Source organism: Centrocercus urophasianus, unplaced genomic scaffold (assembly GCF_019232065.1).
Source record: "Centrocercus urophasianus isolate 14NV4802_14NV808 unplaced genomic scaffold, USGS_Curo_1.0 seq_67, whole genome shotgun sequence".
NCBI classification, from domain to species: domain Eukaryota; kingdom Metazoa; phylum Chordata; class Aves; order Galliformes; family Phasianidae; genus Centrocercus; species Centrocercus urophasianus.
Window position 1 is genome coordinate 55,014 of NW_024885277.1, and position 68,683 is coordinate 123,696.

At 50.0% G+C, this 68,683-nt stretch overlaps 4 protein-coding genes across 4 annotated transcripts; 2 read left to right on the forward strand and 2 right to left on the reverse strand.

Moving 5' to 3' along the window:
* Window positions 1-6,800: 6,800 nt before the first annotated feature.
* On the reverse strand, window positions 6,801-10,595 carry AQP5 (aquaporin 5). Its single transcript, XM_042837110.1, has 4 exons — window positions 10,005-10,595; window positions 8,640-8,804; window positions 8,173-8,256; window positions 6,801-7,636 (listed from the first exon to the last, which is right to left on the reverse strand). The coding sequence occupies exons 1-4, from the start codon at window positions 10,365-10,367 to the stop codon at window positions 7,451-7,453; spliced, it is 798 nt and encodes a 265-aa protein (XP_042693044.1). The 5' UTR covers window positions 10,368-10,595; the 3' UTR covers window positions 6,801-7,450.
* An 8,344-nt stretch (window positions 10,596-18,939) lies between these two features.
* Window positions 18,940-23,282, reverse strand: AQP2 (aquaporin 2). The gene is made up of 4 exons (XM_042837112.1): window positions 22,917-23,282; window positions 20,812-20,976; window positions 19,931-20,011; window positions 18,940-19,155 (listed from the first exon to the last, which is right to left on the reverse strand). Exons 1-4 carry the CDS (start codon window positions 23,280-23,282, stop codon window positions 18,940-18,942), a joined length of 828 nt encoding a protein of 275 aa, XP_042693046.1.
* An 11,350-nt stretch (window positions 23,283-34,632) lies between these two features.
* On the forward strand, window positions 34,633-50,757 carry FAIM2 (Fas apoptotic inhibitory molecule 2). The gene is made up of 12 exons (XM_042837097.1): window positions 34,633-34,767; window positions 36,038-36,224; window positions 38,801-38,904; window positions 39,049-39,113; window positions 39,784-39,837; window positions 42,034-42,084; window positions 42,508-42,547; window positions 43,007-43,044; window positions 44,254-44,341; window positions 44,833-44,928; window positions 46,702-46,755; window positions 48,135-50,757. Exons 1-12 carry the CDS (start codon window positions 34,753-34,755, stop codon window positions 48,282-48,284), a joined length of 942 nt encoding a protein of 313 aa, XP_042693031.1. The 5' UTR covers window positions 34,633-34,752; the 3' UTR covers window positions 48,285-50,757.
* Window positions 50,758-53,718: 2,961 nt separating this feature from the next.
* BCDIN3D (BCDIN3 domain containing RNA methyltransferase) lies at window positions 53,719-58,236 on the forward strand. The gene is made up of 2 exons (XM_042837095.1): window positions 53,719-53,925; window positions 56,952-58,236. Exons 1-2 carry the CDS (start codon window positions 53,734-53,736, stop codon window positions 57,564-57,566), a joined length of 807 nt encoding a protein of 268 aa, XP_042693029.1. The 5' UTR covers window positions 53,719-53,733; the 3' UTR covers window positions 57,567-58,236.
* The last annotated feature ends 10,447 nt before the right edge of the window (window positions 58,237-68,683 follow it).

Consider the following 68,683-nt stretch of genomic DNA (forward strand, 5'->3'; position numbering starts at 1 on the left):
CCCCACCTGAAAGTAAGAAATGGTGTAAAATGGCTTAAGAGAGGGATTTTGGAAGAAGGTACAACCTGGGAGGATGCTGCTGACTTCAGGACCTGCCAATGGGCTGAGCTCTCTTCACCCTTATAGGGAAGGCTATTAGGTGAGATTTGCATACTCAGTTATGCTGAGTGCTTCCCCCAGAGAACCTAAAAATCTCTGTAGAGTTATTCCATGGTTTAAATTGATTGTAGTCAGCCGTATTACTCATGTTCTTGGTTAACTTCACATGCTCTGCTGACAATAAAAACAATATGCATTCGGTTGCTTTAATAAAACGAATTATTCACTAATCAAGCCATGAGAGATCTCATTGGGCATGGGCAAACTCCTTAAGGGTGATTGAGAGAAGCCCACTGGAACATGGCTAGATGGATCGGGCAGTGCACTATTTGCAAATCTGTAATCACGATAGTTGACTTTAGCAAGGCTTTTGGCTCCCACAACATCCCTGTGATCTGAGGCCAGACTTGGATGGGGCCCAGGGCAGCCTGGTCTAGGCTCTTGTGAGAGGTGTGGATGGGCACAGGATGAGGGGCAATGGGCAGAAACTGGAAGACAGAAAGTTCCATACAAACACTCAGAAGACCTTCCTTCCTGTGAGGATGACAGAGCTCTGGAACAAGCTGCCCAAAGAAATGATGGGGTCTCCTTCTCTGGAGATAGTCAAGACCCATCTGAAGTGCTTTCATGCTTTGGAGTGAACCTGCTTTTAGCAGGAGGGGAACTCCACAGTCTCCAGAGGTCCCCTCCATCCCCCATGATACCCCTGTGCCCCAAATTGGGCTTTGCTCAGAATCCACTCCCAGCCACCCCCAGCCCTCTGAAGGCAAATGAGAATGCATGGGGCTTATTGTCTGCCAAACTCCACATGTGCTCAAGCCCTGTGCAGAAGGAATTGAGCAGAGGGAGGCAGGAGGCAATCGTTGCCTCCAGACCTGCAGCTCCTGTGCCCTCCTGGAGGCCACGGACACCCATTTCGTCTGCTTTGGTCTGTGTCTGAGACATCAGGACCAGTGCTAAGTGGCAATGACACAAGCTGAAGCCCAGCAGCTAATCAGCTCTCGGTGATGCTAGTGCCAAAGGAAGTCTCATTTACAGACAGTCCTGCAGCACGCTTTGATGTGGGTGGATGTGCTCTGTGGTGAGGAAGAGCCTTATTAACGCAGAACGTGTTGCTCTGCTGAACCGCTGGGAAGCTCGTGCTGCTGAGATGCGCCGGTTGCCAGTGCAAAGATGCGTTCTTTGGATGCGTTGCTATTTCCATGTTTTTTTTTTAAAAAAAAGAGTATTTTGAGGCTGGATGATACAGAAGGGATGAGTAAACTGGAGAACAGGGATGCTGCCTGCGGGGCACTGACGTTCAGCAGCGGCTTTTTGCTCAAAATCCAAAGCAAAATCATGAGATGGTCACCGTGGCAAAAACAAGGGCAAAGCCGTATGGAAAACAAGCCTGCTGATGTCAGCGGTGGTAATAGGTGCATATTTACACACTCCACTTAAATGGGAGGCTTTAGCTGCTGATTAAGTGCTCTTATGGGATTTCTTTGTGAAACACCCGACAAGTGTTTTTTTGATGCCCTTGGAACAAAGCAAGCTGATAGCGTTTATATCCTTTTCCTCTCTGATGGCAATTAGCGCTGATTAAAGAGTCCATAATTCATATGAACTCTGAGTTTGGAGGGGAGGGGTGGGCAACGGCTCTCGGTGTGGGAAAGCAATTGGCCGTTTTGATAACCAGATTAAAAAGTAATCACTCCTAAAGGAGCAGAGCCTGCAGCTCCATTGCTCTGCCACCAAGGAAATGCCACCCTGGGACAGGCGGAAAATCACAGCTGCCAAAAGCTGAAGGAACCACAGGGGAAGGGGAATCGATTTATTTGTGGCCTCGCATTAAAGGGTGAATTGTGTGGGATGCTTTGAGTTCGTTCTCATCCAGGTTTTTTTTTTTCCAGGCTGCACAAGAGGGCATTATACAAACCTGCAGCTGCACCTTGCTCATGGGCACAGAGCTCTTGCTGGCGTGCCAAGCAGGATTAGTGCTGTGCCAGCAGAGTATCCTGGAGGATGTGTGCCAGAGGCTTTGCTTTGATGGCTGCTTCTCAGGGTGGGTTTGGAGCTGGTTTCCCAGCCCCTGTGTGCAGCTCTGCATTTGTTCTTTGTTTCTTCATCATCCCAAAACGCTGTGCTGCTGGAGGCTGAGGGCAGGCGCTGACCTGGGAAACCTTTTGCTTTGCTGCAAACCTAAATGCTGAACATGTATTGCTCTTTGGATGGGAGCTTGATGGCTCTCTGGGTCTGTGGCGTAACAAAGATGCATTTAATCCTCTCCTTGTTTGCTAAGTCTTTGCATCCTCATTGCTTGGGGAAGCCCTCCTGGCTTTGGGCTGACCTTTCCTAACAAAGCCTCTTTGTCAGACAGACCTTGGGGCTGAGGTTTGCTTTGTTATTTTCCCTTCTTTCCTTTATCACTCATTATTTTATTGATGTCACCACCACCCAGCAACACAAGGACCCATTATATCACTGGACTTTGCTTGGTGGCAAAAAGGAGATTAGGAGCAGCAGTGGGAGATATAATGGGGAGCTGAGGCCAAAGTTGTGAGTAAGAGGAATGCTGGCACAGGGAAAGCAGCCATGATCCAGGCAGTGCTCCCACATGCCAGGCAAGGAAGCCTTGCTCTCACACAAGGTCTCTGCCTGAGCTTTGTGATGGGAGCATTAGGATTTTCCATGTGTTCAAGTGAGGTTTTCCAGGTGCTGCTTCCCATTTCCTTGGTGCATCCCAGCAGAGGGCAGCAGGAGGTGCCCTGGGCACCCATGGGTGCTGCTTTGGGTTTCGGAGTGTGCTGAGCCCATCCTCTCCAGTCCCACAATGGCACTGATAACTTCAAGCTCTGCCAAGAAGAGGCACTTTGGGCTGTAGGAGATGTTGAGATGGGAACTGAGACTCCATGAAGATCTATTTCAATCCTACTTGGTCTCTGGTCAAGTCCTTCCAAACTTTTCCATAATTGCAGGTGTTTTAAGGTGCAGTACTCGTATCTACCTGTGTTTCCAGTGCTAGTGCACGTCCTCATCCCACCCATGCAATCACAAGGACTAGGCATACTGCTGGAAGCAGCGAGGACCAAGCAGGCCCCCAGTGCCCCACATCCACCACAACCTGACTCAAAGTGCTTGCTTGCTCAGTTCTGTCCAACCCCAGACAAACCCTGGTATGTGGCCAGCAACTCAAACACAAATGGCAGCATCTGATATTCAGGCGGAGGCTGTGGAGCTGGGGTGCTGCCTGTTGACAACAGGAAGGGTGGCTGTGAGCTCTCTGTTGTCTCGGGACAAAGCAGCACTTCAGCATCCATGGGCTGGGCAGGGGCTGAGTGGGAGGGGAGGTTGGATTCTGTGCCCAGCAGGAGATGGGTGCTAGTACGGGTTGTGCCATGACTCATGCCAACACCCATGCCAGCTTTTGCCATGCCTGCACGCAGGTTTTCTGCACAATCCTTGCAGGATGCACTGGAAGTTTTCTATTTATTTGCGAGCCTTGGGTATCTCCTAATGCAGAGGGAGGATGTCTCTGCTTGTTGGTGGTTTGTGGAGATCCTACCTTGGTCTCTGGGTGCTCTGTGCTCTGCAGCAAAGCAGTGGCACTGCTCCTGGAGGGGACTCTGCTGTCCTGTGCTGCTCTGACTTTCTCGCAGCACTCAGTGTTGCAATATCTCTGCAGCGCTGCGTCATTCTGCCTTTTTTCACCCATCATCTTCTTTCCAACCAGCAGCATTCTGCTTTGCTCTCCAGCTGAAAAACGGCCTTATGCTTTCCCTGTGAAGCTGGAAAGCATGGCTGTAAGCAAAGCATTGAGGGCTGCAGAGCAGCCCACTCTCAGAAGGGACACAAACCCAAACATCAGCACTTTTCACCTGGGTGGTGTTGGAGTGAGCAGGGACTGTCCCATTGCAGCCTCCTCTGTGCTTCAGCCCCATGCAACACGTTGAAAACCTTTGGTTGCTTGAGATATTCCCATTGGATCTCACTGTTTCTCAAGCACTTGGTCCACCCCTGCCCTTTCAGCAGCCTGATGGACACCAAGTGATTCACAAACAGCCTCTGCAGACCTTCTTTGCACAGAATAAAGGCCGCTGGTGCACATAAACAGGTAAGGTTTGAGCTGTCACAACATGTGAAAATGGCTGAGTATTTCCTCCCTGCCAGAAAAACGTGAAATCCTGAAAGCTTTGCAGTAACTACCGACCAATGGGAGATGCTCAAGGATGAGAAACAACCTGCATAATCTTCTTAGTGTGAAAAAATTGCTTGTAGGTACATTTAGGAAATAACTGCATCCATTCCCACCCCTTAATTACAGCACATATGGACGAGAACGGCGTGTCGGGGTGTATTTATGTGTTCTGCTTGACTGTATATCTATGTGTTCTTAAAATCCAGACAGCTGATAATGGAAACCACCACTGTGGCTGACTGCTAAGCACCGTGCACGGCCATAAGGAGATGCAGTCAATGTAAGAGTGGGGATATTGTTCCCGACATTGAAATTCCTGTTTCTGGCAGAGCTGGGGAACGAGTGTGGCACAGCCACAGTTGTGTTATCGTCTGCGTAACGCAGCCCGTAATAGGCACGACAGGTAAATCTGGTTCCAAACGTGCAGGGATTATACCAGCCCTTAAGAAGTTGCTGAAATTGTTGTTTTCCGTGAAATGGAGATTTTTGCAAAGGGGTGCAGAAAACCCTGGAAGGTGTTTGGGTGTAATAATCCCATTAAAAGCAGGGACAAACTGTGAATGCTGGGGGGAGAGGGGGGTGGAGCTGGGGGAAGGAGGACAAACAAAAATCCATCTTTCATATGGTTTAAAGCATTGTTTCCACCCACGGATGGGTGAGAGCAGGTGGGGGGATCTCAGGGTTTCTGTTTGGGACTGGGAATGAGCCCTGAGCCCACCCTGGAGTCTGTTGGATGCATTCAATGCAACCTCTGCCCAGATTTAATGCAGCACAGACCATTGGAAAGGATGTGAGGCATTCCCATGCGAGGGGATGCTGCTGGCATCACCCATGTCCTGTATTCCCTCTGGCTTAGCAGAGACCAGTCCCTCCTATGAACTAGGGAAGGGTCTCCACCTCCAGTGCCCCCCTTCCACCTGCCCCCAGCCCTGCGTGGGGCCATCCCACTTGTGTTTCCCATCTGTGCTCTGGGTGATTTTAGCGCTGACACCGGGCTGCTGCTTCAGAATCCTCTGATTCATCCCATGGAGGGCTCACACCCAGGCTGGGCTTCTTCTCCCTGTTGGGATCACATGGCAGTGCTGCTGTGGGGTCAGCTCCTCAGTGGGTACAATCCCCTCATGCCCTTCCCCACCATGGGAAGGGGTGTGTGGTCTGCCAGAGCAATGCTGTGTCTCTTTTCAGCGTAAAGGTGGATGGGATCTGGAGCAGTGAAGCAAGGAGTGATGGACAGGGATGATCCCTACATCCTCAGGGTCCAGAGGCTGTGTGCTGCAGCTCTGGGGATGCCAGCCTGCTTCCACGAGCGCTGGGTGCTTCCATGGCCTCATCTTTCACATGGTCACTGTGGTTTTGCTTCTTGCCACTGATCTGAAGTCTCTTCCCCTTCCTTTTCTCCTCCTGCTTGGCATCTCCCCCTCCTACAGAGAATGTGGGGGTGGCAAAGGAAAACAAAGCATGGGGATGTGATGCTACTCAGGCTCACGCAGTGCCATCACCTGGCTGGCACACAATTTGGCATGCTAAAATACAGCTGGGGGTAACCTGTCTTATTGCAGTCAGGCTGCAAATGGTATTGGGGTGCACACAGGCAAGCATCGTTCTCCTCATCCCTGCAGCACATGGAGGGGCTGTGGTGGTCGAGCTCTGCCCAGGGTGGATGCAATGAGCGGGCAGTGCCAGCGCAGCGTGCCGTGTTGCAGCCCAGGATAGAACTGAGATGCTTTGGCAGAAGGTTGTGGCAGAACTGGAAGAGCAGGGCCCTTGGTGAAGGTCAGGGTGAAGGGGTGTGTTTGGCAGCGGCGAGGGGGCCGGGGAGTGGTGCAGGTCAGTTTTTCAGGGCATCCATGGAGCTGTGTGGGAGAACTGGAATGGCAGAATGCCATGCCTGAGTCAAAGCAGGGAAGGAGCTTTGCTCGGGGCTCCTCCCAGCTGCACCCTCCTCCAGATGGGCTTCAAGATGCCCAGAACTGTGCACAGTCTGCTCTCACCCCACACTGTTGCCTGTTCCTCCACTCTCAGGATCAATGCCTTTATACCCTGCTCATCGCCCTCCTTTACCCACAGCAAGATGAGAGTGGAGATGTGGTACTAAGGAGCACGATTTAGTGGGCAATACTGGTGGTAGGTGGATAGTTGGGTTAGTTGATCTAGAGGTCTTTTCCAACCTTAACAGTTCTATGATTCTAAGAATACGATCAAACCAGACCTTGGGATGGGCTTTTCTGCTTCATGTGTCCAAGACATCTGCGTTGCCAAATCCCCCTCTGGGTCCTGCCCAGGTCTGGCTTTCTTCTAGCACGATTTGAAGATGTAACCTCTCCAGGCAACCTCTGTTTCAGCTCCAATCTTTGGGAGATGCCCTCAGGGGAAGGCAGCCCTTGATGCTCTGCTTCCCCTATGGCCAATGTGGATTGGGTGCCCCAGGGCTTGGGATCAAGTGCCACACATTGGGATGTTTTGCATCTGATTTAGTCCATTTTTGTTCCTAAAATTTAATATCTGAGTGTGCTTGCACCCATGGTTTGGTTTGAATTTCCTTTATTCACAATAAATAATAGATGACATTACAAAGAACTCACACAAAAATCAAAAAAATATATATGTATATATAATAATAATTGCATTCTTTCTGCAGCCACAAATAAACAGGATGCACCAGCACTAACTAATGCGTGAAAGAGCATCTATGAGCAGCATAGGTGGGGAGAGAACTGGGGGGACTTGCTGTGCCCACCTGCCCAAAGTGGTCGTTCCTCTCTGCTGGTGTCTGCACCGCGCTTCCATCTCCTGGGCCACCGAAGGCGGGGTGAGATCCTGCGTGGGCCAAATGCTTGGTCTCAGGCATCCCTGACTTGTGCAGATCTCACAGCTTGAAGGGCTTGAAGGGGTGCAGCTGTTGGGTGTGGGATCACCACGGAGGGCTGCTCTGGGCAACCTCCTTTGCTGGGCTCAGTTGGCTGCAGTAAAGCTGGGAGAGCTACTAGTGCTCATGCTCATGTAGAGGGGTTATATACACACACTGCAATGCTCCGTTCCTCCTTAGTCACGGATGGCCTTTGAGTTAGAAGGCTTTTGCTTAAGAGTCTGCTGTAGCTGGATGTGTTCATGTGCACACATGAGCCCATGTGTGGAGTTTCCTCCTCCAATACTGCTTTGTTTTTCCGTTAGCTCCTATGGTGGGGTCAACTCCATGGATTTCTTCCTCTCCTCTCTCTGTTCTTCCCATTCCTCCTCTGACTCATAGGTGCCCTTGACGATGGCCACCCTGTCTGACATGTTCATGCAGTAGGGGACGAGGATGTAGAAGTACAGCAGAGCAGCCAGGCAAGCCCCAAGGATGGGCCCAACCCAGAACACCTAGAAAGCAATAGGGGAGAGAGTGAGAGCGGATCTTGGAGGCTGGCACACCAGATGCAGCCATCACACAGCATCCACTACTACTCCACATCTCCTGTCCCCAGGAGAGGTGCAAATAGCCCTTCCAGTGGACTTCTTGTGTTGAAGTCCCCTCAACTGAAGATGTCAAGCTCCTTGAGAGCAATGATGTGGTGTTCTGGAAGGATGATGGTGAGCCTGCAGGCACTGCTGGGTGAATGGAAAGCCTGAGCAGGGCTTTTCTGCGTGCTGCGCTGACCTCATGTGATGCCCTATGCGATGTTTTCCATAACAAGGGTTATCCTTGTATCTCTGTTCTGTCCCAGGGCTTGACCTCCTCTCTTCCCTCTGTGTTTGGGATGAACAACCTCCCTCTGTTTATTCTTTCAGCTCCAGAATCAGCTTTGAAACTCCCAGTCCCATATTCCCATAGGAATTACTGCCCAGTCCCTTTGTCACTCATGCCTGGCTCCGGAGGATCCTCACCCTGCCCACCCCAGAGTGCAGCTGAGGCTCACCCAGTGCGTGGAGCTGAACTTCCTCACGATGACTGCAGGCCCAAAGGACCGTGCTGGGTTCATGGAGCAGCCAGTGAAGTAGATCTGTCGGTAAGGAAAGGAGATGGGGGTCAGGATGCTGTGTCACTTAACAAATATGAGCGACTTTACCCTACCTGCAGTAGAGACTTGGAACTAGATGAGATTTAAGATCCCTTCCAACCCAACCATTCTATAGTCCCATGGTTCTTTGATCTTTAAGAACCCTTTCAACCCAGCCATCCTATGGTTCTACGATCTTTAAGGACCCTTCTAGCCCAATTCCGAAACAGCCCTCTGTTGCAGAGATGTGGGGATCCCCGTGGTATGGAGAAAGAGCCCATGAGATCTATTTAATGCAAATCCCTCCAGGGCTGTCTGCACGAGACTATTTTAGGGAGTCCCATTGTAGAGAAATGCCAGTCCCATCACCCTCCCTGGACACTCACCCCCACCAAATGGCCCACGGCGACAGAAAGGCCAATAGACAGTGCTGGGGAGCCCACGTTGCCATTCCTCCTATTATCCGTGGATGCGAAGATGCAGGCAGCCAACTGGAAGGTGAGAATCATCTCCACCACGACTGCCTGGCCAGGGGTTGTGTTGTTGTTGAGCTGTGAGCCGTTGAGAATGAAAATAATTAACCATCTGCCAGGCTGGGAGGGCTCTCAGCTCCTTTTATGGTGGATTTGAGTCTGCTCCCTCAGGACTTGATGTTTTCCCACCTGCATGCTTAATCCACTTTTTCCCTGCATTTCTCTCCCCATCTTGCTCGCCATCCACTTTGTGGAGGAACTCCCCAGGAGGTGGGGGAGCAGCCACTGCAGGGGGGCACAGGAGGAAGAGTGTGGGCTGAGATGAAGGTCTCTCACTGCCAGAGGAACAGGGAATGTCACTGGGGTAATACATGAGGGATGTTTGCTGCAAGGTGGACTCAACCTCGTCAGGCATGGAAAAAGCCAGGTGACCTGAGCTTGTTTTATTTTCTCTGCTTTTTTTTTTTTTCTCCCTTTTTCTTTTTCCTTTCTTTTACCTCAAGGTGACCGATTTGGGACATGTATTGCATGGCAGCAGGATGCACTGTGGCACCTCATTCCAGTGATCCAATCTTCTGCACAGTGTCTGTACTACTCTGAGGGGTCCAGACCAGGATCAGGCAGAGCAGTAATCCCACTGCTCCAATTTCAGCTGTTTCCCAGCACTGCCCCCAGGGTTTGGGACACACTGTCTTCCTTTGCTGCTCTTGCAGGGTCTCAGGGTCTCACCACATCCCCTCCTCTGCCAGGAGAAGTCCCTGCCCCTCACAGCCCCTCTGTGCCCTCCCATGCATTGCTCCTCATTGCACATGCTCCAGCTCTTCTCCACAGACCCCCTCCATTCACTCCCATTCCCAGCTCCCCGTGGTCCTGCTGAGCTCCCACTGCCTGCACTGGTTTGGCTGGGCTCTGCTCCCTGCCCCCCTCTGTCTCCTGGCGCAGCTCCTTTCCTGACACTAATCTCCAGGTGGAGAAGCTGCGCTCAAGAACAGCTCAATGGTGCTGGTGACTCACTGGGGCCCTTAGGATAAAGGAAGCGCTCATTAAGGGAGAAAAAAACCACACCATCCATCACACAACACAATAAACCTGTCAGTGCTCTCTGGCTACCTCGGCATTTACTCCAATCTCATTCCCATCCCCTCTGCGTACGGGACAGCACGCCAAGACCAACCATCCTCAAGGATTTGGCTCTCCAGGTCGGCACCGGTGCCAGAGAAGCAAAGATTCCACAGAAGGTGAGCATTCAGGTGGATCATCTCCAGGTCGGAGACTTACCGAATTGATGGCCAGGTTGCCACGGGTATTGGCTGGTGTCACACCGTAGAGGATGCCAGCCCCGGCGATGGCCCCGACCAGCTGAGCAATCACATAGAAGAGTGTCCGGAGGAAGGAGATCTGATTCCCAACGAAGAAGGCGATGGTCACAGCGGGGTTGATGTGGGCACCACTGATGTGGCCAAACGCCTGCACCAGTGTGCCAATGGCCAGGCCAAAGGCCAGCGAGATCTGCAGGATGCTGGGGAGTGCGGATGGCCACTTCAGTGCCGAGCCGAGGCCGATGAAGACGAAGATGAGAGTGGAGATGAACTCGACGAAGACGGCTCGAGCGAAGGCCAAAGTTAATATTTCCCTCTTCATGGTGGGAGTGGGTGGAGGGCAGCTGGGAAGGAAGAAAGTTTAGGTTTCCTCTGTCTCCAGGCTCTTCTGTCTGCACCGAGTTGTAGGGCCATACCTATCTATATATGCAACAGCAGCAGGGAGCTGTGTTACAAGGCGGTGGGTGGAGCCGAGGAGTTAGCCAGTCCTCCCAAATTATCATGTGAAACTGGAAAAGTTTCCATCTGAAAATAACTTCGGAGCCTCTTGGTGAACCAATGACTCAGATATTGGTGGTATTTCTTTCTTCTTCCCTCTGCAAACAAAGAGCCCCTATAGGGTGTCTCCGTGGTCGTTAGATAACATGGTTGCATAACGATGCTGCGCTCCCTCCTCTGCTTTTCCCTTTTACTACCTCTTGTCAGGTGCCGAGTGTTTTGTTAGCTGAGGTGTAGCTGTTATTCCCTTCCTCTATGTGCTCGTGGCACAAAGAACACTGCAGCTTTGCTTGAAAACTCCCATTGCTGTTGTTGGGCTGGAGGAGCTGTCCCAGGGCTGTGCTCCCACGCTTGGCCAAGTGCATTGGATTTAGATAAGAAACGAAATGTTAAGCAAAGTTAAGCACCTGGAGCTGCTCCCGGGCTGTCAAGATAGCTCAGAGTCAGAAAGCAAGTGTTTTGTGATCACCCCAAGGGCAGAGCTTGGGGAACACAGTCAAACTGGAGCTTCCCCGGAGTGCCCACACGGGGGCTGGAGGGGATGGTATGGCCCAAGAACAGAAAGGCTGATTTCAGTCTCTGAGCCCCTTTGCTGCCTTTCTACTCTGCTGCTCCTTCCAGAGACCGATAAGCATCGGGTGTGGGTTTCACCAGTGTTGGCAGTCGGTGGTGCTCCGTGCCAATACCAGGGAGGGTGAATCCTACCCCGTCATCTCAGGTCTTTTTTTTTCTTTTTGCTTTCCAAGCTCTTGCTCAACAAAGTCAATTATTTTACTCATGGGAATGCCAGCACAAAGCCACAGGCATTGCATGGACACAAGCCACATTTACATGTCTCTTCTCATGTTCACACGGCATTGGTCTCCATTCCAAATCCGTCTGGCTGGAAGTCCTTGGCTGGCAGGGAGCTGCTGGGGGCTGAGGTTTGGAGGCAGAAAATGGCTCTGGTGACGCTTCACAATGACTTCTTGATTTGTTTGCAGTTGTGTGCCAGGATTTACGTTTGTTTCAAATGGGTTTGAGGGCTCCCCTCTGCTCACCTTGCTGTTCTTCAGCACAGCTGATTGGTTGCATATTGCTTTCCTCAGGCAAACCGATCTCTCCATGCAGGGAATATCCAAGGCTGCAGTGCGCTTCTGCAGAAGTAGTCACTCTCCAGCACACAGCAGTCAAAGCTCCACGTGTATTTTTGGTAAAAAGCATTTCAAATCCCTCTTTGAATTTAAAAAGTGCTGAAAAATTGCATTCACTGCTGCCTTCTGCTGGGTGCAGTCAGACTTGCATGTAGCCAGTTCCGTTTGGGGTCAAAGCCAGAAGGGATTCCCTTCTACAGAGCCAAAAATAAAGGAGACCTTTTCCTCCAGCTGGGCCCAGAGTCCTGAGCTCAGCACACAGATCCAGCGCTCCTTACAGCACAATTCCTCCTCATCATTTCCTCCCGGTTCTACTAGTCCTGTGGATCTGGTCGGGTGAAAAACCAGCTCTGTTATCCTAGAAGCACCTGGTCCGTTGGCATGTTTTGGTGAAAGTTTTGCAAGCTGGTTTTTCAAGGTACCCTGGCCAGATTCCAGTTGGAGTAATTGCTCACCACTTCCCTTCCATCCTCCTGTGGTTCCTCCTGGATTGGATGCACCTTGCTCTCATCCTCCCACCTTTCTCATAGCACGGCTCTCTGTGTGTGGTGGCCGAGTTTTGCCATGTGTATTGATATAGGCTGGTGATTTCGGGTGACAGTGTGGCTTCAGCTCAACACCGGCAGCACCGAGCTTGAACTCACCTCCCAGATTGTGGATAAGAACCTCCAAAAGTAAGAAAGTCCTCCCACCAGACTAGGGGATGTAATGAAATAATGCTGAATATGATGGGGAAAACCTTACAGAGAGAGATGCAGGATGTTTCTCAAACTACAGACCTTGCAAAATGGGTTTTCCCATGGTTGTTTGAAGACTTTCCAGGGTTGTCATGGTTTTATGATTTTTGTTACTCTGTCAGGGTGTTCCTGCTCGGCTTCTCTGATGTCTGGCCATGAGGTGTTGGGAAGGCTTCCTTCCTCTTCCCTTCTATATGCCCTCCAAAGAACCTGTGCGAGCTGAAAGTGTCTTGGATGCGTCAAATGTAATTGAATTGGGCAAGCAGGCGTTGCACAGGGCCCTGCTGACAGATGGACTCCCACGTGCCAGGGCCACGCATACCTCACTTCTCCCAGTGGTTTAGGAGGTAAAGAGACATGGAGGCTTTGCCATCACGAGGAGAATGGTTTCAACCACTCTTCTTGTTGGCATCTGCAAGCAAACAAAGCACAGCCAACTTATCCCAAATCATTGCAGGGCCACATGGCTTGGTGGCACCTTGGGGACAGTGTGCAGGAGGCAGACAGGGACCTGAACCCACTGCTTGCATTGCTTGAAAGGGAGGAAGGCAGCCATGCCTCATCCTTGCCCGGGGCACTGCAGCTCTGCCTCACCCACGGAGGTGTGTGTGTCATTACTGGATACGTGTGCCAGCCCCTGTCATCCCTGGGTCGCTGGTTGCATTTCTGAACCCGTACCATGCTTCTATTAATTCGTCTTTTCCACAGCAGCCCCAGTTTCTGGCGGGTTCAGCTCTGTGTCAGACCTCAAAGCCCGGCAGATCATGGACACGGTTTAGTGGGAGCTATTGGTAATAGGTGAACGGTTGGACTGGATGATCTTTTAGGTCTTTTACAACCTTGGTGATTCTATGATTCTATGATACTATCAGCTTGCATGGAGTTGAGTTTGAACTATAAGTGCTGCTGAGATCCAGACTAGCCCAGTTTTTGGGCTGGCCCTCTCACCTGGCTCCATACTCTGACCAAGGACCTTCCAGCTGGCACAGGAATACAAGCAAGCCACAACAGCAACCAACTCCTTCTGCTGGAATCTGTGATTAGTTGGGATTAGATGGCTGGAGGAGAAAGTTTGCCTTGGTTTGTTTTTAAAGAAGGGCTGTTTCTTGCTGGCTCAGCTCTGGGAGCTTGCAGCAAGGTATGAAATAAACCCAGGTGGGGAATTCAAAGCAGAGCAAGCAAACTTTTTGCTTTTCATTCTATTCCTGAGGCTGCTGCTTTCTGTGGTGGGGTTGGGGCAAAGCCTCACTGCACCGTGGTGTCTCTGTGCAGGCAGGTTCAGATGAGGCTTTCAAGGATTTCTCTAATCTACCTCACAATCTGCCCGTGCTTGCTTTAAAGTTGAGGGATTATTTTGCTGGCCTGAGGCAAGTGACATTTCCACCTTCTCCTTCCCTGGAGGCTTTGGCTTCCCCCAGCAACCTGATCTGGTGCTTTGGAGCAAAAAGCCCTTGAGCTCCACCGACCAACACCCAAAATTGGCTGTAGGAGCCTTTGCTGTGGATGTGTCCAACGTCGGCAGCTTTCAGGTTGGTTGAGCTGCACTCAGTTCTGGGTCTTGATTTTGGGACAGGCAGAAGGGATGGGCTACAGCACTTTGCAGGCCAGGTTTACTCTTGGGATGTCCTCATCTTTCTTGCTGCCATCCAACCATGCAGCAGGTGCCACTTTGGCTTGCAAAGGTGGTCGCAAAGTTGCCATCCAGCCCTTGCTGGTCACAGACCTTGTAACCAAGACCTTGTGTATAAGTTGGGCTGATGCCACCAAAATGCTGAATAGTGTTAATGCTTAATAACAGCATTGCTCTGCTCCTCGCTGAGAAATTACTTGGCAGTCTCTAAAGCATCCAAGTAAGTGGATGCAAACACTTTGGTACTGGTCTGCAATGGAAATGCCAGCATCCTTAATAATTAATTTGCATCATAATAATCATTAAATTGACACATGGGGATAATCACGTATAGTAGGGAAAGCAAAGCCTGATTAGAAAAGAGATCTCTGCAGATCATCCAGGATGAAAGCTGGGCCTGAAACCCTGGTGTCCTGATTTTCAGGTCTAGCCCTTTCCAGTGAAGCCACCTGCACCTGTGACATTGGGAGGCTGCATTTCTGCTCATCTAGGTAAATACTTTGCATTCTTAGGCCAGTAGCCACTCACTGGGATTTAGACAGACCTGCATTTGTGAGATGGTTTTCCTCTTGAAATGTATTTGCCATGGAAGTCTCATCTTTGCCCACATAGTCTCCTCGTAGGGTTGCAAGGAGTCTGGGCTGCATCAGGGCAGAAGGGACCTGGAGAACAAGACCAGCCTCCAAGGCAAGTAGGATGCAGCAGGTAACATAATAAAGCATAGTCTGGAACCTCTTAAAAGCTGAAATCCTTGCATCCTGGCTCCAAGAGCTTGGGACTTTGCCAAGCAAAATGTTGGTTAGAAAACAATTATTTTCACCCCGTTCTGCCTCTGAGGCCCAGACGAGAGGCACTGAGAAACCTCTCACCCTAAGAAGTTACAGATAATTTACACCGATCGGGGCTTAAAGGGACTCATGATCATGTGCTGTTGGAGCTGAAGGCTTGCACTGAGTGGTCTCTGGATAAATGTCTGATTATCTTCAGATTCCTCACGTTCCTGGAAAACCATGCTGAAATTTGAAGCAGAGCTTCTGGTCTCATACCCAGATTCATTGGCAGAGTCTTGGGAGAAAGGCCTCTCTGGAACTGTAGGAATTAGCTGAGGACTTCACTTTGCTTATGGACCCCCACTATTGCCAGCCACTTCTTCAGGCCAAAGGTTTTGTAGAATCATAGAACCATTATGGTTGGAAAAGGCCACCCAAGCCATTCAGTCCAACCCCAGCCCATCCTACCATGCCCACTGGCCATGTCCCTAAGTGCCACATCTCATCACTCCTGAACACCTCTAGGGTTGGTGACCTCACCACATCCCTGGGCAATCTGTGCCAATGCATCACCACTCCTTTGGAGAATAAATTATTCCTAATATCCAAACTGCACCTAATCTAGCACAACTTCAGCCATTCCCTCCCATCCTAAAATCATCATGTTGCAGAGTGTCACCATGCCCCTGGGTAGCAACGTGGTGGTCCAACTGGTATCTACATGAAATCACATTTTCCTGCTGAACACCTACTGTATTCTGGCACTTCACTGATGTCTTAAATAAATGGGTTGAGCTGAATATCTGGCAACCAAGGAAAGCGGTCGAGGAAAGTCCAAAATGCCCTTAAATTCTCACAGCAGCTCCAGGACTGCCAACAGGCTTTGCAGGATGTCTGCCCCAAAACTGGTCAAGATGACAGTGTACAGGTGGAGCAACAGAACAGGAGAGGGAGAAAAGGCCTGTGGTCACAAGTGATGGCAGGGCATAGGAAGCAATGAGATCTGAGGCACTTTGTACAGTGATTTATGTTTGGATTTCATGGTCATATTATTTATCACAAGTCCGTGATTACACTAATAAAGGTTAATTTATGGTGCAATGAACATTGCAGATATTCATCATGGGGAGTCATGAATTCATGGGTGGGAATGCACAGGTTGTTTTGAATCCTGGGCCAAAGCATTCCTCTTGAGGTCTAATACAAAAAGCGTTATCAGCTTAGGGAGGGTTTTGGTTGGTCTGTGGCAGCTGTGATCTCTGGGTGGCTGAGATCTCTAATTTGAACAGCACTGGTGTAAGTCTGGAATGACTGGCTTGGTTTCCTGACAGTGCAAGTTTTGGAAGTGTCATTGAAGACAATGATAGCTGCATGGAGAGGGAAAATCTGCGTGCCTGATTGTCTCGAGAGGACTCAGGCTGTTTTAGCCATCTGAAAATCTGGTTCAGTGAGATTGCTTCATGTTAACACTGCATGCCAAGAGCTGAATCCAGCCAGGGCAGGAATGGGAGCAGAGCTAGGTGCTCAAGGAGGAATGGTCCTTATTTGGTGGGTCAGTAGTTGGAAGATGGGGGCTGTGTTTTCACTGTTATTTTTGCAGATCAATAGGCTGTTGGCTTGAAGCTGGGCTGCATAATACATGTATGACCACATAGATATTATATGACCAGAAATGTGAACCGAATAATGACACATGTATAAATTCATTGGTAGAAGTAAATTTAAAGCACTTTATTTGAAAGAGGACAGTGAGTTATTAGACACTAAAACTCATTTGTAGGGCTCTTCACAGTTTATGTGTCTTAAACATTGTCATGGTACCTAATAAATTAAATGGTTGGATCTGAGGGCATGTAATTAACTTCAACATTGAAGAAAAAAAAAATCATGAATCAGCTGTATGGTGCTGTCTGTAGAAGCTCATTGGTAGGATAAATTCTGGGTAAATGTGTTTGGGTTTCCCTGGAACACATAGAATGTTTTTCCTTCAAACAGCAGCAGAAATATGAACTAATTTTAAACATGAATAATTGGTGATTTTTACGTGACTTTACACTCTGTTTGAATGGAAATGTGATTGAATGGAAACCTGGCAGTGGCTGAACTGGGACCTGCTGGTCAAACTGGAGAGCAAGAAGAAATGCACAGTTGGTAGAAATAGGGACAGATATCGTGGGAAGAGCATAAGGAAGCTGCCAGGCTGTGTAGGGATGGGGTCAGAAAGGCCAAGGTCCAGCTTGAACTGAACCAAGGGATGCCAAGAATAAGAAAGGCTTCTACAGGTACCTCAACCAGAAAGGAGAAGTCCAGGAGCTTCGTGAAGCAAAAACCTGCATATTGGAGCAAATTCTCCTGGAATGTGGCTAAGGAACATGGAAGACAGGGAGGTGATACAAGAGAGCTAGCATGGCTTCAGCTTAGTGGCCTTTTATGATGGTGTCACTGCATCAATGGACAAGGGAAGAGACACTGATGTCATCTATCTGGACTTTGGTGAGGTCTTTGACACCGTACTCCACAACATCCTTCTCTCCAAATTGAAAAGAGATGGGTTTGATGGGCAGGCAGTTTGATGGATGAACTGGCTGTAGGATCGAATCTTGAGAGTGGTGGCCAATGTCTGAATGGAGATCAGTGATGAGTGCCCAGGGCCTGGGCAACCTGATGTAGTTGAAGGTATCCCCGTTCACTGCCAGGGGGTTGGATTGGATGGCCTTTAGTGGCCCCTTAAAACTCTGAGGGTTCTATGATTCTACGATTTCATTTCCCACTGCTCAGACTAAGAACAGATACAGATTTTATTTAAAAAAAACAAACAAACTATTTTTGAAATAGTATTCAAGTGCTCCTTTGTCGCTGAACAACCAAGGTGGAGGACTAGAACCACTGGGACAAGAGGAGGAGGAGATGGGTACAGGTAGAGAACAGCGGACAGAGGAAGAGCATCATCTGATGGTGGTTCCAGTCAAAAGAGTGGGAGAAGGAAAACAATCAGTAACTTTCTCTAGGGTTTGGAGTTGGAGCCCATCTTGTTGAATACTTCCATTAGCAACCTTAGCAGAAAAAATCCCAAATGAGGTGGTGATGTTCTGTGACGGTGCAATGCAAGGGAGACGTCGTCAACAGAAAGAGGCATGAGGATGTCATGCGGGAAATGCATAACTTTGAGGCTGAGTAATAGAAACGAGATTAAATTTAATGCTTAAAAGAGCTAAGGCATGTCCCAAAGACAAACCCAAATTCTTTGACTATTCTAGTAGCTGTAACCAGGTTCTGATGAAAGGATGGGATGGTCAAGAGCCATTGGTGTGGTGCATCTGTGAAAGCAAGAGTCAGAGAAGCTCATATCTGAAATGCTTTGTATTACTCATTCGAATAAGGGTGGGATAGGAATGGAGGAAAAAAAGCAAAATCTGGGCAGAAAGAAGAAGCATTGAAGCTGAGGGACAGTAGTGGTCTAGGAACAGCCAAGCTGTGGATTATCTGGGGCTGAAAATTAGAAGGTTTCCCATCATCACAGGAGGGAGCAGTTGCAAGAGCTCCCCAGTGGGGTGAGAGGGAACGCGAGGACACTCTTCCAGTCTGCAAAAGCAAAGAGCATCTGCATTCCACTGTGGGTCATAAATGTGCTTGGGTTCCTTGCAGCAGCAAAACTTGCAGGTTGTGAGATCTGTGTGGCAAGGAGCAATGCTCTCAGTGTGTCCAAACAGCTGGGCAGTGAGAAGAAGTGGGAGAAGGGTGAGCAGAGTTCAAAAGCAATGAGGCATCGGGTGGCAACCTCCACACCCAGCAAACACCTGTAATAACACCTCTCTGCAGCGCCTCGAGAAGGGCAACGAGCTCCACTGCGCACTGCCTCCTGCGAGGGGGACTTGAAGGTGGGACTCCAGCATGTGCTCATCCCTGCTGCTGCACTGGTGGCTTTGCTTTAACGGTGCTTTCCTCTAAAGTTAGAAAACCTGCAGACATAGAGCTGGATGGCAAAGTTGGGCCATCACAGCGCATCTCCCCATGATGAGGCAACATGAGACCCCAGCAAAATAAAAACAGAGAGAGGAGAGAGGTGAAGCACTGTTTGGAACATCGGGGTTCCCTCAGCTCCTCTCCTATCCCTGGGTTGGCTCGGCTATACCTTCTCAGACCTCCCCCTCGGCAGGGTCTGTGGGGAGTGCAGCTCCACTGACTGCCGCCGCCGTGCCTCACGCTCTGCCCAGTCTTCCTCTGGCTCCATGCCTTTGAAGATGGCAAGCCGCTCTGAGAAGGTTTTGGATTGTGGGAAGAGAATGTAATTGTAGATGATGGATGCAGCCACTGCCCCAACCAGGGGGCCCACCCAGAAGACCTATGGAAAAAGGAAAGAGAAGAATGTGGTAAGCAGAAGCCTGCCCGTGCTTGGAGGATGAAGAGGAGAGGGTCTCTGGGTCTCTGAGAGCATTACAGGCATCTTATGGACCTGTTCATCCTGTTTTGCTGTTAAGACCAAATACAGAAGACAGATCTGCTCTGGCCCTCTCTTTGACTTGGCTATCTCTTGTCTGTTCCCTTGTTTTTATGCCTGAATGTACATGCCCACCTTCTTCTGTCTCTTCCTCCTCTGAGAGTGAATGCTGTAAGATCTCCACTTATGACAGCACTGTTGTGAGCAGGACAATGGTTTGGGTTGCTTTGAAGACGTCATCCTACCCATTTACACAATCCTATGGAGAGGAAGAGGCTCCCAGCTTGGACACCTCTAAGCATGGCCACAGCTTCAATGCTGAGCTAGCAATGCCTGGAAGTGTCCCTAAAAGAGCTGATGGAAAATACATGCCTGGATCCAACTGGAACCAGGAAAGGTCTCCAGGATGGTGAGAAGAGGTTCATTCTCCATTGGTTTTATCTCTTTTGTTAAGTCATGGCCAACAAAACACACCCCTTTTTCTGTTGCAACTCACCTTGCTCAGATAAGCTAATTAAGCACCCGGCAGCCCCACCTCTTTCTGCAAATCTCTACATCTCTCCTCTAAACAGGAGCTGGTGCTGAGATGCTGGACCTGGTTGGCTTTTTGTTTTTCTAAGCATGCTGATAACCTGGTGGGCCCATCCCACTGACCCAACACCAAGAGCACAATTCTTACCCAATGGTCACTAAAGTCTCCAACAATTACAGCTGGGGCAAAGGATCTGGCTGGGTTCATGGAGCAACCAGTGTAACGGATCTGCAGAGAAACACCACACTGAGTGCTAGCATTAAACCCTTTTACCACATTTTAATATATCCCGGTGTGTTATTAGCATGATTCATCCTCCAAGCCAGTGTTTCATATCCCAGTGTACCCCATTACAGGAAAAGAAATGCTACCAGCTTCCAGCACTTGAGTCAACACACATGAGTCCCATTTGTGCATCTCTGGTGCAAGCTGATGTGTCTGCATGGTGCAAGTTGGGTGACGTATACTGCAATGGGAACACGTTTCTGCCGTGCCTGTTCCTGGAGCACATTGCTACTCCTTGCCACAGAGGATTGAAGGAAAGTAATTCCACAGCAAGCCACACAGGCTTGCATATCATTAAGGATGGAAGATGTGATGCAAACATTGCTGTTCTAATCCTGAGAGGCTGGGAGTGTTGGAGGATAATGTGTTTTTTTCCCTGCAAAAGTTAGCTGTGAGGGATTTCCCTGGCTATCCATCCTACATAATTCACAGTTTGTCACGGTCTTGAGAGTCACAGTTGCTAACACGTTCGCTCCAAGATAGAAGACCCCATGGATCTGTGGGAGCTCTCAATGGAACTTGAGGAGCAGCAGATACAGCAGGTTATGGATTTTTTGGTGACCAATAACAGCTCAGCTCAGGCTATGGTTGTACTGTGGCTTTGGTGGAATTTTCCTGCTGTACCCGCTTCAAAACCATGAGTACTGACTGCATCAGTCACAAATCACCCACGAGTTACAGACCTCTTGGCAGAAACACAGAGACACTCCACCAAGCACTGCTCTTTCACCCGTTCTACTCACTCCAAGGAGATGGCCAACAGCAACAGAAAAGCCAATGGACAGTGCAGGAGACCCGATATTGTCCTCCCGGCGTTCATCAGTGGAAGCAAAGATGCAGAGGACGAGCTGGAAGGTGAGGAAGAGCTCAACAGTGACTGCCTGCCCCGTCGTCGTCTCATTGTGCAGCTGGAAGGGGAGAAGACATTTCAGGAATGGGCAAATTCAGTGCCTGGGCTGGAGATTTAGAGAGGAAACCCAGAAAGGCAGAGGAAACGGGTGAGATTTTTGGAGGAGGGGGAGAATTTTCCCAGGAAAAATGGAAAGTGCCTCAGTGGGCAACGTTTGATGGACATGGAAGGAAACGCTTTTGTGTCACTCATTTGGGCATTGTTTTTTCCACTCTCTCCCCCAGAGGATTTTTTTCTCTCTTTGCCTCATGTTTGAAATGCAAAATGCCTTTTGGAAAAAAAAAATATACGAATTGCTTTTTTTAAAAAAGAGATATTTTGGCACAGAAAAAGACAATAATCCCATCTCGCTTCCCACTCTTTGACTACAAAAATACTCTGACTTGGTCTGAAGGTGTGCCTGTTGCACACCCTCTCCTCCAACTCTGGTTTCTGGCACTTTGCAAATCCTTGAAGGTTTTTAATTTGGATCTGGGTGGATCTGGCAGCAGCTATCTCTTCCCTCAGCCCATCCTGCCACATCTCCGCCTGTTCTTGCCCCATGTCACCCCTGCTTTGGGTGTCCCCCCAAATGCTGATCCCAAGAACGCTTTGCTCAGTGACACAGCACAGCAGCAATCATCCTCCTGCCCAAACACAGAGTGGGATCTCGCTCTTCTCTCTCTGATATTCCCCTAATTTTTGAAGGATGATCTGTGCAAGCAGCTGCATGATGAACAGCCCACAGGGGAAAAGAAAATCAAAATTTCTTCTTTCAGGTGCTTTGTGTTTTAAAACAGTATTTTGAAAGTCTCTTAGAACTCATACTGCTTTGTTGGGCTTATTAAACCTCAGCTACTATCGATATAAATAGTCTTGTTCAGTCTAATCCTCAGTTCCTTTTCAACCCTTTCAATCTCTTTGGCAGTGAAGCTGGGTCTGGCAGTGCCAGCTGACTTCTGCAAGAGAAAGGATTTCCCCGTTTCCTCCTGAAACACACTGCCTTCCTCCTCCTCACCAGTTCTGGATGATGATGCTGCTGGCATGGACACCTCTGCAGAAGCACAGCTGCTGCTACCCATGGAGAAGGGAGTTACAGTGAGCACTGACTTTCTCCTTCAGTCCCTGTGTACAATGTGCATGGTGTGAAAAGGGGATTTGGGATGTTACTGGGGAGTTTTTGTGGTTCCTGGTGTTCCCTCATCTTCTTTATTCTCCTCACATCTGTAAAGGGAGATCCTTGTGCTGTGGGTTGCAGAATGCTGTGTGTTTGCCTGGTGGCATTGCTGGAGCACTTTTATGTTCTGTCCCAGGTGGAACTGGGACGGCCATCCCTCCACAGTGGGATGTGGCAAAATGAACATTGCTATCTGATGAGAAGCTGGAGCTTAGACAAAAAAATCCAGGCTCATCATCCCCAGTGCCATGGAATCTCATAGCACAGCTATGCTCTATAGGTGGTGGCACAATGTAACGGAGAGGGGAGAAAAGGCTTCCCCTGCCCACACCAAGAGTGGTAGAGGAATGGGACTGGGGCAAGAGGAGCTGAGAGAATCATAGAATTCTGTCACAGAATCATAGAATGGCTGAGGTTGGAGGGGAAATTAAGAATCATCCACTTCCAACCTAACCCAACCCATGTCCTTCCCTAACCTGTATCTCCACAGAATCAAGATCTTCCTCAATAAAGCCTGAGATAAGGCTGAGATGAGGGTTTGTCTCCTACCTAGGTGTCTCTCCAGCCAGCTGGATCACCTCTGTTTTCAGTCCCTAAAAGCAGAGGAGCCGGTCTGGAGCCCTGTCTTCATCCCTGCTGCTGGTAGAATCCATGCTATATCTCACTCTGCCAATCCAATGTTTAATAAAGGTCCTTGCTGATCCCAAAGCCCTCAGCCTTCCCCAAGCTTCACCCCAAACCTCTCAGCTCCTTCTCTCACCTGCCATGGGCTGCAGCCTCACCTTGTTGATGGCCAAGCCTTTCCGCGAGTCGACTGGGGTGATCTCATGCAGGATGGCAGCCCCTGCCACGGCCCCCAGGAGCTGGGCCACCACGTAGAAGACTGCACGCAGGAAGGAGACGTGGGAGCCGACAAGGCAAGCCACCGTCACCGCCGGGTTGATGTGGGCTCCGCTGACGTGCCCCAAGGCTTGGACCAACGTGCCGATGGCCAAGCCAAAAGCCAATGCAGTTTGAAGGATGCTCGGGGCGGAAGCTGAGGGCCAGTTCAGAGCAGAGCCCAGGCCGAAGAGGATGAAGACCAAGGTCGCCAGAAACTCTGCCAGGACGGCCCGGGTGAAGGCTACAGAGCGGAGCTCCCACATCATGGAGGCTGCAAAGACTGGCCCTGCCTGCAGGGACTTCAGACAATCGTTGTAGCACTGCTGGGTCCAGAGATGATGATGGGGGTACAAGCCCTATATATAAGGGTATGGGATGCAGGAGGATTGCCCACTGAAGGAGGTGGGGTTGTGGTCCTGGGAAACCCGATGCTTTCCTTCATTTGTGTTCCAGATGAGGGAACTTCAGAGCCTGCCCCTGCTATTAAAGCTGGGGAATGCAGTGCTCACCATCCTTGGGAGGACATAAATCAGCCTTGAGCAATGCCAGGAAATGCTGTTTCCTCTTCCCAGTGCTTTCTTAACAAGCCTTTGGAAGTGCTCCTTGCTCTGTCTCCCTATCACCTGCAGCATGGGGAGAAGAGAAAGTGAATGAGGAGTCTGTAGGGCCAAGGTGGAGCTGAGCTGGAGCCCTGCATCACCCACCCAGCCGCATGGACAACTTGTTTCAGTGCTGACCATCTCATATCTTGCATCACATACATATAGATTTTTCCCTTCTCCTCTCTTTAGTATTTATAGCCATATCCATTTAAGGACAATGACTGATGTTGGTGCTTTCGACTCAAGATTGTGCATTTCCAATTAAGCTTTTATTAGCTTAAAGTGATACACTCCATGGTTCTTGCTGATGAGTATGGAGAATTTCAGGTTGTGGTGAGAAGGGGGCCATGACTGAACACCCAGGCAAAACTGAATGCACAGAGGCACCAACCTCCATGTGACTTACTAGAACTCAGATAATCACAATTACATGGCTCAGGCAGAGATTTTCTACACACAAAAACAGGAACCAGCCCCAAGAAATGATTGCCAGGAAAGAAATTCTAGTGTCCAAAACATGGCACTCACAGCTGGAGTACCAACTTGACTGTTTGGCCAACTCGGTGCTCAGAAACACTTTTTTACTTCCTGGTGTTGATCCCCATTGACATTTTCCTCTCCAGAGTGTGGTCCCTTCCCATCAAACCATCCACCAATTGCTCAGCAAGTCCATTTTCCTTCTATTCCATTGCTTAGGACTGGCCACGTCACTAAAGCCTTTTGCTCCCTGTGCCATAAGGACAGGTTGGTTTGCTGCAAAAATGGCCTTTTTTCCCTCTTTTTCTTCCTCTCGTTAACAGACTCTTAAGCCATCCTGGGAAGAGTGCTCCTCCAGGGCAGAGCTGGAGATGAGAGGATCGTTTCATCTTCTATTTGGCTTCAACAGAGGCTTCCGCTGCAAGACAAAACATTTCCCCTCCAGAGGAACTGTGTGAGTGCCACTGAATGGATGTGAAAAGTTGGCATAAAATGTTCCATATCTCTCAAATTGCTTCTTCCTCCACAGAAGGTGGGTAACAATACTGGCCCTCTCTTTACATACAAAGACTCCGATGAGAACATTGCCCTTAACAAAGGAGAAACTGTGGGGAAAACAAGGCCAGGGTGAGGATGGAAGATGTGGATTCAGCCCCTTCCTCTGAAAACTCCTCGGTCTGACTTCCTCGGTGACTTTGGCAGTGCCAAGAAGTGACTTTGGCTCCAGGCTCTGGTTTTCCAGCAGTGAAGCAGATCTTATACAGCAGACTGTGAAGCTGCCTATGTTTGGGGTGCTGATAAGGCACAGAAATGTGGTCACATCCCGGCTGCAGCCTCCTGCTGCTCTCTGCCTGGGGTGGATTTGCAAACTTAGCATTGCTCAAAAATGCATTACGTCAGGGCCTGATTACAGGTGCAGGCTGCCAGTGGCGTAGGGAATGTCAGATAACTAATATGGCAATTATCTGGCGCTGATACCCTGTTTGATTAATAGTTATTCATGGCAAGCAAGGCGTGATGTGTCTCTGCTTAATGAAGACTAATTAAAAAAGCAAGAGAAGCAGGCAGGATTGGCTCTGAGCAACTTAAAACCCTGACACAGCCTCATGCTCCTCGCTTTCAGCTGGCGATGCGAAGGCTGATTGCAGCTGTTGAATACCCGGTGCTTTGGGATTTCTGTGTGCAATGGGTATGAAGAAGCTTGATGTTGCATCACGTGCTGTGTTGTACGGGCTGAAGGGAAGCTCTGTCACTGCAGTCTCTGCTGTGGGGCCGAGCAAACCATCACTGCATTCCAGCAAAGAGCAGCGACGCATTCCAGCTTTCACCCAGAGAGCTCCAGCATTGCAGGGAACGTAATCCATCTGGACTGCAGAGAGGGAGCACGGAACAGAGCCAGGTTTGCTGCTGCCAGGCAGCGATCCAGGCAGAGCTGTGTTTCCTGCCTTGCTGGCTGTGCCACTGCCATACTGCAAAACAGAATGGGAGATGGGGAAGACTGAAGAGCCTGGTGTGGGACTGCTTGTAGCAAGGAGGTGTTTCTGGAGCTGCTGGTGCTGGTTGGAGAAACAAAGCCTTGTTGCTGCTGCAGCCTTAAGAGCAGCAAAGAGCTCTGCAGTGAAATGGAGATGGGAACGTCATTGTTTTGCCTTTCAATACACATCCCGTGGAGCATAGCGGTACTGTCAGCCCTCCCCTGGGGATGGGGATGCACTGTGCCTCCTCCTGATGGCAGAGCAAGGCCCAGGAACACCTTTTTGAAGAACGTTTTGCAAGCAAGGGAACCGCGCTTGCACAACAGCGTACTTCTCAAGTGACTTAGATGGCTCAGATATCTCTGCTCCCCTGGCTTTCGGGAAAGTATAAACATCCTTCAGATATCTCCATTCCATCTGAAATACCTCTGAGCTACAGAGAATAAAAGATTTATTGCATAAAGAGCTGTGTGGGTTTTCTTGCTTGGATGCAGGAGATGAAGGTGCTGCCCAGACCTCTAATTTCCATTTTTTGGCTCTTTTCTGCAGATAGAGAGAGGCTGCAGACAACTCCTCTAACAGATGAACCCTCATTTGTGCAGCAAATATTAGACACTGGAGAATCCCAATGCCCTGTTTATTAGACAGCAAAGGATCCAAGTACTATGCATGGCGATGTATGAAGCACAGGAGAACCCACAGCAGCACTAAATCTTGAGAAAACTTTCTAGCAACCCAGATCTGAGGGGTTTTGCTGTTTGTGATGTGTTGGTTTTTTTTTTCCAAGGATGGGGGTATAATGTCTGTGTCCCTCAAGGACAGGGGGCCACCAGGAGTAATCATATTCTGCCATAGTCATGTTGCCTCAGAAGGACACAGTAAAATGAAAGAAAATCAACACCTTTTCCACCATTTCAGGCCAAAGCCTAAACCCCTATTCATACAAAAGCTTCTGCTGGCTCTTACAGTGTTTATTGTTCTCGTTTTAATTGAAGTAGAGGGATTAATGCAGCTCTGATTTCCTTCACTGACTTCAATGAATTGCTCTTGAGAACAGAGCAGGAACAGGGCTGGGGCTTTGCTTTATTTTTTTACCCCATTTTAAGAACTTGCATGTTCAGTCCTGAATGTTTGCCCAGGGCTTTGTTCAAGGTACATAGCAAGACTGGTGTTGGTGGAGCTGGGTTATGGATCATGGCAGGATCACCGCATTCCTCTGCTGGCCATGCTGCAAGCAAAAATCGTTTTTCTTTTGCTAATGAGTCCCGTAATGGACAGAAATGAGGAGAGGGAGAAATCATGGTTTCTTTTCTGCAAAGGGACTGCATGAGGGAATGTGGCCAATCCCAGCACACTGCAAGGTCAGAGAGAGGGCTGAGCCTGGGGATGAGCTCCCTTCAACGACCTCTTAAGGGCTGCAGGAAGGAGGACATTTTCCTCTTGTCTGAGCGATGAAGTTCAAGGCCAACGTATGGCACACTTTGCACAAAACTTTGTAGGAAAACAATTATTGCTTTTTCCCTTTAATTGATAAAACAAAGCCATAGACCGGGATACCCATGTAGCCATCAGATTTTGATCTGAGATAGACCCCTTGGTCTTATCAGTCTGTGCGAGTAATTTGTGCTCAGTGTTACCTACTCAGGCATGAGAATTACATCAGTTAAAATCAGATTGCAACATCATCCCCAGGTGACAGGAGCGAGCAGGAGACCTCACTGTCACCCTTCACTGCAAAAGCTGTGTCAAGTTTGCAAAACAAATCACATCTGTGATCCAGACTCCCAGAGGGTGTAAGTGGGGGACACAGATTTGACATCAGTCATGGAGCATCCAATATCGGACTCTTGCATGGCTTTCCTCATTTGGAGATAAATCAAAAGTCCGTGAAGGAGAAGTGAACAAGCTTGATTCACAGAATCATGGAATCACAGGGGTGGGGAGGGATCTCTGGAGGTCATCGAATCCAACCTTAATGCTAAAGAAGGTTCCCTACAGCAGGTTCACAGGAAAGCATTTCTCCCTAGGGAACCATTGGCTTTCTTGTCCACCAAAACACGCTGCTGACTCGTGGTCACCTTGTTGGCCACCAGGACCCTCAGGTTCTTTTCTGTAGAGCTCCTTTCCAGCAGCTCAGCTCCCAGCCTGCACTGATGCGCACGGTTCTTCCTCCCCAGGTGTAGGACTCTGCAATCTCCCTTCAGCCAGGCTGAACATTCCCAGCCTGCCTCCGAATGGAAGATTCTCCAGGCCCCTAACCTTTGTGGCCCTCCACTAGACTCTCCCTAGAAGATCCTTGGTTGCTTTGAACTGGGAAGCCCAGAACTGGACACAGTGTTCCAGACATGGGACGTGGCCTCCCCAAGGCAGAGCAGAGGGGGAAGATCATCTCCCTTAATCTGCTGGCAAGAACATCCCAGGGAACCATTGGCCACCTTGGGCACCAGGCCACACTGCTGGCTCACAGTCAACCTTTGGCCAACTGTTGGTCAACTGTTGGTCAATCGCTGGTCAGCTGGGACACCATTGCCCTTCCTGGCTATGAGAGCACACTGCTGCCTTGTGCTCTAACTGTAGACCAAGACACCTCCACAGAGCTCCTTTCCAGCAGCTCAGCCCCTGACCCACGACTGATGTGTGTGTTCTTCCTCCCCAGGTGCTCCCCACGTTGAACCTCGTCAGGTTCCTCTCCACCCAACTCTCCACCTGTCCACCTCACTGGATGGCAGCATGGCCTTCTGCTGCCTCAGCCACTCCTCCTAGCTTTGTGCCATCACTGAGCATGCTGAGGGTGAACTCTGTCCTTCATCCAGGTCACTGATGAAGACGTTGAACAAGACCGAAACCTGCACTCATCACTGGGGAGCAGCACTGTGTACAGCCTCCTACCAGACGGCACGGTTTGTTGCAGCCCTCCGAGCTCTGCTGGCCACCAGCTCTCAGCCCACCTCACTGTCCATTCATCTACTGCACACTTCTTAAGCTTCATCACAAGGCTGAAAGACTTGAATTCAGATGTCTTTAGATGGTTCTCTGGGATTATTATTACTACTATTCTAAATGCGAGTCTAGATACTGTCAGGGGTTGTCCTGGTGGCTCTAGAAATGATGTTCCCCCTCCCCCCCCATCGCCTCCTATCCTGTTTTCTGCAGCCTCATGGATGTGAGATGCTGTAAGATATTATAGAGGTTGTTGCAGCACAGATGTTTTCTCACCAGCAGTGTTGCGGGCACCAATTTGTGTATTGACTTCTTGCCTGTGTTGCAGGACGTTTTGCCTGCAATCTCGTTGCTGGGAGAGAAGCAGGGGTGAATCTGCCAGCACGACCTTTAGGAAGAGGCTACAATCTCAGTTTCTCTCCTCAGGGACCGCAGTGCTGATGCATGTTGTGCCCATTGGTGAAAAGAAGTATCACTTTCAGGTTCCAGTGCAGTAGCTAGGGAGATAAAACCAGATGTGATGTCAGATTGCATTAAATCCCTCCCAGCCATTAGGATGAGAGGGAACAGCCTCAAGTTGTGCTAGGGGAAGTGCAGGTTGGATATTAGGAACAATTTATTCTCTGAAAGAGTGGTGATGCTTTGGCACAGGCAGCCCAGAGGAGTGGTGGAGGCGCTGTTCCTGGAAGGGCTCAAGGACTGTGGAGATGTGGCACTTGGAAGCATGGTCAGTGGGCATGGTGGGGTGGGTTATGATTGGACTGGGTGATCTTGGTGGTCTCCTCCAACCTTAGCAATTCCTCGATTCTGTGAACCTGAGAAGTCATTTAGAACCCAGGAACATGTTTGAAGCTGCTTCTGCCTCTGTTTTAGTAGAGCACAGAGATCCATGCTCAACTGTCTCAACAGCAGCAGGCATGTCCTCCACCCAGGAGTTTCTTGTAGCTTGCTGCCCAAAGGATTTTTTAGCAGAACTTGCTGAACAGTTAACAAACAATGTGGCTTCCCATCTCACATGGCCTTGGGAAACCAGCAGTGCAGCAGTGAACAGGATGGTTGGCCCCACATCATGCTGGAAAGAGCGGTCTTGTGGGGAGCTTGGCTTTGGTCAAGGGCCATGAGGACCCACTTGCCTGAAATTATCCCTGCTAGGGCTATGACTGGACAGAAACCATTCATCTGTTCTGCCAGAGCACTTGGAAGAGGGTTAGGGTGCTGTGTGAGTTCCCCAATTTCTTTATGATTCCTCTTCATGAATCTCCCAAAATGAGAGCAGCTTTGGTGAAGGTCACCTTCCTATAAAGTAATACTTCTGTGATTTTTATGGTGTCTGCATAGCTTCAGGGAATTTCTTGCATATCAAATGGAGATTTATGCTATATTTAACAGGTGGTAAAGGCAGGGATAGGAGCAGAACATGGAGATGTATCTGATGCCACCTGAGGAAAGATCTCAGTGGTGTTCATTGTTGGCTGTTGGTGCTTTCCACAAAGGCTGGGTTTTGCACAGCCTCCCTGTTTGTGGTCACCACTCCTCGGGCAGACCCCAATCTGCTCCTAAATCTTCTGATTTTACTGAAAGCACACATTGACTGGAAAAGATGCAACAAGTTGCGTTTAATTTTGCAAAGGAGAGTGCTGTATTTCTTCCCTCTCCCATCCTCCTTTTCTGGCTGTCTGCCCGTCACCCTTCGTCCTCCTTTCCCTCCTGTGCCTCTTTCTCTCCCTGATCTATGGTGCTATGCAGATACCAACATCCATGCCAAAAAAGCAATAAGAAGGGAACCACAGAGCTGGTTTCATAAGGCCTCTGGCTCTCTTCCACTTCGGAGAATAAAGGCTCATCTTGGGATATTTTTATTTGTGGTTACTTACTCGATTCCTCTGAGGGTTTTTGGGTGCGGTGCAAAGATTGAGCTTTCAGCAGGGTGAATTACAACCCTCTGGTAGAAAGAATTTGGAGTAGGTTTCGTTACTACTGTTCTTTTTGTTTTAAATAGGTGGGCAATTGAAGAGATTTCCTTCCGCACTTATGTCTGCACGGATGGGATCTGGAGATCCACATAGCATGCAAATCGGAGAGCAGTGTTGGCAGCTCCTCCAGGACTGTGCTGGACAAGCTAGGCATGTGGGGAGCATTGCTCTCTCTGGGTGGGATGGAGCTGCTCAAGGAGCTGTGTTTCTTTTTGTTGGTTGAATGGAGCTTATAAATTGGCTGCAGTGCAAACCTGGGAGGAGCCAGGGCTCACTGGGGGACCATTGTCATACAGCAGTGATGGGGAAAATCCCATGAAAAGAGCACACACCAGGACAGCAAATCTCTTGCTTAAGGGCACTGCAGGGCACGGGAGCCCTGCTCACAGCCCATAGGATGCACAGGATGATAGTGAACAGAGAGAGGGATGACTCTGAGGAGAAGCAAGGCAGGGACCCATCTCCCAGCACAGCATGACATGTGCAGGAATGTGATGGGAAAGATGTGCTTTTGGGAGGAGAAGGAAAAAGGGGAAGTGGCTCCCTGAGATCTCTGCAGCCATGGGGAAATGCAAAGATGCTTGCTCAGAATATAGGCAAAGAGGCCAATGTTGTGGGCCTGGAGCATGAACGTGTTATGAGCTACTCCCATGATGTAATTCAGAATGGGAAACTCCTCAGCTTCCAACTGAGGCTGAGCTCCCAGTGCAAAGACTCCTCCCAGGATGGCACCAACAAATGTGGGTTTGTGGCCAATTTCAGAACTCTGGGATGCAGCAAAGTTGCCCAAACCTCTCTTCTCTTCATCTCTTCTCCCCACTAATTGTTTGCATCCTGGCTGTCAGGCTGCTGCATCACCTCAGTGTCACGGACCATTTATTCCAAGGGCTCTGAAGAATTACAAAAATCTGCGTGCACATCCCCGGATTATGTTATATATAGTGCATTCCTTGTGCTCTAAAGAAGACACTGCACACAGCATGAGGGCGTCACTCCATGCATCACCCAACCTTGTTCTCTTCCCCCACTCCCAGCACGGACGTATTTGTGCAACTGCTTTCGTTTAAAAGTATTTGATGCACATGATGATGCTAAGAACATGTTCTTCTGGGGGTGATGAGTGAAGTGCACTCCTGAACGGCTGAACAACGTAATCCCAGGGAGTGCCCTGCCCTCGTGTTTATCTATCTTGCTGGCTGGTGAACGCACATGTGCTGTTCCTCTCGCTGACGTGGTTTGTGGGTATCACAGATCTCATTTCCGTTTATTTTTTAACCTCATCGCCGTTTTCTGTAATTCAGTGAACGCAAACAATCGCGGGGTTGAGAAGAACAGGGTGCACCATTCCCCAGCATTGCCTCAAACCCATGGCATGGGCAACAATTGCAAGCAGCAGTGGGAGTCAATCAGATGATGACCCCCAGGTGCTGCCCAACAACTCACTGAAAGCCTGCTCTAATTAAAAGGAGGGCCTAATTCTCACTTGGTGTTGTGATCAGCAGGGCTTTTGTAGGGATTTCCTTACAGGCAACAAAGAATTGGTGGTATAATGGGGATGGTGGAAAGCTGCTGGGTATCAAAGCTTAGGTTGCAGAGTTGTGTTCTCTGCAAAAGCCAGTGGGGAGAGCCTGTCCCACATAGCTTTGGTTTGTTCAGCTCCTTAAATGGTGTAGTGAAGAGAAGTTTTCTCTGCTCTTTGAGCCTGGGCAAGGAGGAGGGCTATTTCACCTGAAGGGCTTTGTAGAAGAGACAAAAGTCTGAGCTGCCAAGGAGAGGTTGGTGTTTGACTCCCAGGACCCAGTTCACACCTCTCGTGGAGGTGAAACTCTGGGGCAGCTCACATGGGATCAGTGGTCAGCAGGGAGCTCTGCCTGGGTGCTGACAGTGCTGATAATGATGGGGCAAAGACCCTCAAGCACATGTGGATTTTTTTTCTATTACCCTTTCAGATTACTTTCCATACGTGCCTGTCAGTCTGCCACCCAGGAACCAAACCGAGCAGCAGGACTTAGCATTAATAATCCATGGATAATTCAGCAGCCTGAAAGCCTCGAGTAAATTCCTGTTTTTCTGGCTCTTTTTGAAGGCAATGTCAGAGCGTTTGTTGCTAGTGGGGGCTTTTTCCCTGCTGGGAATAGGAGAAAACACACTTGCTCCTGGGTGTGCCATCGTGTGTGTTGATGCAGCAGATCCCATAATTATCCCATCTGGTTTTCTTCACACTGTTTTTGATGCGGTTGAGTGTTCAGCGAAGTTATTGTAATCCCTGCAGAATCCCTTGTGGATTTGGCGGGGTGTGACCTTGACAGATACATTTTTGTGTTGTTATTATAGAGCCTGAAAGCTGCGTGTGTGCAGGAAAACAGCTGCCTCGTGTGGCTCAGTGCTGGACCAGCACTTGGTGGGGAGCTGCAGCGCGATGCTGAGGATGCTGAGCAGTTGGAGGGATGCTGTGCTCGACACCTGTAGGCCTTGTTTGCATTTATCCTCTTGATGAATCTGTGAGAGTGGGGAATGGCAAATATTTACAGAAAATAACCTTCATGGTGGGACTTTGCTGTGTTTGAGCCCTTCCAACTTGGAAAGCAAGGAATCAAGTTGGGAGCAGCTCATTCTGGAGGAGGAGGATGCTTCTTATGAAGGCTGAAGGGATTTGCTTTTCCTCTGCTATTTTGTGGTAGAAATGGAGTCACTTGAAGCCTTGCAGCCTGTAGGCTCCCCCAGCTCATTTCGTGGTTGGAATAAGGCACGATGGATTTCAGAGCCCAGTGACAACAATTCTTGCTGGTGTCAGATTGGTTCTGGGGCTGTGCCATGAGGGAAGACTGAGCTCTGGGGTGGGAATGGCCCTTTTAGACAATGGGCAATGGAGGGGGCTGGTTCCATTCCCTGCTGCTTTTTATTTAGTGGGAGGCTGTTGTTGTGGGCAACGCCATCTGGTTTTTTTTTCTGCTGAGAGCTTTTCTTCCTCCAGCCTCAGTGCTGTGAAGCATTCTCAGGTTGGGATGGAGTGTGTGGTGCCCCATGGAGGAATCTGCCTGGGCTGGGGGCTGCAGCTGGTGAACCCCTCTGGGGTCCATTAAGAAAACATGCATCTGCTTTCTCACCACGTGTCACCTGGAGGCTCTGTCCCCAAATCTTGGATGGGGACTGAGGGTGATGTCACTGAGCTGAGCATCACCGCTTCCTCATGCTCAGCTGCAGCAGCACAGTCCTGACCCCTCTGGCTCAGGTTTCCAGCCCTAGCTTTGGACCTGCCCAATTCTATGCCTCTGCTCAACCCCAGCAGAAAGAAAGCCCTTGAGGAGCTTGTGGTTAACGGGCACTTAATTGATTCTGAATGATCCTGACAAGTTTTTGCAGTCTTTGCGGTAATCTGATTGAGTAGCTGATTGGGCTGGTCTGTATGGGTGCCAGCTGTACATTGCTGGGCCGCATTCCTTCACTTCCAGCTCATGCTTTTCTTTTAACCCTTCCATCGACCCCTTCCAAAGAAAGGAAATCTCTCTTGCTCAGTGCCCTTTGCTTTTGATGTGCTGGGAGCTGGGCACCCCATTTAGCTCCTTCATTCATGGATGGGATATAGACATAATATTTGTCAGTGGTGGGGGCTGTGTGGGGCTGATGCACACACACGGGACACATCCAGCCCCCTGAAGAGGGCAATGCAAGGGGGGGAAATGAGCCTCTGCCCTGCTCTGTGCAAAGCCTACAAAGGGCCAGGGAGGGATCCAGGGCTGTGCACCGTTCCTTCTTGCTGCTCTTGTGATGGAGAGATCAACTCTGGCGTTCCTCTGCCCCATTGCTGTCCCATACCTGGATACAGCAGGGCCCATTGGCTGTTGCTCCTCAGCCCGTAGCTGGGGCTGGCACACAGCAGTGATGCTGCAGCAACGCAGCATCCTTTGCATCTTCCTCTCCTCTGCAATACCTGCCCCGAGCTCAGCATCTTTGAGGCAGCTGCTTCCCACCCAACTGCTGCCTCCGCACGCATCCTCCCTGGTGTGCATCCCCCCCTCGCTTGCCAGTGAGTGCTTGCCCTCATTTTGAGCTGTTTCTTTCCCAGCTTCCCCCTGTGCTGCAGGCTGGGAATGGTACAGTCCTCTCTCCAGCTCCCATTGCTCCGTGGATATTGCTAGAAGGTGAAGGCATCAGTGTGAGCTGCAGCGGCTGCAGGCAGCCCCAAATCACTCGGAGAGGGAGCAGAAGGGGCTCAGTGCGGGGCTCTGTCCCTTCCCTCTGGGTCTGGCAGCACCTTAGTGAGGTGCCATGACCCAGGGCAAGGTAGGTGGGAGGTCAACGCTGGGCTGGTGAGTCGTCATGCATGCGTAATTATTGCATGGTTTGGTAGGTGGGGGTGGGGGGAATGGGTTGGATGGAGAGGGTTTACGGGGTCAAGAAGCTGCTGCGGGGGGGGCACTCCCCCTCCTCCTGCATGGGGTTCCGTGCTATGGGGTTCCCTGAGCCCCTGTTCCGGGGGGGGGGGGGTTGGTTTGCGTCCTCTGCCAGCACAGTGCACCATTGCCATGGCAACGATGCTGGAGGCTGCCTGGATGCAGTGATGGCCCTGCATTTCTCCTCGGGCATCTCGGGGAGGTCTGCATGGTCCTGGCCACCATAGAGGGCAGAGCAGAGGATGTAGTATGCTCTCATCCCAAAGCAGATGTGTCTGTGTCCAAGTGTGGCATCTAGCCTTATTTCTAAGGGTTGACTTTAATTAAAGACCTTTTTGCAGGAACTGTGCTGTCTGTCTCAGTACCAGTTCACTGTTCTGCTTCTTTCTTGGGGCTTCCAGCCCCACATCCCTGTGGCCCATGGGGTCCCTGATGCTGAGCTAGCGCCTACGTTGGCAGCAGGAGCAGGACACCAGGTTCATGGCTTATTCTGGGACAACAGAGATATTGCTGGAAGGTTAAATGGATGCTGTTCTCAGGTGGTCTGTGGCTGGCTGTTTGCTGGGATTTCCTATTCCGGCTATGCTGCTTCCCAAATCCATTTGGTGCATCTTCAGATTGTGCATCTTTGGGTGAGCAAAGGTGCATCTTTGGTGCAGGCAGAGGTAAATGCTGGAGGCCTAAATCACAACGCTTCACTGGAGATGGGGGAAACTGCCCAAAGTGGGGGTACCAGTGAAAATGGAAGAGCTGAGGGTGTTTCTTGTCTAGAAACTGAAAGTTTTTGTTGTGAGGCAGAGAGAGCTCAGAAAGGAGTGGGCTAAAAAGCAAAAAAAAAAAAAAAAACCTGGATGCTTTCCTGTGTTATGCCAGAGCTGAGGCACAACTGTGCAGCCTCAGCCCCAGTTTTTATCTGCAGCTTTTCATACCCTTTGTCATGTTGTATCCTCCGATTTCTCTCTCAGTCAGAGGATGCACTTTGCTGGGGGGCTGCTGGGTCACCTTTCTCTGCAATTCGGGACTAAACCATGGAGCGCCAGACCTCCACTTCTGCCCTTCTGATTTCACACTGAAAGATAATTTCTGTGCCATTTTGTAGTCTAATCTTTTTTTTTCTTTTTTTTCCTTTTCCCCCCTCCTCCCCCCCCCTTCCTGTGCAGCTCTCAGTGAACAACAAACCCCCAAACCCCGAGGGGCAGGGGGAGAAGAAGGACAATGCCAATGCCACGGCCCCCCCAGCCCCTCCAACCTATGAGGAGGCGACAGCAGGAGAGGGGGTGAAGATGGGCGCTTACCCTCCTCCTCCATCCGTCCCATTGCACCCCAGCTGGGCTTATGTTGACCCCAGTGAGTACCCACGTTGGGAGGGGGGTGCAGAGTTTCTCCCCAGGCTTGTAGAGGGGAGAGAGGAGCCAGGGATGGGGGGGAGCTGGTGTCATCTGTGGTAGAGATGCTCATAGGGTTATGGCTATTAGCTATAGAAAATGTAGGAAAACATTAAATATCTCTGTATTTACTATAGAAAAATATATTAAAGATATAAAAATACTTGAATTAGTGGGGAAAAGAATCTGGCTTGCCCAGTGCCCCAAATACACTGCCTTCTTCCCATACATGGGACTAACCCCAGTGCTCTGCTCCTCTCCAATATAAGGATGAGGAAATCCCAGTTTGCTGCACAAGGCAATATCACCTCCCGGGGCTGGGGCTATCCTGGTGTGATGCAACCTCATCCTCCTCCCACCCCTTCCATCTCCTTCTGTCAGAGAAGCAGCTGAATGTGCAAAACTATGACATCAGTGATGCCCCGTGGCTGCAGGGAAGCACTCAGAGCCAGTGGAGGTGGAAACGCCACTGCAATCCAGGGCTGCAGCGTTGATCTGCAGGGCAGTGAGGGCAGCCCTGGGTGAACAAACAGCTTTTCTTTCCCTCTGCAGGGGTTGTGACAAGCAGACAAAGTCTGCCTGTGGCTATGAGCTGGAGGTGCAGGAGGTGGCTGCTGGCTGCAGAGCGGGAGAAAAGCTGCTGGGGGGGCAACTGCTCCATCAGCATGGCTGGAGTTGCAAGGAACACCAAAGGGACTGCAGTTAAGGGGTCCTGAGCCCTCTTTCTCCACTCCATCCTTTTCCTCTGTTTTTCTTTGGCCCATTCCAGCCAGCAGGGATGGTCACAGCTGTGGGGGTGGAGAGCTGTAGGGTTAGGGGGCAGAGCAAGCTAAGCTGAGGTGCGTGTGCCTGCATGGCCTGGAGGTTTCACAGTCTTTTTCCATTCATGCCTGCCTTTAGGGGTCAGAAAAAGAGGATAGATAACCTCGCAGCTGGCTGTAACCACCATCTGGGTCTTCCTGCTGTTGTGATGGATTAGGATGAGTGAAGCCCAAATGGGTTGGGGTGTCAGCATTCTGGGGCTCCCAGAGGACTCATTTTGGTGCTGCGTCATCCCTTGCTCCATCCTGACACTCCTGACTGGGTTTTCCCTCTGCAGCTCTTCCCTGTGCACCCTGCACTCATCCCTGCTATTGTTTCTCTCTGATTTCACATTCTCTCCCTGCTCCCATGCTGTGGGTCTCAGAGGGGGGGATGCAATGGGGCTCTGCTTAATGGCTCATATGAGGCTACAATGCAGTGACACGTGGCTTTAGGGCTGCTGTCTGGAGTCCCATGATGGGGACACTGTGCCTCAAAGAGGGCCGTGGTTGGGAGGTGGCTGGTGCTGGGGATGCTTCTGGGCAGGAGGAAAGCCCTCCATTCCTCGAAGGCATTGAGGTGCAATGTGGTGCTGGATGCTGTGATTGCTGTGACGCAGGAGGCACAGCGGTGCCCCGGGGACACAGACCTCAGGTGCTCTGTGACAACGGACCATGCAGAAATAGGATGCACAGAGGAGCACGTTCCCTCTGGGGAAAAAGGCACAAGGGGTTCGTTAAGCACCAAGAGAGCACAAGGGATTTATTTGCTGCCAGGGGCATCTGGAGATGAGGCTTCTACAATAAGAGCAGACAGCCTTTGGCCAGTAAAACAGAAATTCAGGGCTAGGGCTCTGAATTGGGCTTTGCTGCAGCGCTCCTTGTTGTCTTCGTGGGTCTTCCCTCCACCTGCCCAAAGGAGCTGACTATCAATGAGCTGTGAAGCTCTGAGGAGGAGCAGAGGCATCTGCCAAACAGGCAGAGATGGGAATGTACAGCACATGTCATGTCATCAGCTCTGTTCCCATAGGAAAGCCAGCTTGCAGATGGTTAGAAACACAGATGGGGGTTTTTGGAAGAGAAGTAGCGTGGAGAGATGATGTGTGAAGGCTGCAGTGGGTTTGGTATACGTGTTTTGTGTTGTTTTTCTTGAGTGGAAGAAGCTCCAGCAGCAACAGGGGCAGTGCAGAGGTGTGGAAATTTTGCAGAAGGTGCTCAGCAAAGGTTGCACTGCGGTTGTTTCCCACCTGCTGCTAAATGATTCTGGCTCCGTGGATAGAAATTGGATGCAAGGATGGAGCTGAAATGAGCTGCTCTCAGAGGGAAGAACATGCTGTTGGCATAAGAACTGATGCAGCCACAACCTGAGCTTAGGCAATTACAGAGCTGAGAGGGAATCCTCCTGCACTGGGGCTCCAGACGGGAATGATGGAGGTGCTGAGTCACAGCTCCTCTTGGGAATATTTTAATATTCAGCAGAAGGTGAATGAGGAAAACAGCATGAGCCCTCTAATTACCTTTAGAGATGCCCTATTCTTGTAGATAGGGATCAACCCTGGTGTCCTTGTTGAGCTGGGGTTTGTGGAAGGTCACCCCATTTCTCATCCTTGGAGATGATCCTTGAACGATGCGCAGTTCTGCATTACGGTTCCTGCACTTTGGGTCTTCCTGAGCTGAAATCAGTCACCGAGGACACAACGTTAAAGCTGGATGGGGCTGATCTCTGCCTTTCCTTCAGGCACGAGCCCCAGCTATGGCAGCGGGGCATACCCTGGAGACACAGAGATGCTCACATCCTTCAGCTGGGATGATCGGAACGTGCGCAGAGTGTTCATCAGGAAGGTAAGAGCTGGAGCTGTGTCCCTGTCCCTCTACTAAGCCTCCTGCAGGGTCGTGAGCCCTGCTCTGCTCTCTGGGACCTGGCTGCAGTGGCTGTGGCCCCCCAGGAGCATGCAGTGGGTCTCCTATGGGTGCCTCTTATTGCAGGTTTATGCCATCCTGATGGTCCAGCTCCTGGTGACTCTCGTCATCGTTGCTTTCTTCACCTTCTGGTAGGTCTCTGTGTTGCAGTGGTGTTTTTTCCACTCTGTGATCTGTACTACTTGTTATTCTGGGTTATTTTTTACTTAGATACGTGAACGCTTATTCCATGCACTCTAAGACTAAGGGCCCCCACGGGGTCCTTCTGCTGGGTGGGTGTCCCTTCTGGATGCCCCCTGAATGATGCATTGCCCCTTTGGGTGCCACCCCCAGCAGAGATGGGGATTCTTATCCTCACATTCAGCAGCTGCTGCTGCTCTGTCCCTGTTTCATTCCTCCCTTGGAGTTATCAGCACTATCAGACTCCATCCTAATGCTCCTGCAGAAGCAGGCAGACACCCCAAAGCTCTCCAGCTTGGGTGACTGAGAGCATCCTGGGCATTGCAGCTCACGTTGCCAGTGGAATGAATAATGGATCACTGTCAGCCTGAGGAGATTACCTCCTCCATCACATCTCAGCAACACCACAAGCCTGGGGTCACTGATAGCAGCAGGGCTGTCTCCTTGCTGTGACAGCTTGGATTACTTTCTGTTTGCTCACTGTGGGTAGAGCCTGCTGTGTTTTTGTGCATAGCTCCTGCTGTGTCACCCCGTGAGCATTCCCAGGTTTAATTCAGCAGTAAGCTGTGAAGTGATTGGCATTTCAATGCCCTCTGCTCAGTGTTCCTTTCTGTTTTGCAGCGAGCCAGTCAAGGGGTACGTCCAGGTGCACTCTGGTTGGTACTGGGCTTCCTAGTGAGTATCTGTCCTCTCTATGGCCATGCATGTGCCAAACAGCTCTGGACGTGGCTGTGGTGGTGTGGAGATGCTTTGCAAACACTCCTGTGTTTTGTGTATAAGGACTTGCTGATCCCCAGAGGTCCCTCCCAACCCCTGTGGTTCTGTAATTGCTTTAATGTGTGTGCAGGGGGAGACAGGGAAAGTCATGGGTAGGTGAAAATAGAAATGAGAAGCCTCACCTAAAGGAGCCTAAGTCATGAGATAGACTGGATACCTCCTAATTCTTCATAAAAGAGGGCTTGCCACCCTACAAAACAGCGTCAAAGTAAATACGTGAGTATTGCTTGCAGAGCAAATCCAGTAGAACTGGGGAGCTCCCACGTAAACACTGCAGAAAACCAGTTGGAGAGCTGACAGAATGCAGCGGGTGCCTTAGAGGCTTAATTTTCATGGAATCATTAGGGTTAGGAAAGATCACGGCTAAGATCATCCAGTCCAACCAATTTTTGGATCCTCTCATTGACAGCAAGGAGGGTGCCTGGGTTTATGTCCCATGTCTGGATATCCAAGAGATGGGGAAAGGATGCAGGCAGTATTGATCTGGGCATTTGGAGACATTGTGGTCTCCTGGCCCTGCCTGAGTGTGCACTGGGAGGAGGGCAGGGGGGTGGCAATCATGCTGAGGTTGCCATCACAAAGCAGCTTTCAGTGCTTGGAATTTGGGGCTCCATTCATTGAGCAAGCCTGGTCCCAAAGGTCAGAGAGGAAGGAGTTTGGCTGCACCCCGTGCTTTAATACATTTGCTGTGGTGCTGTTTTCTGGTTGCTGTTCATTAAGCAGACAGAGAATGTGATGCAATTGCCCATGCATGATGTTCTGTGAACCTATCTTTAATTAGTTACACCCAAATCACAAAATGTGTCCAAGCCTGGAGATGAGATGCCTGCTTGTATAACTTAGAAAACAGCTCCAAAATAGCAGTGATAGGAGGAAACTGGCACCAGCATTGACCTTAGAGGAGAATTTGCTCCTTCCTGACCCACTGATAGGTTGGAGAGCTGTGCTGTCTTGCAGAGAGACAAGACCTGAGCAGAACTTGGGCTTGGTTTTCCCTTTGGGCACACCTGCAGCCTTCTCAGCAGTGGGCATCTGCCTCCTGGCCTTCAGGAGAAGCAAATGCATCTGGGGACAGGTAGAGAGATTTCATTTTGGTCTGCCCACTTCAGCAAGCCCACCTTTCTCCCGCACTCCCCACATTTCCAGGTCCTTGTCCTGGTTGGCTCTCCTTCATGCACAGACATCACCTGCATATCTGCACCTTCACAGTACAAGTGGATGCCCCAGGGTGTATTCTCACTGCTGAAGGAATAATGCAGGAGCAGATGATGAGTGCAGGGGGGTGCAAAGCAGATGGACAGCAGCAGGGCTCGCTCTCTGCTCCCAGTGTGAGCACTTTCCTGGTTTCCCTGCGGGAGAGCTCAGCTCAGGTTTATCTCTGGTGCATTTATCATGGCCCGTGGCCTTTGCCGTCACGTTCATTTATTAGACCGAAGGTGAGTGGCTATCGTGCTGCCATCGGCATGCTTGGAAGCTGCTTTCCCCCAGGCACGAGGGTGAAAGCAGGTGAGCAGGTTCCCACTGCGCCGGACCCCATCAGCGTGATGGAAAAACACTGCAGCATGACAGCGGGGCACAGGGACCATCCCTCTGCTCAGGGATTGCTGCTTTGCTGAAGGGTGGAGGTCACGTCCCTTCTCCAGCACAGAGCATCCCGCTGTCCTTAAGCAAGCTGCTTAAAGCAGAATTCATAGGGCTGGGGGGGAAGGGCTGCAGAAATGTCCCTCTGGTGACCTGGTCCCACCAGGGAAATGAGTGATGGAAATGAGGGGCACAACCTGGCTGCATCCATCCAAGCCCCACGAGCAGTGGGGAGGTGTCCGTAACAAACGCCTTTGGGTGCTCCATTGACTCTGCTCTGAACCATCCTTCAGGGTTTTTTCAAGGGTGGGTGCCCTGTCCCACCTCAGCGATGGGTGTAAAGCAGGAAGCTTGGGGCAGCAAACAGCTTCAGCCCCAGCCTCAACTTTGGCACTGTGCTGCATTTGAGAAGTGCAGTGGAGCATTAAAACTTGTCACCTGGAAGCTCCTCTCTTGCATCAGCACGCAGTGCTTGTGTTTTCACCCTTTGATCTGCTCTTTTTCTCTTTGCAGTGCTGTTTTCTTTGTGACCTACCTGATTCTTGCTTGTTGCTCTGGGCCCAGGTAAAATGTTTTCTTTCTGGGTTTAGAACAATGCAATGCAGTGAAGGATGAATGTTATCTTGCTTCAAACATGACCAACAGCATTGCAGAGATGGGACGGGGCTGTGTTTCCAGGCCTGGTGCAGTTTCCAGGGGGTGGGAGATGAGTTGCAGCCCCAAATGAGCTGCTGTATTGCTCTATATGCTCATTGTTAAATACTGCAGGGAGCCATCTGCTTTTTGACCCCCTGTTTGCTCTGCTGGGATAACAGAAGGGCATTAATGCCCTTCTGGCTCTGGAACACACAAATCCATTCCCCACCCCCACTGGAATGAGTGTCTTCCTCTGTTCCGCCCTGCCACTTACTTATAGGCTATTAATTACATTAATTACATGGCACATCTGATTGCATCCCGCTGACCAGCCCGTTTCTTCGCTTGCAGGAGGTATTTCCCATGGAACCTGATTCTGCTGAGCATCTTTGTAAGTACATCTGAATGGTGTCTGCTCTGACCACTGCGAGCTTCACAAGGGCTCCAGGCAGGAGAGAAAAGGCCCTGCTCTGAATTCCTGCAGGAATTCCATCCTCTGATTGCTCTGCACTCGGGGCTGAGGAGCTGTAATTGAACTAGAATGTGATAAGAAGGGAAGAAGGGAGCCTCTGTTAAAAGCCAAATGCCTGCGGAGGCTGCATGGTCACGGGAGTGGGACAGTCCTGTGCAGGAGGGGGGAAGGTGGGATTGCTCTCATTCATTTTAACCCATTCCCACGGACATTCATCATTGATCTGTTTGGAACTATGCAAAAATGCTTCTCTTGGGCATCTGTTTGAGGTTGCACTGCCCTTGTGGTTATCACTGTTGCTGCAGTTCAGGTGCTCTATCTGCTCAGTGTCTCCTTGGGATGTGAACACAAGAATAATGCTGTTCTCTCTTCTCCCAGACCCTCTCCATGGCTTATCTCACAGGGATGCTTTCCAGGTGGGTTGAGCACACTGTCCTGGAGCTATCCTGATCCCATGTGTGACCTTTCCTCCCTTCTGAACCACAAGGGCCACCCAAGCCCTGGGCATCTGCCCCAGCAGACACCCAAAGCAGAAACTTTCCCTCTGAAAACACCAAGATATACCCCCTTTTATTATTATTTTTTTTCCCCCTCAAGGAAACTCCACATGAAGAGGTGCTAACCCCTTTTTCTCCACTGCTGGGGCAGCACAGGGTAATTCCTGACTGTGCTAAACTCTATAGGAGAGCACTGGAGAGCCCCCCTGCCTGCATGGCTGGGCTACAGGGCACTGCCATAGGTTGATCTCACCCTTTGCAATGAGCAGACTGGGCTGGACTGAGACAAGAAACAAAGTTGTTTTGGTTTGTGCTCCCTCTTGCTCGTTTTTGCTGATACGCTCTGCTCAGATCAGCTCTGGTTCACATGGGGCCCTGGCGATGAGGCAGTGGGCGTTGATGGATCTGTGCAGCAGACAAAGAAATCAATGGATTCAGCAGCTGAGGGAAAATACCAGAAAACAGGGGAGAATAGCAGAGATAGTGCTCTGTAATGAAACTGGAGGGAAGATCAGGAGCATCAGCTCTTAGGGCTGAGCATGGTGCTGGAACCAAGGCAGCATCAAACACAAAAATACACATTCTTTATGATACAGACGTATATATATATATATATATATATCACCATGTAGTCTTTCTAGCTGCTCAGATCCCACCCTGCAGATTATCGGTGCTCAACCCCTTGTTGCAGGCACGTAACAGTGGCTTTTTGCAGCTTTCTGACTTCTCCTTGTGCTGCGGTGACGTTTGTCACTCTATTTTTATTACCTCCCAGTTTGAATCCTCCCCTTCTCCATCTGTCCATGCACAGAGAGATTTTTATACTCAGTCCCATCTTAACTGCTCCTGAGCTCTCAGGAGGCACAGATATGCCCCCCCTGCCTACCTTCATCCTTTCTATTTAAAGCAGGAGGAAAAACCCATCTGGGTCTTTCTCAGTGTTTTCTATCTTTCCTTTTGACCCTGAGGAGTGTTGGTATGGTTGGTGCAGGCTGTGCCTCTGAGATCTGTGTTGCCTATGTGTTTTCCCTATGTGCTCCCACTGGGCTGCTGCCTGTCTCCACCTCTCCTTCCCCCCATACCTGTGGAAACCTCACCAGAAAATTGGTTTTGCTGTTAATTTTGCAGTTATTATGACACCAAGTCAGTTCTTCTGTGCCTGGGGATCACTGCCTTGGTGTGTCTGTCTGTCACCATCTTCAGCTTCCAAACCAAGGTCAGTCCCTCTGGGTGAGGAGTGGAGGGGGGCAGGTCTGTAGGAGCAATCTGAGTGATGCTGGGGTGCAAAAGTGAAGGTTATGGCAGATGTTGGGATGAGGGATGGGTCAGGGGTATAGAAGGGATCAGAAGATGTGAATGTATGGAGCAAGCTTGTTGTAATTTTTGTTTTGATTTGGTTTTTAGGGTTAGGTTGGGATGCTGGAAGGCACTGGCACAAATATGCAGGAAGGACTTTTGGATGTTTGGGATGTGATAGGTTCTGGGTTCTTCTGCACAGAAACAAGAGGGGTATGGTGAGCGTTTGGCTCTGCCACACAGTCATGTGGGTGCTGGGCTGTAGGACTTGAGGTACAGATGAAGCAATTTCCTCCAGCAGAACATGGGAGTAGTGCTGGGGGGTCCTTCCCTGCAGGCATGGTGTTTGGATCCCCTCGATGCCCCCTGCTCCATTACCTGCCCTTGTAATGCTTCTCTTTGCCTCTGCAGTTTGACTTCACCTCCTACCAGGGCGTCCTCTTTGTGATGCTCATGGTGCTCTTCTTCGGTGGCATCATCCTGGCTGTGATTCTGCCCTACAAATATGTGAGTAAAGAGACATGTTCCTCTTTCCAGTTCCCCCATTTCTGCTGCAAGGCTGGGAGGTGCTCAGCATCAAGTCCTGGGGCTTGGTTTCAGAGAGGTGTCCCACTCTACTCGGAAAATGCACAGGAACACCAACAGAAGCAAAAACAAAAAAAAACAAAAAAACAAAAAACCACAAAAAATCCCAAAAACTTCACATGGCTGCTGCCTGCTTGTACAATCAGATATCGGGTTGTGGGACGGCACTGGCCTGGGGCTGGAGGAAGTTTGCTTCTGTTCCTGGAGCTGCACAGTGAACCCATGGCAGATGGCATCACCTGCTTGTGCCTCAGTTTCCCCTTCACTAAAATCAGGGTGGTGAGAGTGTTTGTGTTGGGTTGCCCCAAACCAAGTGGGCTCCTAACCCAAATTTAGGAAGAACTTAGACTCTGGATGCGTGCAGCTGGGAGGCTGTCTGTCCAGGCCTGGCTGTAGCCACACAGTATGGGACAGAGTCTTGCATTTTGTCTTGAAGCTTGCATCTCTCCTATAGAAAGAAGCCCCTCTGGAGGGTGCTTCAGACCACAAGGCACCACCTCATTGCTCCTCCACTTGCCTCCAGTCCCTCTTGCGTGGGTCCAGCCCTCCCTCCAGCCTTGCACACAGCTCTGTGCATCCCTGCTCCTGGCATGAACTCGGTGTTGGCTGGGACCACACCTTGCAAAGAGCTTGGTGTGGCAGCACGGAGCATCTGGTCCTCATCCAAGAGCGCTTCATTAGGTGAACTGTCACTCAGGCAAAAGCCTGACAGATTCTGAAAGGTTCTGATGAAAGCAGGAAGGTGTGTGGGGCTCTGTACCACCATTAATCACATGGAACGCCTCCTGGTGCTGTGACAGCAGCACCTGGCTTTGCTCACAGCAAACTTCAAGTGCCTTCCAAACCCTACACGTGTTTCTGGGTCATGCTTTAAGAGTCAGACCTACAGGAGATGCTCCATTAGCGTCAGCCTTGGACTTAACCTGATGATGGAAAGCAGGCTGGTGTTTCCAAAACAAGGAAGCTGGCATTTTGTTGGCTTCAGATCAACCTCCTTTCTTCTGCAACATGAGGGTAAAGCAGCTTGTAGTGCCAATCCGCTGCCATTACACCGTCGAGACAACTGCTCTTTATCTTGTAGTCTGTCAAGATAAGCATAGCTAGAGGCAGCACGTAATGATCTTGTCTGTCTTGGGCAGGCTGCAATCTCTGGGTTGAATCAGCCATCCATGTGGGCAACCTGTCATGGAATAACAGTGTACTGGGTTACCATGCACAGCAAGCAGGGCTGAGACTGGGTCTCCAGCCCATTGAATCTCTGTGATTCCAACAGACAAATATCATTCCACTTCCACTGACATGCAAAACTCAGTCTGGTTCTGGGAAGCAATTGGAGTTTCTTCCCAAGGGATCAGCTCGCCTGGATAAGCAAACACCTCCTGGTGCTGCTGCAGGATGTGTTTCCACCAGAGTTGTTCTAAGAAGTGTCTGCTGGCACTGAGTTGAAGCATCTGTAGAAACAGAACATGTGGCCTTGGCAGCTCATGAGCCAAATGGGCATCAAGGCAGAGTGTGGCAGGAAATTGAGACACGGGGACTTGCTCTTTGCTAAAACAAGCACTGCATTTGGTCTGCACGTGGTGCAAGTTCCAGGGCTATTAGAGCACCTTCCTTAGCTCGTACCCTGCATGTCTGTGTCAGGTCCCATTTAACCAGTTCTCCCACAGGCACTAATTGGTGGGTTTGTTTCTCCAGGTGCCCTGGCTCCATGCAATCTACGCTCTGCTTGGTGCCGTCATCTTTACTATGGTAAGTGGGGGTGCTGGGCACAGGGCTGGGAGTGTGCTGGCAGGAAATATAAGCAAGCAAACATGGAATAATTGTTGTGTTTCGTTGTTGGTGGTTTTTTTTTTTTTTTTTTTTTTTTTTTTTTGCCTGGAAAGGTGCTTAGGGAAGGGAAAAGAGTGAATCAAAGGACTATAGAGAGCTTTACATCCTCAAATGGCTCACAAATAGCAATTAGCACGGTGACTTCAGCTGTGACCTGGGAAGGTGTTGGTGTACGTGATGGTGCTGTTGCAGAGCATGGTGTGATGGGCAAACCCATGCTGCAAGTGCAATAGTAGGTGTGAACAGCAGAAAGTATTGTAAGGACAGGTTAAAAGGCAATTGAGAGTGGGAGGAGAGACTTTGGCACAGCAGCAGGGGCCCAGTGTGGGGCTCGAGGGGAGACTGGGAGTGAAATGAGGCTACGAAAGTGTACAAGGCCAAGGCAGGGCTGGCTGGGTTGGAGTGGATCAAGGTCTGGTTGTGACATTCACTCATAAACAGAGCTCCAGGAGAGCAGTCAGAGGCCATGGGTTGGGATCAAGGGGCATTGGGAAGCTTCACTGCAGGCAGCAAAAGCCCTGAAATGGGGCAGTTCCTCTGAAGATGAACAGGCTCCATTCATTCCTTGGGCTGCTCCCTTGCTGCCCTCTCCCTGAGCATGTCCTGGCAGTGCCCTGCTTGCATTTGGGTGTGGGAATTGTCTGGGAAGATGCTTGGCTCTACCTTGAGGTGGGGGTCAGGAAGAGGGCTGCCTTGGGGCTCGAGGCGGTGCCCATTGGGCATGCTGTGAATAAAAGCAGTTGAGCAATTTAATTTATTAGCTAATAAAGTCATTTCAAGTGAGCTCGGATATTTCTTCTGTGATTCACTATTAACGACTCTTCTGCGAAATACGAGGAAGCTAAACATCTTATAATCACCCTATAAACTTCAGTCAGAAGTTGTGCCAGGCTTGTCAGCTCAGCCTGCCCATGCCCTGGGAGATTTGGGGTGTAGCGATGGGTGGGAGGGCAAGGATGCCAACTGACCATTCATTCAGATTGCAGCTTGGAAGGCGTTAGCTCTGCTGCTTGGGGATGCCTCTGGTGTGGGAGAAGTGAAGTAGAACTTTAGGAATAGGTACGAAGGAAGCAAGCCTGGAGTAAGGGTCAGGGTTTGACTGTCGAGAGTGAAAAGAAGGAAGGAGGAAGTTGCAGCAATGCATAGTTTTGAGCCTCTAAAGGGCAGATATGGCCCATAAGAGTGGCAGCACTCTTGTGGGTACAGTGAAGCTGCTGAAGAGCTCCTAGCAAAGCTCTTTTTGCCTCCCTATGCAAAATCGACTCATGACTGCCACTGAGTTTCCTCTTTTCCCACAGTTCCTGGCCTTTGATACACAGATGCTGATGGGGAATCGCCGCTACTCACTGAGCCCAGAGGAATACATCTTCGGAGCCCTCAATATCTACCTGGACATCATCTACATCTTCTCCTTCTTACTCCAGTTCTTTGGCTCCAGCCAGGAGTGAGCACAGCAGGGCAGTATCTTCTCTTCGTTAGCTAGATGCAAATGTTTAAAAGAAATCTTTGAAGGAAAAGAGGGTTTAAAAAACGACAGCAAAACAACCCACCCTTTCTGGCCCACTAGCAGGCTCCATTCTATCAGCTGAGCAAAGCTCCTGGGTTTCTTTATGCAGCTTGTATATATGCTGTTAAGCCTTTGTGACCCAGACAGCAAAGCAGGGCTTAAGTGTGATGTCTCTCCTGCTCCCTCCACTCCTACTGAGCTCAAACCAAACCAGAGACTGGGAGGCACAAGGCTGAGGTTTTCTCTTCCCCAGAGGTTGTCAGAGCTGCCTGCACATCATTGGATTGGAAGTGCTGGGAACAGCTCTGCAAAGGGAAAGTGATGTTGAAGCAGGAGAGGAAAGGAATTTTGCTAGGATGCTGGCAAGAAAAACAGCTGAACAAAGGAAAAAACAAAAGAAAACAAAAACTAGGGAATGCCCCCTCCCCCCACCATCCCCACACTTGTCACCTGCATTCATTCAGAGCCCCACTGCCTCTGCAGAGAAATGCTCGAGCACTTAGAAGGACTGAGCAGGGGATCACATAGTCTGGATGTCCCACAGTCAGCCCGCCAGGCTCAAAGGGACCCGTTGTTCTTTGGGGGCATTCCAAATGCCTCTGCAGGGGGAATTCTGGATCCTTTGCAGCTGGTAGAGGGGATGAGGCTGCATTTTTTTCCTTCCCAGACAGTAGGACCACTGGTGTGGTCTCATCTCCCAACCCAGGGAGGTTGGGATGTCAGCGTTCTTCATGTGGGTAGGCTGGGATCCCATGGGTCAGTTGTTAGCAGGGAACAGCAGAGAGAGAGGCTGAGTGTCAGAGCCTTCCTGACATGGGAGGTGAGTGTCTGAAGTGCTGTGATCCATCCCAAGGGCCTGATGCCTTCATGAAAGTGTCTTGGTTACTTGAGATCCACGGTCCTAAGTGGTTGTTACCCAGAGGGTGGGCACCCGTTGCTTGAGACAGTGACATTGGTGTTGGCTACAAAGAGGTGTCTGCCCTCTCCAGACAGGGATAGCAGAGCACACGCAGGTAAATTTCCATCTTCCCCTTGCTCACGTTCCCTTGTTTGGGGATTGGCTGGCTAATTTCTAGCCATAAAGCTCCTTGTGGAGATAAGGGGCCTTTTGCTCTTATTTAGAAAGCGATCCTTCCTGCTGATAGAACCCGTATCTTCAATCTCCCTGGAATGCTGGTGCAAGTGCGTCACCGGGCTGCCTCTAGCAATCCCCACGTCTTAGAGAAAGGCTCTGCCAGAATGCTCTGTGCTGCACATTCCTCTGCTTCTGCTGCCCCAGCTGTTACCCCTCACATGTTGCATCCTCCCACTGCACGTGTTCCATGCCCCGAGCTGGGCAGAGGAAAAGGAAAGTTACTGTACAAGAGTCAATAAAAAAATAATGCTTCAACCCCTCAGCAGCTGTACTGACCTTGTTAGTAATGCAGGAGCAGAACTGATGGTTTTCATCTCTCCCTTCAAGAAAAAACAACCATGGTTTGGGGATAAGGAATGCTACAAGGATAGCACAAAGTCCACGAGTCCCTGTTTTCTGCAGCACATTATAGTGACCAAATAAGGGCTGTGAGCTGCTGGGCAGGAGGAGTTGGAAGAAAAGACAGCATGGGAGGCACCCTAAAAGTTCATGAAGTAGAAGTTCAGACAGGGATTTTTCCTCACTCAGACCCACGCAGGCACTTCTGCAACACCTTAGCAGACAGGCTATGCAGCTTCCTCTGCTCATAGCAGGCGGCTTGTGGGTATTTCTGCTTTCCAGCTTTTCAGGAAGGAGCATAATGTGAAGAGTCCTGACTCAACAGCAGTCCTAAAATTCCCCTGGAAGAGGACAAACCAGGAGCTCTGCAGCCCTCTTCCTGCACTGGGACTTCTTGCAATCAGACCTGGGGAGGAGAACAAAAACCTGCAGCCCACTCTGGATTTCTTGCTCTTTTTCCTTCTGATGTAGAGTAACTCTGCTGCTGCTCTCTCCTGGCTTTCTGCTCCCATGTGGGAAAAGCTTGCATGGCATCTGCTCCATCTCGAGCCCACCTCAGCAGGGATCACTTGTATTCCCCTCTGCAGGGCTTCCTTCTTGCATGTGTCCTGGTTCCTCCCCGTGCTGTCCCCACAGCTTACTGCCCACCCGAGCCAGACAGAGATCACTTGAAAGTTGAAGTCCCCACAGGGCTGAGCATCACAAGGTTAGGGGTGAGGAACAGCCATCGTTGGGTCCCTCCTTGGATTCTCACCCTGCTGCACAGCAGACGTGCTGGGCTGCTTCTCTTTCGCCATGTGAATGTTCCTTATCTGAGGCCTTCCCTGCCTGGCCCCTGGCTCTGTATCCCCGCGCTCCTTTTGTCCACCCATTCTTACAATTTCAGAAATAGGATTTTGTATTTTCTCCAAACGTTGCTAATAAACTGTTGCAAAACTGTTAGTGTTGTTCTGTTGTGAGGCCATATTGATGGATGGTTTGGTTGCACAGCTGAAATGGAAAACACAACCAGGACTGCGGCATGACATGGCATAGTTCAAGGTTTTAGTGCAGACCTGACTGTTCTTTCTCTGCTTATGGCCAAAGAATGCATCCTATGTGAAGCAATAAAGTGCTCATGGCTTTAGCACAGCCACGATGCATGAAGTATCTGAGAACTGAGAGCCAGAGGACTCCTTGGGTGTGAGCAGACTCTCTTAGACGTGGCTTAAGCTGATGTAGGATTCCAAAGCAACAAAGCAGAGGCAAGCAAGTGCTGCAAGCAAATGCGCAGAGAGCATTTCCCTCTGTCTCTGGAGAGTGACCTGACGCTCAAAACCTTCTCTGGAGCCAGTGGGAAAAATAAAAGCCTCCAGAGAGCAATTCATCTGATGTAAATTAATGCCTACAGTGGGCGGAGAAAACTCCTATCTCTCTCCATCAGCCACAGAGGGCTGATTAGTGTGGCTGTCAGAGCGGAGCAATGCCGAGCACAGCATCTTGTTGCAACAGATCTCTGCCTCTTAGAAGGAGCCGTGCCCAAAAGGCAGGTGTGAGATTTGTTTCCCAAGAAATGTGGCTAAACAGTGAGATAGGGCCCAGATGGGCTTTCCTGCCCACAGACGCATTTTTTTGGCAGCAAGAAAAGATGTTGCATTGTTGTTCTGGGTAACTTAAGCTCTGCTGTGGGATAGTGATTGTGGAAAAATAACTGAAGCAAAACATTGCCATAGAAAGAGTGAGGTGGCTGTGAGCATTTGTATGAGGTATCGCTGTCTGCTCCCGTCATTAATGTAAATGAAATAAAAGACTGATGATTCAGCCAAACTTCAACACTGGACTGAGCAATAGGGCAAACAGCAATTGGCCTAAAGCACAGTAGGACCAATCCAAGGTGGATGTGGGAGAGAAGGATACTCTTCTCCCAGGTAACAGGGATAGGACCAGAGGGAATGGCCTCAATTTGTGCTAGGGGGTTGGATATTAGAAATAATTTCTTCTTTGAAAGAGTGGTGATGCATTGGCACAGGCTGCCAAGGGAGGTGGTGGGATCACCACCCCTAAAGGGGTTCAGGAACCGTGGGGAGGTGGCACATGGGAATGTGGTCAGTGGGCATGGTGGGGTGGGATGGAGTCGCACTGGATGCTCTGGGAGGTCTTTTCCAACATTAATGTTTCTCTGATTCTAAGCAAGGAGATGGGGAGACAGACCCCATTTTGAAGGATATCAGAAGAGGAAGGCATTGAGCTGTTCCCTATGCCTACAGAAAATAAGGCAGGAATATGAGGGGTCTAAATGCAGACAGAGAGTCAGAGGAAACCTGAAGTATGTAAATACAAATTTCTCTCCCAGAAGAAGAGTGAAATATTTATTTTTGCTCCCCTTCCCATCTTCCTTCCCTTCCATCCTCGAGCTGTGTTCAGGACAGTGGGACTCTTTGCCAACCCTGCTTGTTTTTCCCAATGCAAAACTCAGTCAGGGCTGAACCCTGGCTCTGGTGTGCACCCAGATTCTTGAGTTCCTGGCGCCCTCTGCTCTTCGTGCTGTGATAAAAAAACAACATCACTGCCTAAAATGAATCCTGTATTCCCTGTCAGCTTTCCCCTCAAACCTCTCCTGTGATGCAGCTGGGGGTCTTCTTCACTCCTTTTTTACCAAGGCCTTTATTTTTCCTACTGTAAAACCTCCCACTGGCTGCTTGCCTATCAAATCACGGAATTGTTAAGGTTGGAAAAGACTTCTAAGACCATCGAGTTCAACCATCAGCCCATCCCCACCATGCCCACTCATAGGATCACTGAATCACTCAGGTTGGAAAAGACCACTAAGGTCATCCAGCCCAATCACTGAATCAACACCACCATGCCCCAAAACCCATGTCCCTAATTGCCACATTTTCATGTTTCTTGAGCACCTCTTCAGCCTGCTCTGGTGTGACAGGGCCTGGGAAGTGGTCTTTCAGGTAAAATCTCTACAAATTCCACTTTTCACTGTCGGATTTGGAAAGATTAGAATAGGATGGCTGTGGCTGTGCACGTAGCAGGAGTGTCATTTTCCTTTGGACTAAAGGAGGATGGCGTTGTCCTCTTGTCCCTGCTTGTGGTCCTATCAGGGATGGGAGCAGAATAAACCCCCCATGATTCAGGAGGAAGCAGGCAGTGACATGCTGCTCCATCTGAAGTGTCACACGTCCATGGGGTTGGATGGGATCCACCTGAGGACACTGAGAGAGCTGGCAGAGGCGGCTGCTGATCTGCTATCCACCATTTATCAGCAGTCCTGGTGAACTGGGGAGGTCCCATACAAATGGAGACTTGACAACGTGACGCCCATCTACAAGAAGGGTCACAAGGAGGATTTGGGGAATTACAGAAGGAAGGTCATGGAGCAGATCATCTTGACTGCGATGAGATGTAGGGACAACTAGGGGATCAGGCTCAGGCAACATGGGTTTGCAAAAGGCAAGTCATTCCTGATCAACCTGGTCTCCTTCTACGACCAGGCAACTGGCTGGTGGATGAGGGCAAGGCTATGAATATGGGCTGCCTAGACTTTAGTAAAGCTTCTTACTCTGTTGCCCACAGGGCATCCCAGAGGGGCTGCAGCACATGGCTTGTACAGGTGTACTCTTTTCTGTATAAAATCTGGTCACCATCCCTGGAGGTGCTCAGAAACCATGGAGAGGTGGCACATGGGGCCATGGTCTGTGGGTGTGGTGAGCCGCGCTGGACTCGGTCTGGATGATCTGGGAAGTCTTTTCCAACCTTCATGATTCTATGATTCTACCTTTTTCTGTCACCCCCACTGCCACGCAGCAAACCTCCAACCCAATGAGACTCTGCGCATGCGCACATCTCCCTCCCGGAACCTTTCTCTCCCGGAACCTTTCTCCTCTCCCTCTGTTCCCGCCCGGCGCGAGCACAACCACGGGGCAAAATGGCGGCGCCCACGAACGAGGAGGGTCTCGCTTTTGAGCCCGGCGCCGCTCCTTATGGGAACTTCCCCAATTATTCCCGCTTCCATCCGCCCGAGGGCCGCCTCCGCCTCGTACCCGGAGGACTCCTGCAGCAGCTGTTCCCTTCGGACGCCCGCCCGCTGCTGGGGCTCGACGTGGGCTGCAATTCCGGGGTAAGGACACCTCGGGGCGGGGTGGGCCTGGTGGGGCCTCCTGAGGGAAGGGAGGAAAGGCGGGGGACGGACGGACGGACGGGCAAACAAACAGACGTGGGGGTTACGGAAGAGACTGATGGGAGAGGAGGGTCGGCAATGGGGAGATTGTTATAGGGCTATTGGGGGGGCAGTGGGAAAGATATATAGGGAGATGGTGGTGTAGAGTATGGGGGGTGGAGAGGAAGACTGGGGGAGGCAGCGATCTGGGACACTATGGAGCCGTGGGATAAATTAGGGCTGAGAATTATCTGGGGTATTGGAGGGCAGACAGAAGGATTGGGTTAGAGATGGTGTTCCGTGATACAGAGAGCAGTCAGAAAGCTTGGGGGGAACAGTGGGAAGGATTGGGTGAGAGTGTCCTGGAGTACTGGGCGGCAGTAGGAAATAATAAGGGGAGACAGCGGTCTTGAGTATGGGGGTCTGGGAGAAAGACTGGGAGAAGAAGTGATCTGGGGCATTGGGGGAAAGTGAAAAATTAGAGGGGAGGCAGTGGGCTGGGGTATTGGAGGGCAGTAGGAAAGACTGGGGGAGAGTGGTCTAGGATATAGGAGGCAATGGGGAAGTGTAAGGGGAGACAGTGATGTGGAATGTTTGAGGAGCAGGAGGGAGAGTGGGCTGGAGCATTGGAAGACAGTGGGGAAGATTGGTTTGGGGGTACTGGCGGGCAGTGGGAAACATCAATGGGAAGGCAGTGGTCTAGAATATGGGGGGAAGGGGAGAAAGACGGGGGGGGGGGCAGTGATCTGGAGCATTAGGGGATGGTGGGAGATTCACGGGAAGACAGTGGCCTCTGGTTTAGGGAGCAATGGGAAGGCTTGGGGGGAACAGTGTGAAAGGTTAGGAGTGGCCTGGAGTCCGGGGGGTCAGTAGGAGAAAATAGAGGGGAGACAGAGGTCTTGAATATGGGGAGCAGGGGAAAAGATTAGGGGGAAGCAGAGATCTGGAGCATTAAGAGTCAGTGGGAAAAATTAGGGGTGAGAGTGGTCTGGGGTGCTGACTATTGGGGGACAGCGAAGAAATATTAAGATGGGTAATGGTCTGGGATAATGAGGAGATTGGTGTGGAGTGTTGGGGCAGTGGGGAAGATGAACAGGAAGGCAGTGTTCTGGGGTATAGGAGGACAGAGGGGAAGATTAGGAGAGTGGACTACAGCTCGGGGTAGCTGAGTGAAAAATTAGCAGGGAGACAGTTACCTGGGATATTGGGGTGTAGTGGCAAAGATTGGGAGGGAAGATAATGATCTGGGGCATTGGGAGTAGTGGAAAAGTTTAAGGGGGACAGTGCTCTTAGGTGCTGGGGGACAGTAGAGGAAGTTGGGGGGTCTGGGAAAGCAGTGACTCGTGTTAGTCCAGAAATGGAGGAGATTAGGGGAGGCAGGAACCTGGGGTAGAGTGGGACAGACTGGGGAAACTGGAGTAATCTGTGATTGGGGGTGTGGGAGGAAGGAATGGAGGAGGCACTGCTGTGGAATTCTGGGGAGGAATGGAGCAGACTGAGCAAACAGAGGGGTGTAGTGGCCTGGAGTGGTGAGCGCAGTGGAGAAGGCTGTGGGAACAGTAACCCAGGGAGATGGTGGAGAATGAAACAGCCTGGGAGGGCTGGGGGGTGTGGGGCATCAACCTGGGGTGGGAGTCACAGACCACTGCAGTATGGGAAGCCACCTCCTCAAATCTCCTGTGAGAGAATGGTGAAGGTAAGGGTGGAGCTGCCCATGCCTAAATACTGAGGCTGAGAAGTGGTCTGGAGGCTGTGCTCAGTCTGTCCTCCTTCCCACCAAGTGCTGGACATGTAGAGCCCTGGGTTGCTGGGTGTCCTCAGCACCAAAAAGGCAGGGAACTGGACAGATCTGAAACTGGAAACCATGATCTGGTATGAGTTTAGCAGTAGCACCTCAGTTATTGCTCAGACAGGACTTCACATTAACATCCTGCTCACACATTCTTGAAGATTTTTGCAACCAAACTGGTGAATCTCACGGAATTTCCCTTCTTCTGGGAGTCTGTTGTCTTTCTGTTCCTTGTACTGCTTTTATTCTCCTGGCTTTTCCTTGTCGTGCAGCTTTGCTATGCTGTAATTGAGAAGCACACTAGTGCAAGGCTTAATATAACTATTTTTTTTTTTTTTTCCAGATGAAAGTTTTATCTTTGCGTTAACTTAAAAATAATAATTCGGGGTGAAAAGTCATTCTGGCTGAGGATGTGAGTGCTGTTGTTTCTTTGGCTCCTTTCCCCAGCCTCCTGTTAAATGCCTTAAAAGTCTGCACTGTCAAAGGACGATTCCAGGTCCCGTTTTAGCTGAACTTGTAGAATAGGTCAGGTAAAAATGTTGTGTGGTTCTTTTGAAATGCAGGTTTGCACCACTAGAGGACACTGCCTGCCTGCTTGTGTGAGCTCGGTGCTGTTACAGTTTCCCTTGCTGTCATTCCTGAGCTTCATCAGATCTCCTCTAATGAGAAACAAATTTGGTTGCTGCTGAGTGCCGCACCTCTACAAAAGGAAATTCAAAGGAAGCTCAGTATAACTTTGTTATACTGCTGTGTGATGGTCAGGAAATGTCTTTTCCTTTAGCAGAAGAGGAAGAAATGTGTTACTTCAAACATAAGCAGCCTAGGTCTTGCCAGGAAGTCCTGAGGTCACCTGGGGAAGCCAGTGAAGTCTTCACCTTGACGACGGTTGGGGACCTTCAGCGTGATTCTTGTTAGTAAAACCCATTCATCTTACTCAGGTTTTCTTCCTGCAAACACCACCTGAGGGGGGATGTGGGTTTAGTCCTGTTTCTGACTGCCTCTCTGGTAGTCAGAGATGCTGCAGTGCTTTTCAGTTCAGAAGGGAAGATGTCAGCGAGCTCGTTGTTCTGAACTGCATCGAGAGAAAGCTCTGTGGTGGTGCGTGGACCTTGCTGCTGAGAGTGGGATCCGTGTGCTCGGTGATGTGCTGAGGAAGCAGTGCGGGCCCTGTGAACTCCTGTTGTTTTCCTTTCTGCAGGAGCTGAGTGTGGCTCTGTACCGACATCTGCTCGGCCTTCAGGAGGGCAAAGGCAGCCCAGAGCAGCCTGCAGATGGGAGGGATCTGCACCTTCTGTGCTGTGACATTGATCCGGTGCTCATTGAGAGGGCTCAGCAGAGCAGCCCCTTCCCTAACTCCATATCCTTTGCCAACTTGGACATCATGGACTCCAGCTCCAGAGAGCCGTTTCTCAGCTCCTACCTGAGCCGTTTTGGCCGTTCTACCTTTGACATCAGCTTTTGCATGTCTGTGACCATGTGGATCCACCTGAACCATGGGGACAGGGGCCTGGTGGAGTTCCTGGCCTTCCTGTCCTCTCAGTGCAGGTACTTGCTGATCGAACCCCAGCCCTGGAAGTGCTACAGAGCAGCTGCCCGCCGCCTGCGGAAGCTGGGCAGGAACGACTTCGATCACTTCCGATCTCTTGCCATCAATGGGGATATGGCAGAGAGGATCACGCAGATCTTAACGAGGGACTGCACCATGGAGCTGGTGTGCTGCTTTGGGAGCACCAGCTGGGACAGAAGCCTCTTGCTTTTTAAATCAAATGGCTCGAATCATGAGGGCAGGGAGCCTTCAGAACAGCAGCAGTGACTGGCAAAGGGCCTCTTGTGCTCCTGAGCTTGTAGGCAAGCTACAGAGTCTCATACAGGAATTCCTACATCCCTGTCAGGGTCAGACCTTGACCTCCCTGGGGAGTTTGAGGAAACTAATGTCTTTGCTTGTTGTGTTTGGTTTTTTTTCCTCTTCACATCTGTAAAATGTGGTGGCAGTTCTGGCCTATCTTGTGGGTTCTGAGGTTGCTGATCCTAGAAAGTGCTCTTGAAATCCAAGCTGCTATTCATGTGATTTCTTACCAAGAATGTTCCTTGGAAGAAGGAAGAACATGCCTTTTTTTTTTTCTTTTGCCCACACAGCTTTTCAAGGAAAGGCAAATCCATTTCTACTGACTCATGTGATGCAGTTTGTTCTGCCTCTTGTTGTGTTTTCTAGATGGAAGGCTTAAGGAAAACACACAGCCTGCTTTACCAGCCATGAATGAGTAAGTTGGATCATTGCAGAATGTGTCTGGTTGGTATCTTGGTCACACAGTGTCCTGTGCACCTTCACAGATGGGATTTGCCTGGTTTGGAGGCTCAGTGGTGTGAACTTTCTTTGGACGGAAGGATCTCCTTGACAGAGCACGCATTCATTGAAGAGTGTAACGAAGTGGGAGCTCTTTGTAACAATATCCTTAAAATAAAATAAAAGTAATTTAATTTTATCAGTAAACATTTCGGTTTTTGTAGGTTTTTTTTTTTTTTCTTTTCCTTTTAAATCTATTTTTTCAGGCAGTTTTCGTAGGCTCTGGTAGCTGAGTGAACATTTTCATTTATTCTTAGGTCTAAGTGCCACTTTGGTAAGCCTGAAGCTTGAATGCTGTCTGTGTGTAAGGTTAAAATATCACAATGTCTGGGTTGTTTCTTATTGTTCAGTAAGGTCTGGGAAGAAAGAAGGAAAAACAAGGGTAAAGTGTCTTAACTTTACTTTGCTTAATCTCCCTACTGGCTTTAGTTCATATGTGATCAGTGGGTTTGCTAGCTTTTACAATCAGCAGGAGTCATGCTTGCAGGGTGTCCAAGCAGATGAACAGCTTGTATGAGTAAGCTGTGACACACTGGAATAGATAAGCGATGACTCCTCCAAAGCTCTGAGTTCTGCAGCTCCTTTACTGTGCAGAGAGGGAAGCCCAGGTGTGTGCCCAAAGGGAATCTCCTCCAGGAGGTGCTCTTGTCTAGCACTTCTTGTGCATGAGCAGGCTGTTCTAGTTGATGTTGCGGCTGGGACTTCCTGGTTGTTTGCTGAGGCAGTGGCAGGAAATCAGAAAGTTTTAGTTTCCTTTGTAATGAGCTCAGATTAAAGAGTGAAGGGGGTGTGTGCCCTGCTGGGCTGCCCTGGGCTTGTGGTTGAGGAGCTGCTGGGACCCGTGGATAGATCTGTGAGAGTGAAAAAAGGGTGGTTATGGGGGTGAGAGTGTTTGTAGGGACTGAGAGGGGCCACAGAAAGAGGAGCTCTCAAAGTCTGCTTTCTCAGCTGCAAACCAAGGTGTCAGCCCCAGTGACAGCTGTTAGTTTTGTTACAGAAGGCTTTCAAATCAGGGCTGTTTCCCTTATCCTTGTGGGAGAGCGCAGCAAAACTTCATCCTGCATTTTGTTAAGGGTTCACCCAAGTGCCCAATCAATCTCTCTCTCTCTCTCTCTCTCTCTGTCTTTCAGGTTATAAATGAATCCCACTTATCTCTTTGATAACGAAGCACCTATGACCTCGGCTGCAATCTATGGGTGAGCTGCAATGACTCAGGGGTGGTGGCTGAGCCACTGCTGTTCCCTGCACTGTGCAGCTGGTGGCACTGGAGTATCGTGCAGCCTACAGCTGTTGGGTTGTGTCAACATTCCTTGCTGTTCTCTTTGAAATATTTGAAAATGTCTGTTGTAAAGGGGTGAGCAGGGTTTTCTGCCTTTCAGTTCTGCGTGGGAATTTGCACAGCTGTCTGAAAAGCTTAATAAATCGTTGCTAGGAAGGTAAACAACCCAAAGAATTACAGGAGACCTTCCCTGCACCCACCTGGAATGACATTCCTCTTCAAAGAGAGCCTGTTTTATGTTCTTTCTGCACTGATAGTATCTGCCTGGGTGATTCCTTTGGTCTGCTCGTTGTTGAAAGACTGTTTTCTTATTTCCTCATTTCTTTCTTTTGCAGCCTTTATGTGCTGGCTGCGTGCAGACCTGCAAACCAGCCCAGTGTGTATGTAACAGTACGGTGACTTCTTATCTGTCTCAAGTCTGGACTTCTAAATTGCTAATATCAATATGTCCCACTCAGAAATGGCTCAGCTCCAAAACTACTCTGTCTTTGGCACAGCAGTGTGTTTTGTTTCTCTTCCTTTGGATATTGCCACAAACACAGCTTAAATTAATGTCAACATAAATCCCTGTGTGGTTCTTGAGATACCAGGTGGAATGGAATGAAGTCAGTCCTTTAGCAGACAGTGTTAAAATAATAACAATCTCCTTTCTTTCCATCTCAATGCTTTTGTTCTCCAGGAAGGTGTCATGAGATGAGACAGCTGGGAGCCCAGCTCCATGACACAGCAACAGAAGAAAGCCTGTGGATCTCATCTGCTGTGCTTATGTGAGGCTCTGGAGAATATTTCTTTCATATACTCTGTGCTCTTTCAATTTTGCAGTGTGGCTAAGAGGTATTCACAGGTCTCCTGGTGGCAGGAGATAAGGAAAGTAAAGGTGGGGGTTAAGACTGACACCTGTTCTCCTTCTCGCTGTGCAGAGCTGGGTGGTCATTGTTCTTCGTGCAGCTGGGGAAGCAGAGGGATGTCCCTGCTTGTTTGAGGATACCTGTGTAATGATGAGGGATGGCAAAGCTGGTGCAGAAGCCTCTGAGCTCATCTTTGCAATACAGGGACGGTGCTGTTGCTAAAACAAAGGAAATGGGAGCGTGCTCACACTACTCTGCTGCCTGTGCTGACCTTCTTTGCCATCCTGGTCCACTCATTTTGTGTCATGTTTTTCTCCTGCATGTTGGAAGGGTAGTAAGGAAATCCTGCTTGCTCCCTCCATCTCCATGGCTCCACAGTTGTCTGCAGGAGCCTACAGAATTCACAGCAAGGTGCTGCCCTGTTCCACCCAGCACCAAACTGGGAGTTCCCATGCGAGTGCCTCGTTGAGTTCTCAGGCTCTGTGGTTTGTTGCTGGGCCCCGTCAGACCTTGCCTCACTTTTTCCATCCATGAAAGGAGTTTGGCATCCACCCACCATCGTGGAGATTTCTGATGTGGAATACGGGCTGGATGTTTGCGCAGCACTTTTGAGGATGAAAATGTCCTGATGAGCTGAGCTGTATCATCAGCTGTGAGCTATGCCATTGTACATAATGATCACTGCAGCCGCTTCAGATATTAATTAGGTGCCGTACCTTCAAAGTGTTCTGACTAATTAAGTCTCGCACCACTGCTGTGTAGCGAGTTGTGTGTAATTATCCTCCTTCCTTGGGTAGAAAAATCTAGACCAAATAGCTGAAGCTGAGCAAGTCACTATTGAAGCTGGGGCTGAGTTCCAATTTCTGGGTGATTCTGCTGTGGTTTCCAGCCTTTGTAGGAAGTAAATTAAATTGAGTTGATGAGAAATCCCCCTTTTTTTTTTTTTTTTTTTCCTTCTGTATTTTTTTAATTAACTTTTTCATTTTAACTCTTATGCTAAGGAGCAGTTCTCTGTCTCTTAGGGTCTTGGGCTGGTTGAGAGCAAGGAATGCACTGAGTAGGGAAGAATGTAGTGTGCAAACGTGGTGCAGCAGCGGCCGCTTTATCAGTTTAACATTAACAGCTGCCGGATCAAACGAGTGCTGTAAACTCCTGTCTCCCTGCTGTCTGCCTCCATTCCTGCACACACGCACATACTGACAGCCTTGCAAGTGCTGGTTCGTTGGCCTTTCTAAATGGCAGCAGAATTTATGGTCTCACTCCACTTTCCCCAGAATGTCTGAGCAGCTCAGGAGCGGAGGAATCAAGCTTAGGAACTGAGAGTTGGCAGCAGTGTGTCTGCTCCCATAAGCAGCTTCCTCTAGCTGGAAACCCGGCAGCTTGCCACTACAAGTGTGTATGTTAGGAGCTGCAGATTTTCGGATTTCCTTTGCTCAGCTGAGGGCACGTTTGTTCTTGTTCTTCCTGGAACTTTGCAGCCTGTGAATTAAAGGAGAAAAGTGAGAGGTGTCAGCCCCGTGAAGTATGGGCATCTGTTCCTGGCATGCTGGGGAACTGAAAGAAGAACAGCTACGCATCAAACACACGATGCCTGTTCTGTACCGGGTGTGAGCCAGTCCTCTTGCAAAGTTCTGGTTTGTCGGGTTAGCTGGTGGGGTGAAGAACCTGATCCCCTTCCTCAGTGCTGGGGGGGAGCTTATGGGAGAGGGCTTCCCTCGTCTTCACTCCAGACTTGTGCTGAAGGCTGTCCTGTTTGGCCAAGTTGCAAATGAGAGCACTGGGTATGTCAGAGCAAGCCAGAGGGAGACGAAACGATTGCCTGTTGACTTCCCTGTGTCCTCTTGGTTATGGAAACGGGTGCAGTGTAGCTTTGTACCCTTAGGTTTGATGACTAAGTGAGAGTGGACTGCTGGAGTCTCCAAGGCTTTGGTGCAGTCTCTCTGGACCCAATGGAGTAGTATATAGGTAGATGAGTGGTGTGTGGGCAGTCTGGTCTGCCACTGGGCTTGCTCTTCTTAGTATTTAGGGTTTCACTCCTGGCACCTCAACTTTTTCATTAGGTTTGCTTGTGTTAATGTGGGCAGGTTTGGTTTCCCACAGGCCTTTGCACACTGATCTCTTGTAGCATTACAGGCAGAAGCCTTGCCTCCTGAGTTTTTTGTGTTTAGTTGATGTAGGAGTGTCCTTTTTACCTTACAGTTGGGTCAACCACTGGTCTTGGAGTCAAAGGAGTCTCCAGTTTGGATAAAAAAGCTGGAGTTGTGATCTGGGCTCAGAATATGCTTACAACCCTTTGGCGAGACTGGTAGGTGCTCAGGTCTCAAAGAACTTGATTGTAGGGTGGGAAATGTGGGTTCCTTTCTGAGCCTTCTCCCCAGCTGCCTGTGGGACTGGGGCAAGCTGCTGCTTTCATCAGACTGCTCACCTTGTGCTCTTTATTTCACAGGGAGGGATAACCTGACGTGTTAAGCTAAGCCCTTGAGCTCAGTGAATACAAAGTGACGTGCAGACCTGAGCTGAACAGAGAATCCAAGTTGGGTCAGTTGTAGATCAAGCTTACAAAATGCATATTATCAGCTGCTTGGATTTTTGTTCTCACTTGCAACAAAGCCACTAAATCCATGGGCCTTTAACAGGGCACAGTTTTGTTTTGAGGGACGATGTTTTCAGAGCAGCAGAGCTCTCTGTACTTCTCTGAAAGGAGGGGTAAGGAAGGGGTCTTACTCGTTCTTCCATGGCAGAATGCACTGTATTTAAAGTGCAATTGATTAAACTCCCTTCATCTAAGTTGTGTACAGTGGGCCAAAGACTGGGCACAGCACTGCAGATCCCCTGCCTTGTTTCCATCTGTGAAGTGCTTTGTGATGCCAGATTAAGTCACTCTATTTTAGTGTTGCAGTAGCAGTTTCTGCACCTTCCGTATGACTGGCAGGGATTTAGTTAGAGCTGAATTTGAGGGTGGTGTCCCTCCTTGGCCTTCTCAGTTCCCCTCCACCTGGGTCAGCCCAGACTCTGACAGCTCTGAAATGTGTAGAAGCTGCTGGAGTACAGCTTTGTTCCCCCAGCAGCTGAAATCCAGGAGCAGTCATGCTGCAACAGGCCTGTCCTGCTGCGAGAGAGCAATCTGCAGGGTGACACATCAAAAGCCAAGGGCAGCTCCGTGGCGCTCACGCGGAGATCAAAAGGGAGAAGCAGGGCGGCTCCTCTCCTGGCTGGCCCTTCAAGGCTGCTCGACTCTTTCTGTGTCCCTTTAATCTCCTTTAACTCCTCAAAGGTCCCTGTTTCAGGCATGGGAGATGGTGGTGAGAAAATGAAGTGGCACTTCTGTGAGTGCAAAGGTGCAAAGGAAGGGATCCTTGGTTGCACGCTGAGAATTCTCTTATCCTCCATGAGGAAAGCATATAGGAGAGGGAAGGCTTTCATAAACCCTTCTGATAGATGCATCATCTTGAATGTGCAGGAGAGCTGGACCCTCCGTGTGGGGTCTGGAGTCCATCCACCCCAAGCCCTGCATAGAGAACCTCAGTCCCCTCCTGCTGCATTGCAATGGAGCCTAATTATTGCTGGTGCATGGAAGCAAGTGGATTAGCAGGGCACTATGTGAAAGTAGCCAGAGCTTTTCAGGAATGTGTGTGCTGGTGGCTATTATCCAGGGCTCTTCAGTCTCCTGGGACTGATTTGCTGTGTTCTGGACATTCCCAGTGTTGACTCCTCTTGTCTGGGGTGGCCAAAGTAGGGCTGATGCTGAATTATTTATTGCCTTCCAGCCCCTAGAGCGGGGCCTGCAGTGCATTCCTCACTGACTCAGATTGAATTTTAACTCTGCCTTTTTTTTGACCATTACTTAAGAAGGTGCTGCTTAGTCTTTCCCTCAAATACCAGCAATTGTTAAACAGGACAAATACCTAAGAAGAGATCTGCTTTTTTTGTTTGCCCTCGATAACTTCTGATCCCATTGCAGATCACCTCTGTGGCTGACCTTGTCTTTGGATCAGGGCAGTCACACTGAGCTGTGAAAACCCCTTTCCTACCTTACCTGGAGCAAGCCCTGCTTCTCAGGACTTTCCGTGGGACTTTCCAAAATGGTGTGGCTGCTTCTGTAATGCTCTGCATGGTGCTCAGGGTAAGCCTTGCCTTCATGGAGGAGCCACGTGAGAGCAAAGCATGGAAATGTGCAAAAATAAAGCATTTGGTTTCAAGTGGGGAAAGATGCTGTCCCGAAGGGCTATGGCTCAGTGGAAGGAAGCAGGGAGCTCACAGAGGTGGTGAGATGTGTTACTGCTTTGGAGATAGGATCTGAATGTGTGTGTTTGGTGGCCCTGCTAGGCAGGGGGGTTGGAACTACATGATCCTTGAGGTCCCTTCCAACCCGGGTGATTCTGTGATTCTGTGATTCTGTGATAGGAGGGAGAGAAGGAGAGGAAATGCAGAGGATACTTGGGAATGGGGTTGGGTGCTCCTGGGGCACCTCTGCATGGGAGGATCTGTGCTCCTGTGCATTGTGCTATCGATGCTGAAATTAGGAGGGCTGGTGGCTTGGTCCCCTTTAGCCTTCTGTGTAAAATGGATTTGGGAGGGGGGATTCCAGCCCAGGCGTTTGGGTAAGGCCAAACGACCCATTTACCTGAGCTCTGGGTTGAGGAACAACGCAAAGGAAGAGCAGCCTGTGTCAGGCTTTTCTCTCCCTGCAGCCATTTTCCCAGGTGAGCAGTCGGTGTCCCAAACACTGAGCTTTGCCTTGGGGGGGAGGTGGGGAGGAAAGTTGCTCTGCTCCTCCGTGTTCTCTCTTGATCTGCATTTCTAGCTGGTGTTGTCACCAGCAAACCTGCTCTGCTCCTTGCCAGGTCTGCAGGTCCTGGCTGGTCACTGCCCTGTGCTCTGCATGGATGTGTCTGCATTTTTCCAGAGACCAGCTTCAGCTGGTTCGTGTGAAGTGCTGACTTCAGGCATTGCACAGAGAGTGACTCAGAAGGGCAGAGGTTTGGGGAAAGGGAGGAAAGTCTTTTTAAGGAGTTGCGAGCTGAAAGCTGCTGTGAAGAGAGTTGGTAGAGGTGGCCTGGTTCTCTTCCAGCTTCAAAAGGAAGAGTGCTGAGGGTTTACAAAGAGCTGGCACAACTGCAAGGCAAAAAGAATGCTTTATTGAGTGTGTAAATGCTCGTAAAGCCAGGAGTAAAGCTGTTAATGCTGTGTATGCGTGGGTGTGGGTGCGTGTAGAGATAGGGAGGAGAGAAGCTGCATACCAGACTGTGCATGGGGGGGATAACAGAGGGCCTGCTGTTCCATAGGAGTGGGTTGGTGACAGTCACAGTTATCTCCAGCAGAGCAACTGGTTGGGGCAGAACCAGGTTCCCTGCTCTGACTGCTGAGCCCAGGGCAGGTGAGTGCTGAGCCCAGCAGCTCCTCCTGAAGCCTCAGTGTAATGTCATACAAAGGTGGGCTTGCAGACCACAGAGCAGAGATGCTCAACTTGAGGTCTTGTAGAGGGAGACCACAGGGAGAAGCTCATCCTAATTCCTCTCCCCGTGATATGTCTATGGATGTCATGTAGCAGAAATACAGACTGGCTTTGTGATAAGTCAGGAGAATGGCTCCTTTTCCCCCAGCACAGGAACTGCTTTGCATGTGCACCTGCTGTGGGGTAGAGGCACCTGCATTGTGGTTGCACGATGGCAAAACAGGGGTGAGGGGCAGAGGAGATGGCAGGAGCAGGTTGATCTGTGCCTGGGGAGGGGGGGGTTGGGGAAAGGAAAGGAGCAGCAGGTGAGCTGTTCCTGAATGTAGCCCACAGGAGAGAATCCCCTCACTTCCCTCCCTCTGGCATTTCTTTGCCAAGATGCTTGCCAGACAATTTGCTGATGTGGGAGCTTTGAAGCCTCTGATGTTTGCCTTCTGTGCAAAACCCAGCGAAAGTAGGTTGGAGCCGTCTGCCCTGTTTGTGAGCAGTTCCTGCTCTGTTTGTGAGCAGTTCCCTCCCCAGGGCGATGGACGCCGTCAGATCAGAGCTTAGCAAATGCACAAAGGGGAGCGCCAGGTGGGGCAGGCAGCCTTGCACCCGGCTGCAAACAATGCTGACAGAGCCCTGCAGGGCTGGGCGGCCCAGCCTGGGATTGTCCTTTCCCAGCCAGGTGGAAAGAGAAGCCTGAGCTGTGTCTCCTGAGGTTCCCCAGCCCAGGGGCTGTCTGCCTGCCATGATTGCTCTCCTGGTTTCAGAGCAGTGTTTGCACGGATGGGGGACACGAGTGTGTATGTTTGTGTGAAGGATGGGGGGCTCCTTGTTCTTAAGCATCCCTACCTATGCCTGTCACCACTCTTTTAGTTGTGCCAAAGTCACTCTTGGCCTTTCTGTTCCTGCTTTATGTGGTTATCTAGAGTATTTGGCTACTGCTGTGTACCAATACGGTCCTGTGAAGTCAGGGAAACTCTCCCCAAGTGTCTGAGAACCGAAGGAAATACTGCTCTGCAGGGCTGCAGACACCTCGCCAGCTCTCAGCAGGTGAGCTCTGGCTGTAAGGCTCCACTGAAGGTTTGCAGGTTTCTCAGTGCAGTTGGTTTTGTGCACGTGAGGAATAAAGGCTGGTTGTGAAACACAGATCTGCATCTGAAACTGGATTTGGATCTCACCCCAGACTAAACAAATCTAAACAAATGTGATTCTGCAAGTCTTCTCAGATGATAAACACTGAGAATGGGGGCAGTTATGTACATATGCACTAGACACGTCTGTTCTGCTCTGCAGAAAGCAGCTGTGGATGTGTGAGGACCTTGCATTTTTTTGTCTTACAGGGTAGGATTTAACAGAAGAGCAAGGGATGTTGTCAGCCTTGGTCCTGACCATTTGCAGCCAACTTGAAGCAGAGGAGGTGGTGGGAGTAATGGGAGTTGGATCTGAGCTGCCACAGCAAGATGAGCAATTGCTTTAGCAGAGCTGTACCTGGGGTGAGGGTTAACCTATGGAGTATCTACTAATATCTCTGGTTAGATGGCATGCATTCTGCATCTGCTAGGGTTGCTTTTTGGTAAGGGGAAATATTTCTCTCACTTGAGTTTAGCAGCTGGAAGTGTGAAGGACGTTTAATGCTGCTAAGGGAGATTCACTCTTGGCTGACCTGGGGCCTTTCTGTCCTTTAATTTACCTAAGTAGGACCTACTCCCCCCCTGCTTAAGGCTTTATGTTCTCCCTCCTTTCCAAGCAGCAATTGGTAAGCAGGTTTTACAGTGGAAATCAATGTTTCTATAGCAGCTTCTGTGAAGCATTATGCTTATCTGAATTGCTCTCTGCTAGATGTTCCTGAGAAACAAGAGGACAGCGAGAGCATTAGGTGAGCGCAGACACAGCTGGGTGGGATCTGTAAATGATCCAAGACTGTGTCAAAACATCCCCACCCCATTCCTTGCATGGCTGGGATGGTTTGCAAAAAGCTCCGACTTCTCAGTAAATGGTAGAGAAGTTGGTACAAAAGCAGCTCTCAGAAGGCCTATTCCAGCTCCCATGAGCTCTGCAGGGAGCCAGGCCTGCTGTGCTGCTGTAGTTGAGGCTCACTGAGATTTCTCCTTGTTCCTCTTGGGATTAAGCTGGCAGAGAAGGGACAGATGCCAGTGCCTGTTTTTAGCTGCATAAATCAGGAGAAAGGTGATGAGAATAATCAGGCTGAAGTTCTACTTAATCTGCCATTTCTGCTGCTTGTCGAAAGAAGCATCCTCATAGAATGACCTGGGTTGAAAAGGACCATAATGAACATTTAATTCCAACCCCTCTGCTGTGTGCAGGGTTGCCAACCACCAGACCAGGCTGCCCAGAGCCATATCCAGCCTGGCTCTGAACACCTCAAGGGATGGGGCATCCACAACGTAACAACCTTCAGTAAGGTTTCAGGCTGGTCCCAATAATTCTGTCCTGTTAGTGCTGTCCATTACCTGCTGTAAATTGACTTCAGAATGGAGCTGTGACTTCAGCATGGTTTTATAAAGCTTGGGAGCATCGTGGGTCTTCCCATGCTGACACTGCCTCTTCCTTGTGCAGCTGGAGGACCTGGATAGACACCTGGATGGTGAAGAAATGGGGTCTTCCCAGGCTGGAGTGGCAGTGGAATTGGAATGGGTCAGCCTCACTGTAGGTAGGGGAGATTGAAATGCTGACCCTTCCCCAAACTGAGTGGAGATGCAGCCAGGAGGCAGTTCCAGTTGTGAGCCCCAGCACAGCAGACTGGGGCTCGGCTGCAGTCAAGGCTTGGTCTGTACACTCAAAGCCACTGTCTTGAGTTACTTCTTGCTCTACTTAAGGTCTCAACAAAGACTGAGAACCACTGAACAAGTTTGAAGGTCATGGTTCTGGTTTTTGTATGAAGCTTCAGTCCTCCCAACCACTGAGTCCTTTCCCTTGGTCCCACTAGGATCCCTCAGGACCTTCTAAAGTGGAGGCTCCTTCTCCAGGTCCTCTTGGCATTGCTGCCCTAAATAAC

What these genes read in the sequence shown, in the direction of transcription:
- AQP5 (XM_042837110.1), bottom strand. Translation starts at nt 10,367, where the DNA reads ATGAAGAGGGAAATATTAACTTTGGCCTTCGCTCGAGCCGTCTTCGTC. An exon ending in GCAACCTGGCCATCAATTCG is followed by an intron (nt 8,805 to 10,004) that starts GTAAGTCTCCGA and finishes AACGGCTCACAG; the next exon opens with CTCAACAACAACACAACCCC. An exon ending in CCGTGGGCCATTTGGTGGGG is followed by an intron (nt 8,257 to 8,639) that starts GTGAGTGTCCAG and finishes CCTTACCGACAG; the next exon opens with ATCTACTTCACTGGCTGCTC.
- AQP2 (XM_042837112.1), bottom strand. Translation starts at nt 23,282, where the DNA reads ATGATGTGGGAGCTCCGCTCTGTAGCCTTCACCCGGGCCGTCCTGGCA. An exon ending in AAGGCTTGGCCATCAACAAG is followed by an intron (nt 20,977 to 22,916) that starts GTGAGGCTGCAG and finishes CTCCCCTTCCAG; the next exon opens with CTGCACAATGAGACGACGAC. An exon ending in GAGACTTTAGTGACCATTGG is followed by an intron (nt 19,156 to 19,930) that starts GTAAGAATTGTG and finishes CTTTTTCCATAG; the next exon opens with GTCTTCTGGGTGGGCCCCCT.
- FAIM2 (XM_042837097.1), top strand. An exon ending in CTGGGCTTATGTTGACCCCA is followed by an intron (nt 36,225 to 38,800) that starts GTGAGTACCCAC and finishes CCTTTCCTTCAG; the next exon opens with GCACGAGCCCCAGCTATGGC. An exon ending in GCAGAGTGTTCATCAGGAAG is followed by an intron (nt 38,905 to 39,048) that starts GTAAGAGCTGGA and finishes CTCTTATTGCAG; the next exon opens with GTTTATGCCATCCTGATGGT.
- BCDIN3D (XM_042837095.1), top strand. Translation starts at nt 53,734, where the DNA reads ATGGCGGCGCCCACGAACGAGGAGGGTCTCGCTTTTGAGCCCGGCGCC. An exon ending in ACGTGGGCTGCAATTCCGGG is followed by an intron (nt 53,926 to 56,951) that starts GTAAGGACACCT and finishes TCCTTTCTGCAG; the next exon opens with GAGCTGAGTGTGGCTCTGTA.